The sequence below is a fragment of the Manis javanica genome, chromosome 11 (assembly GCF_040802235.1).
Source record: "Manis javanica isolate MJ-LG chromosome 11, MJ_LKY, whole genome shotgun sequence".
In the NCBI taxonomy this organism is placed as follows: Eukaryota; Metazoa; Chordata; class Mammalia; order Pholidota; family Manidae; genus Manis; species Manis javanica.
The window spans coordinates 1,189,468-1,261,556 of record NC_133166.1 but is presented as its reverse complement, the minus strand read 5'-3'; the positions used below and the strand labels follow the sequence as shown (position 1 = coordinate 1,261,556).

At 41.8% G+C, this 72,089-nt stretch overlaps 3 protein-coding genes across 6 annotated transcripts; 2 read left to right on the top strand and 1 right to left on the bottom strand.

Moving 5' to 3' along the window:
* Positions 1-15,484: 15,484 nt before the first annotated feature.
* On the bottom strand, positions 15,485-16,429 carry OR9I1 (olfactory receptor family 9 subfamily I member 1). The gene has a single exon (XM_017644235.3). It carries the CDS (start codon positions 16,427-16,429, stop codon positions 15,485-15,487), a length of 945 nt encoding a protein of 314 aa, XP_017499724.2.
* Positions 16,430-34,644: 18,215 nt separating this feature from the next.
* On the top strand, positions 34,645-35,586 carry LOC108386391 (olfactory receptor 9I1-like). Its single transcript, XM_017644232.3, has one exon. The coding sequence runs from the start codon at positions 34,645-34,647 to the stop codon at positions 35,584-35,586; it is 942 nt and encodes a 313-aa protein (XP_017499721.2).
* Positions 35,587-44,172: 8,586 nt separating this feature from the next.
* Positions 44,173-70,236, top strand: LOC108389655 (olfactory receptor 9Q1-like). Of its 4 annotated transcripts, none has more exons than XM_036996706.2 (6): positions 44,173-44,371; positions 44,812-44,904; positions 52,219-52,280; positions 52,416-52,617; positions 61,962-62,185; positions 68,844-70,236. In XM_036996706.2, exons 5-6 carry the CDS (start codon positions 62,143-62,145, stop codon positions 69,791-69,793), a joined length of 993 nt encoding a protein of 330 aa, XP_036852601.2. In that variant the 5' UTR covers positions 44,173-44,371; positions 44,812-44,904; positions 52,219-52,280; positions 52,416-52,617; positions 61,962-62,142; the 3' UTR covers positions 69,794-70,236. The 4 variants fall into 4 exon arrangements, with proteins under 4 accessions (XP_036852601.2, XP_036852599.2, XP_036852602.2 ...); XM_036996704.2 differs by having other exon boundaries at positions 52,104-52,280; XM_036996707.2 differs by lacking the exons at positions 52,219-52,280; positions 52,416-52,617.
* Positions 70,237-72,089: the final 1,853 nt, after the last annotated feature.

The window sequence follows — 72,089 nt, the reverse complement described above, 5'->3', positions numbered from 1 at the left end:
GGCAAGTGACAATTCCTCTTCAGTCCTCAAGTTCATCATCTGTAAAATGGGGATAGTAATAAAAGCTACCTCATGGAGTTGTTGTGAGGATTAAATGAGATAATAAAAATGACTATAATACTAAGAAAGACTGAACATAGTACTTAATTAAGTCAGACATTTTCCTGAGTGTTTTACATGTATCATCTCATTTGATCTTCATAAGAATTATGATATATGCAAAATATCTAAAGAACAGTTTCCACTAATGGTAGTTATCCAATAGATATAGTTATTACCAAGTTGCTCTTAGCCATTATTGCAGAAGAAAGTGTGAGATAAATTCATTTATACTAAGGTATGAATGGCTGACAACAGCTATGCATTACTCAAGCATAGTTATTGTGAGCAAGTGTTTGCATCTAATTGGATGATATCCATTTTTTAATTGTGACATACGAGGCCTCAGTGGAATCTAGAAGGGAAGATATTTAATATTTCTTGGGTTATCTTTTCAGATCACAAGTCAGCAGTCATGTACTTTACTTCCAGGCATGCTGGGGGAACATAATTTCCACCTGAATAATGATTTGATGAACATTGTTTCCCTGCCTAACAGATTTGATATACAAGATCAAACAGAACTCAAGTCTGGGCAGATGTTTCATAGAAACATCAAGATTTCCAGCCAAATAGTCTGTCACTTATTCAACTTTCTGAGAAAGGTGGGGAGGAGGAGGAGGGAGGTCATCCTGGCCTGGGCCATAAATCTTGAGTGCTGTCACCAGCCCTCAGATGTTAAAGGACGTGTGTTCCAGTCCGTTTAACTGATTGACAAAGACATTACTGGCATTTGGCCCAAGGATGCCAAAGTTTTATGCTGTCACAAAGTTGGTTGGAAAAGTAAACCTACAATAGCCAAGACATGGAAACAACCTAACTGGCCATCAGTGAACAAATAGATGAAGAAGTTGTGGTATATATAAACACATACAATCAAATATTATGTTGGTACAAAAAATGAGGAAATCCTGTGCCACTTGGGACAACATCGATGGGCCTTGAAGGCATTAATGTGAGAGAAGCCAGTCAGGGAAAGACAAATACTGTATAATCTCACTTATATGTGGAATCTAAAAAAAACAAAGCCCAAGAAAACTCATAAGAAAAGAGATCAGATTTGAGGTTACCAGAGGTGGGGAGTCAGGGGAGGGGAAATGGGAGAATGGTGGTCAAAAGGTATAAACTTCCAGTTACAAGATACTTAAGTACTTGGGATGTAATATACAGCATGATGGGTATAGACAATACTGCTCTAGGACATATAGGAAAGAGCTGGAGAGTAAATCCTGAGTTTTACTCACAGGGAAAAAAAAAATTCTTCCTTTTTGCTTTCTCTTCTTATTGTGTCTGTGAGAGAGGAAGGATTCTAAGTCAACTTATTGTGAATCATGTCACAGTATATGTGAATTGGACTGTGATGCTGTACATCTTAAACTTACACGTTGTGGTATGTCAACTACATCTCAGTAAAACTGGAAAAAAAAAGAAAAAGAAAGAAAAAGAAAATCACTGCTTAGGAGGGCTCACTCTGGCACATGTGTACACCATGTCATTTCTTTGTCATCTTGATGCAAACCAGAGAAAAGATCATCAGACATCAGTACCAGTTCAGGACCAGCATTAGGGAACCACCAAGAAAGCCTGATACCTGCTCCCCCAATTATAGAACGGGAGGGGAGGTCCAGGCCCGGAGAAGAGAAGTGACCTTTCCATGGTCATCTGCGATCTTTCCATCCAGGTGCAGGTCTTTCCTCCAGCACCTTGGCATGTGCACCTGCTAGAGCATTCAGTTGTTCCCTCTTACCTGAGGGACTCTGTACATGGAGAGCAGCTCAGCCATGGGCCTGGACTCTGGGGAGGTCATATCTCCAACCACCCCCAGGAGCAGTTGCCTGGGGCCACAGCTGAAGTTGGGTGTGGTCTGGGGCTGGTGGGACAGGAGGGCCAGTGTACTCTTCAGGGACTGGGTCCCTGAGATGCAGGAATCATAGACCTTCAGTCCCATGGTGATATTAGGCAGGAAGGCTGGGTCCATTTTTGCCTGGGATACAGCAAAGCGAAGGCCCAGGAAGTTCAGGACAAAACAGACATTGACTCTTAGAGGGGGTAGGACACGTGGTTAGGATTGTTCAGGGGCATTCTGCAGAGCCACACAAAACAGCCCCAGAGTGTCTCCTTGGGGGGAGCGTGGGCAAGGTGGGGTGTGAGGCCGAGTTTGGATGTACGTTTGCTGAAATGAGAAGCCTTGCGGGGGCTGGGGATTCTAGGGTGCAGATGTGCACAAGTAGATACGATTGGTTGGCTCCCCAGGGATGGAAAAAGAGACAACCAAACTGGCAGACAGAGAGAAGATGCACAGACTTGCAGACATGCAGAGAGGCTGACACAATATAGGTCCGTATATAGCATCAGGGCCACAAATCAGGCAGACAGCTGGTGAGTGGGTGTGACACATAACCAGGCAGACACAGGGGCTGGGGCGGGTGACTCAGGTGCAAAGACAGGTACATCCAGAGACAGGGTGACAGGCAACACAGACCCTAGTGAGTGGGACAGACATGCACACAGACTGTGGCCACATGCCCAGCAAACATGACCACGGTGCTGGCAAACACTGGCACAGACAAATAGCCACATACACAAGCAGTCAGCCATGACTGAGGAAAAGACATAAACTGGGTGCTGTGGAAAAGATCTATGGAGGCAGCAAAGAGACAGACAAAGGGTGAGGGACACTGAAGTCTGGCTACACACTTCCTGGGCCTCTTTCTGGACAGACCCTGCACATTGAAATCTGGTTAGCAGCCAGTGAAGCCTTGCACACAGGCCAGGTATCTGTGGAGCTGGGCCTGTGGGAGACAGTTGCTGACAAGGGTGGGCCTTGGGCTGCCTTCCCTTTGGCCCCACAAATGTGCCCATGGGTGCATCTCCCCACCAGCCACAGTGATCTGAAGCCTTTTGCAAGCCTAAGGCTGCAGAGCTCTTCTCTTTTAAGGAAAATGCCAGCATTGTGCAGAGGGGCACATTGAGGCCCAGAGAGAGAAGGGACCTTGACTTGGTGATTCTAGACTCAGGGGGAACCAGGACTGAAACAGAGTCTCTACTACCCAGTGCTCAGCACAGGGGACAGGTCCTGCTGAGGGTCTCACTGCCAGAGGGCCCTGAGGGTCAGAGACAGGTCTGGGCCCCAGCTGTCTACAGTGACCAGGAAGGCTTTTCCCCACTCCCCTCCCCAGGGATAAAGAGCATGACCCACCGTTGGCATAGTAGCTGCTCCGGAGGCTGCTGGAATGTGACCTGTGGCTGACCCAGCACTGTGTGTAAGGGGGCCACAGCCCTGATGAGCACGCCTCCTTCCATGGAGATGTCCGAGGGCCTGAACCTTGGCAGGTATCTGGGGGCCTGGACAGTGTCCTCACTGGCATTGATGAGAGCAGAGCCACAGGAACATTAGACAGAGCATGGGGCTGTCCTTTCCTGGGAGTGTGAGCTTGGGGTCTTCTGTTTCGGAACCTGTGGGCCTGGTTTCCTGTGGGAGGCCAAGGGTACATTTGCAGAGCCTTCCAGGAAACCCAGCAGAGAAGGAGAGGGAGTGCGCCCGAGCCCCCAGCCTTTGCCCTGCCTGCCTGTCTATCCCTCCGGAGCCCTCCAGGCTCTGTGACCCCCTCATGGCTGTTCTGGTCCCCTGCAGCCCCAAGCCTGCCTCTCACATCCTGACAACTAACTTCCCTTACTTCCTCGCTGAGGTATCGGCAGAGACAGGCATGCCATGCGGGAGCTTGCCCATCTAGACCTCCTTTCTTCTAGGGACCCTGCCACAGGGTTGGTGTTTTTGAAGAAGTCAGACCCCCCTGTTCCAGGGCCACCTGAGCCTGCTCACAGCCCATGATCTTCAAAGCCAGAATTAATCTAGTGACACTGGACAGGCTTAGGGTCTCCAGGGAGAGGCTGAAAAATAGGCCAATGAAGCAGGCCTGTCAAGTCTGTGGCCCCAGACCTGCGGTCTAAGTACACTCGATGTCATGTCACAGAGGACACAGACCCGGGGGCAGGGAGTGGGTTCAGCCGCAATCTGTTTCTGGCTCTGGTGGGAATGCTCTGAGGGATCTTAGGCTAGGTACTTCCTCTCTCTTGGGCCTCAGTTTCTCTTCTGTGGTAGGAAAATATTGGCTTTAGCAGGTGGTCCTCAGATTATTTCAACAGCACATCTCTTCATAGCAGCACACAGAAACTTAGTGCATAAAATAGATAGGGGTGGACATACCCCCCCATGGGGTGGGGTCAGTTGGCCTGCAGTTTTGCCTGCTGGGCCCTCCCTCGCCCTGTCAGTGGTTTTAGGCCTCTGTATAGAATCTTCCACCTGTAAGAACCTCAGGTGTGATGTCAAGGGAGCGCTGGAATAGTCGGAACACTTGACCTGGCAGTGGTGGGGCTGAACAGAGCTACGGACAGTCTAGACTCGGGTTAGTGGGGGAAGCCTCAGGATTGTGCACTGGGCACAAGGGAAGACTAAGAACACTGGGTGGCAGGAACCGCTAATAAACTGAGAAGCAGAGAACTTAGTTCCACCGTGGATCGTGCCAGCCCTGGTGGAGTGAGGCTGGTTTCTGGGACAAACACAGTCACGATTCCAGAGAGGTCCTGAGCCCACCCTCAGGTCACTGCCCTGTGGCAGCTTACTTCTTCAGGGTCAGCTGGAGAACATCTCTGCTGCTTTGGAATGTGCTTTTGGGCTTACTCCATTAGGTCAGGCCCACTCCAGGTAATCTCCCTTTTCATGAACTCAGAGGCAACTGATATAAAGGGACCTTATATCTTCAAAATCTGTTAACTTAATAACAGGAGTGTTAGCACATCATATTCATAGGTCCTGCCCTCATTCTAGGGGAGAGCATTATACAAGGCCATTGGAGGTCATGTTAGAATTCATAGCTATTAACGACCAACAGAAAAATCTTGAATAGAGAATACTTATAACACAGCTATCAGTGACTTGTAACAAATAAACAAGAAGGGATACTGTGCTAGATTAAAAGAACATGTGCTTGAACTTAGAGTGGCTCCTGATTAAAACTCATAAGAATAAGAAAACCCATTCATGAATAAAAAGGAAATTATGAATTCAGACTAGAAAGGAAATTATGTTTTGGGGTAATTTGGTCATTTTCTCAGGTATGGTAATGGTATTATAATATTATGGTCATGTAGAAGAATATCCTTAATATCCATAATATTAAAAAAAGTGTCTTTGAAGTGAAACAAAAATTCAGAATAATGAATATCATGCATGAATTTTTACAAACCTGAGTTACTAGCCCCAGATCGAGATTAAACACATCTCAAGTCTTGAAACACTACTGGGCACCACTGCCTTCACTGCCCTGTGATTCTGACCACATTGATGAGCTTGCTTGCTTTTGTCCTCTTTTCCATCTGGAATCTTACAGTATGTTGTTATTTGTGTCTGATTCCTTTCATTCAAATTATGTTAGTGAGATTCATCCAGATTATTGCCATAAACTGTAATATTGTTGGTGGGACATTACTTTTCCTTTAAGAAAATTTTGCTAAATGAAGATATTCTTTTTTTTATTGAAGTATCGATATATTATCTTATGATGGTTTCAAATGTACAGCACAGTGGTTCAACAGTTACCCACATTATCAAAGCCTTACCCCCTCTAGTGTGGTTATTATGTATCAACGTAGAAAAATGTTACAGAATCTAAGTGAAGATATTCTTAATTCTCATTTTCTTCACATTGAACTGTATAAATATTTCACCCTCTGTATTTTCACACGTGCATTTTTGCCTCCAGTTAAAATATCTTTCCTTGGCAAAATTTTATGAGAGAAAAGTAAAAAAATTATGACTATTTTGAATGTTTCACCAAATTTAAATGCTGGTTGCAATGTATACAAATATCAAATCATCACATGGTACCCCTGAAATGAATATAATGTTATGTATGTCAGTTATATCTCAATAAAAGACTGTAAATCCTGAAAATGATTGGGTTTATTAGTCATTTCACTCCTGTTCAGGATGTAATTTTGGCCAGTTTAAAATTAGGAACTTCAACAAATGAGTATTGCCACAGAACAATGAATTCCAAGTCACAATTATGTAGTTTCTGAATTACATCCTGTACATTGTTTTTATTTGTTTATTTTGTTTAGTGTTCCCCTTACTATCGAGGAATGAATTTCCATGCCTTTCAGTTTGCAAGATTTGTTTTCAATACTTAGAACTTGCTAACGCTTTCAAAAGCTGACAGTTTTTATGCTTCATTCATTACATACTTTGATTAAAGATGCAAAATTTCTAAATGATTTTAAATAATACAATACAGTTTTGAGAATGTTTTAATGAAAGAGTCCAATATTATTGCAGATCACTTAGGTTGATTAAAAAGACTTTTCAAAAGCTTACATACTTCTACGTATTATTTTTATCCTATGGATAAGAATTTCCATATTGGTAAAGTATTTTGTATGTCCATTATTCTAATTGTGTCTATATGAAAATATTTGTAAATTTTCACAACTATAGCTTCTATTTTGATGAACCATCATAACTTGTTTGGATGTGATCCTAAATTATGTGTACCACAACTGATTCCAAATACATGTTTTGTCCCCGGGTTTCATAATTCAATAAGAACATTACTTTTATTATGTCACTGTGCTTTCCTAACATTTGTATTTATAGTATCACCACAAAAACAAGAAGTGTTTCTTCAAGGTTAATATTTTATGCTGAATTTACAACAGTGTTCACAATAATGACAGATACTTCATCTCTGACAGAATGAAATTCCAACAGTTTTACTTTGATGAATTGGATGAAAAAATAAATTTATTGGAATAACAAATGGTTTTCTGTCTGAAGCATTTAATGACACTCATATAAAACTGTCATCATCTCACTGGGTGTAAAACTGTCCTTTTCCATTGGAACCCATACGTTATCAAGTATTGCTTTACTTTTTCTTTGTATGCAAAAGATTGGAAGTAATAAATGAGCTATCATTTCACATCTTTGATGTGAATTTCACCTTCGATGTGAATGAGAAGTAGTGCTTCACACAGCAAAATGTCAACACACCTGCTGTATTAAATCATTATCATCAGGCAGGCTTTGAAAGCTGATGTTGATGCATCTTCAGCAGATCTGTATCTTCTACTTTTCAGGTCCTCATGGACATCTCTATGACTCCCACAATGGATGATAAATGCTGACAAACATCTTGTGCAAAATGCATAGTCATCATCAACATTCTTGAATTTCATGTGCTTCTGGGTTGTGAATTTATTGCACATGAAAATGCTTATTGCAAAATACAAAAAGTGACATCAATAAAATATGTTGCTGTGGCTTTGTACCATGCAAAAGTGGACCTAACCAGTGTACCAAAAGCTTTCAGAACACTCTCTCTACAGCAGCACTTCTTAGTCCCCATTTTCTGCACATTTTTCATATATATCTAAGTGCTTGTGAATGGACAACCTGTTGGTTTCATGTGCTATGGCGTGGGCCACAGTACACCTAGCTGGTGCAATGCTGTGGGTTATGGTGTTGAATATTTCTTCCACCATCCTAGACCAGAGAAATGAGCCCTCCCAGGTCCTTGTGTCTGAGTTATTTATGATTATTTTTTTAAGCAGGGAGCACCTTATGTGCCATCCTTGGAAGAGATATTTCAGTCTGGAAACAATCAGGAGAAAAGAGATGAGATATAGCTGATTTGTCATTCAGATCTAAATACACGTCAAAGTGACAACCGTGTCACTGTTTATGTGTCCCCTACACTACTAGGTCTGACAATGGCAGAAGCTGGAGGCATAAAACAGAAGTCTACCAAACTATTAAGTAAACACCATCTAGTGTTTTTAGAAACAACTTCTTACCACATAATCTTGAATTACCCATGCTTTACTGATAACTGCCACACACTGAGTGTGTGACAGAGATCTCACAGTTCCCAAAGCTTCACCTTTACTAGTCCTCACATTTCAAGATCATAATCTACTGGTTGTTTCACTACTCTGAGCTATAGAGTCTTGGTCTGCATCTTATATCATAATACTGGATATATTCTCACCATTTCAGTCTGATTCAGGCAAGATAGCCAGCCAATCACATGATAATTAATTTTATGGGTCAACTTGACTGGTCATGGGGGACCCAAATATTTAGTTAGACATTATTCTGGGTGTGTCTGTGAGGGTGTTCCTGGATGAGAGAATATTTGAATTGGTAAATGGGTAAAGCAGATTGCCCTCCTCAATGTGGGTGGGCCTCATCTAATCTGTTGAAGGCCTGAAAAGAACAAAAGGCTCAGTAAGGGAAAATTTGCTCTCTCTGCCAGTCTTTGAATTGGGACATAGGTTTTTTCCTGTTTTTGAACTCTTACTCAGACTGGAACGTACACCATTGACTTTCTAGTGTCTCTAGCTTGCTGACTGCAGATCCTGGGACTTCTCAGCCTCCATACTTACATGACCCAATTCCTTATAATAAATCTCTCTCTCTCATTCTTGATTCCTCCAATTTCCCTGATAGTTTCTTTTCTGTAACAATCCTGCTACTGATTTCTGTATCAATTAAGCTTTTTTAGTTGTAAGCAACAGCTATAGATTCTGATTTAATTATAAAGGAATTTATTGAAATGATATTGGGTAGTTCATAGAATCAGCAGGAGGGCTGGAGAAGCAATATCATTTCAGACCAAGAAGAGGGTGCTTATGTATTAAAAGACTATAAAACTGTTGCCCCAACAATAGCACCAACACAGGATGTTGGATACATACTCTGGCACAGTGGTCACCGCCACCTGTGTAAACTGCAGGGAGTTTATTTCAAGTCAAAACTGTTAGAATTTGCTGATGGTTTGGGTGTGAATGAATGGGAGGAGTAAGGAAATGATGATGTTGATTATATATATTTCTGCCTGGGTAACTGGGTTCCTTAGGTGGTGCTGGAGAAGACTGGAGAGGAGTAGTTTTAGGGGGTAGGGAACCCAGACTCCTGTTTTGGGTATATAATGGTTGAAAAATCTACTAGCCAACTGGGATGAGGCTTCTCTCTCCCTCTCTCATTCTTCCTCCTCTTTACACATGATTTTCTTTCATTTTCTTTCTTATTTCTCTCCTCTTTCCTTTAGTTCATATGGCTGGAGTCATGGCCTTCGACGAAATAAGAGTTTCGTATCTTTTAGTTTTTTGTTTTTGGCTTTAGTTAGTAGAGTATTTTAGGCTACTTGTTATTTCACAAGTAACATTCCCGGAGGACTCTGATGAACTGAGTTTGGTTGAGAAGCCCATGTGTTATGATGAAATTTGGCCAGGTGGCCAGGCTCAGTGAGAGAGGGGACCATTTCCCCAAATATGGGGGCAGGGGAGGATTTGTAGCAAATAATCTGAATGATAAAAAGGTAATCTTATTATTAATGATTTTGTAGAATGCTGATAATTGCAGCCATAAATAATCCCTGTGGCAAAGCCAGTATATCCTAGCAACTGTTCCACTTTCTTCTTTACTCTTAATGGCCCAGTGAGGCAGGACTGTGTAACTAGTTCTAACCAATGGGCTGAAGAAGGGAAAGTCCATGTATAATTTTATGGTCACTGAGAAGTTTTCATGAGACAGTGTAGCTACCAAAGGGTGTTCAGTCTCTTTAAGTCCAGATCTCTGAATAATTACCTAGAGGAGTACCCTGTCAATTTGCATGGGAAAAGTATTGAGCTATAAATAAATCTGTTCAAATAAAAATTATTAATCTTTTTTTTTTTGACTGAGGAAACTGATGTTCTAAGAGGGTAAGATTACCTGAGGAGGTAATACATTCTCAGTGTTTTGCTAAAGTCTATCATTGCCGACTTTGCAGATCCTGGGAATGAATCTATTGAGAGCAGTAATTTTCACGAGTCAGGCACTGTGTTTAGGAGGAGGAGAAACAGAGGAATTGGAAATATAAAATATAAAGAATATGAACGATAGATATCAGAGTTCTGGACATATGAGGACCCATTGGGAAGACACAGTGGGAGAGCAGCCAAAGGAGGTACCCTCTCCCCACTACCTTAATTGGTACCAGTTGGAAATTCCACTGGCTCAGGGTTGTTTTCATTAATTTCCTCATAGTGAGTTGCCAGGTTATCTATACCACAAAGGGAAAAAAAATCCTTATGTTCCCATTAGTATGATTTACAGCTGTAACTGTCAACAAAGAGAAAGCCCCTGCAGGTGCCTGAAGTCATAGCCACATGATAGGGCAATGGGTGCTAATGGTGACAGAATGGTCATAGACCGTCACTGCCAGCAGGTAGCACTTTGCCTGCACAGACGGTGAAGAAAAAGAACTGAACAGCACACTGGCCATAGGAAATGACCATCTTGCCTGTTGCCAGTGTGATTAGGATCTGAGGGCTGATGGCTGAAGTGTAGCAGGCATCCAGCAGGGAGAGGTGGCTTAGGAGGAACTACGTTGTGGTGTGGGCCTGGACATCCACTTGGGTCAGAATGATCATCCCCCCATTCCTCAGAAGGGTGACCAGATAGAAGCTGAGAAACATCAGGAAGAGGGGAATTTCCAAGTTGGGGTAGTCCATAAAGCCCGTGAGGGTAAACTTGGTTACTGTGGTGAGATCTCTATTACTTAGAGTCCCTACAGGTAACAGCTCATATATTCAAACAGGGTAATTGGAGGAGAGTTTAGTAAAACCACTATTTAAAAAGGAATGGACAGGATTTGAGAAAACCAAGATGGGATGAGGCAGTACCTTGCAGCTAGTAACCGAGGGGAGCCATTACCAGCCTTCCAAGTAGTGATTCACTGTGTGACTCTGTGCCTTTCAACCCATGGCTTCCAAACTCCTGTGTTCAATTGCCTCAAGCTAGCAGAATGGAAGGAGCATGGCTTGGAAATGGTCAGTACCAACCAGGACAGGACCGTGGGAGCCAGCATTTTCAGTGTCTCGGGATTCACTGAGCCATCCTGAAGGCCACATGCACAGTGACCCCAAAACACTGGCATAATGCCACATTGGACTCAGGATGCGGCTGAGGACTTCCTTCCCTCTTCAGTTTCCATTAGACCCACATCAGAAAGAAAAAGAGGCCGACAACACTCAATCAAACATTCTCCTGGTAAAAAACTCAGCTACGTGTTTATACTTCACTGCAAAGGAGGCTAGGAAATGTCAGTTAGCTTATAACCAGTCTGAGCATAACATGAATCATTTGGGGTCAGAAGGTGGGCTGTAGTAGGAAGCCCCTAAGATGGTCCCTGATGATTCCCCCCTTCTGGAGTTCATGTTCTTGAGTACTGCTTCTCCTGAGTATGGCCTGGATTTAGGGAGTCACCTTTAGTAAATAAAATGTGATGGGATGTTACTTCTGAAGTTAGGTCTCAAAGACTGTGGTGTCTGTCTTGGGCATCCACTCTCATGAAATTCACCTGTCGTGTGTGAGTTGCCCTGTGGAGAGGACCATGTAGCAAGGAACTGACATATTTGGTCAACAGTGGAGAAGAGCTTGAGTCTTACCAACTGCCAAGCCTCAGTATGACTGCAACCCTGGCCAACATCTTAAAAATTAAAACTTCGTGAGGGACCCTGAGCCAGAGACATCCAACTAACTTACTAACTAACCAGGATTCCTGATTTACAGAAACTGCATGATAGTAAATGTTTGCTACTTTAAGCTGTCAAGTTAACAGCAATGGACAACTAATATATTCTCATGAGGAGATGTTCTTTGATGGCAAACATAGCTTTAATACTGTTTACTTCCTGGACTTCTTATTTTCTCTTGGATTTTTAGCCTTTGATTTCTTAGTGTCTTTTCAAATTTTTATTTTTACTTTCTATAGGTTTTTCAAGGGAGAGTTCAGTCAGAAAATCCTGGTCCACCATATTACCACAATTGGAAGTCCTATGCATTTATGTCTTCTTTCTGTTTTTCAATAAATACTTATTGAACACCTACAGTGAGTCAGGAGGTGCACAAAAAATACCAGGCCAGGAAATTTGCTCCCATGGAACTTACCACTTCATTAGGGTTGGGGATTAAGAACAAACAAACAAATAGATATTAGGTATTATTAAATGTCTTTAAGAATAAAATAGCAAGGTAGGGGGAAAGAGAGTGACTGGCAGTAGGGATGTTATTTTAGATATGGTGGTGAAGGAAAGATTCTTCCAGATGAGGCAAAATTTTAGTGTTTTCAACATTACCTGAATAAAGTAAATGATAGGTCCTGTAGATTGATAATGGGGTAAGAATGCTTTGTGTGGACAGTTATCTTTTGTAGATCTGTAGATATTGGGAAGCAGGCATGTATTTCTCCTGATCTCATTCATTTTATTCAGAGGAGTTGAATGTAGGGAACTTAGACCTACCACCTGGGTTGGTGGGGCTGAGAATCAGTGTTGCTCTCAGTCTCTCAAATGTCAAGAGCTCTGTCTTTTTAGGGACAAGCCTTATGGCTGATACTGACCTAAACGCCCTCGTTCTATTTTAGCAGTCACAGAAAATAGGATCTCTTCTGCCCAGCTCAGTGTAGGTTCAGAGTAAATATTTATTGAGTGACCATTACATGGAATCTCTTCCAGCTTCCATTTGACTGCTTAGTCAAGAACCTGCCGGTGCATAGGCATTTGTGAAAAGTAAGCTCTTCTCTTTGTTAAATAGGTCTTTTATTTTATTTCATCCTACATCTCCACTGACCTTCTAATGTCTGTTCACATGACTCCCAAATTTCTAAGCAGGCAAACCATCTTTTTCTGGTTCCTGGAGAAAGCTATGGGTAAGACTATGTTTTCTTAAGTGATTCTATACCAGAGAAGAGATGATTGAGTATTAAGTGGTATTTAAAGATTATGTAAGATAGATAAGAACAGACTTTCTGGAGCCAGATTCCCTAAACTCAAGTCATGGCCTTGCTTCTGTGATTTTGGGAAACTTATTCTAACTTCTTTATGTCTTAGCTTCCTCATCTCTAAGTGGGAATAATAACTGCACCTATGTCGTAGGGCTGCTAAGGTATTGTAAGGTTGCTAAATACACACTAAAGTTCTTAGAATGGTGTCTGGCATACAATAGCTGCTCTGTAAATATTGCTATTTTGTTATTAGAAGTGAGGTCAATGAGTTATTAGTTCCTTACAAATTGTTCCTCTCATAATGGGGGTATGATAGTAGCGAGGATACTGAGACCCAGTCCTCTGTTTAGTCAGAGGGCAGAGATGTGATCAGGTCAATGAGGGCAGGTCTGCTGCGATTAGTGGGAGAAGTCCTCTCGGTTAGAGTTCTGTAAGTACGGAACCCTCGGAGCCTGATGACCAAGCTTAAGCCAGCCCCCAAAGGGGAATGCACTGTTGGATCCCAATGTGTCTTAAAGAAGAAAGAAAATCACTCTGGCTGTGTGTCTCAGTATAATGGCAAGTAGGGTATGGAACTTGTTGGGGCTCTTTCTTGGTGTTTTGCTGCTGGTCCTCTTTGAATAACTGCTTCATTTTTGTCTCTCTCTTGACTTATCTCTCTTGGCCAACTTGGTCTCCTATTTTTCGAATCTCTTTTACATGTTCAACTTCACAATGCCCAGGGAAAACTTTTTAATAAACCTAACATGGGTCAGGTGCTCATTTCTGAGCCAATTCACTGTAGGCAGGGAGGTGGGCCCTTTTAATAAAATAGCTGTTTCCATATAGAGGGGCACGGGAGATCAACTTCTCATAATATTAAGATTGGGTAGAAGAGTTCATTGGCACACACAATATATTGAATAAAAGGACATCCTTTGATTATCCTTCACTATGTGGGGTGCAGGTATATGCACTCCCCACCCCGCACTCCCCAATTAAACACTCATGTTCATTTTATTTCTTAGGTGAGAAGGATTCACCTAAGTTCATCTTCCTCAGTTCACAGTCTTTCACTATCATTTGTTCATGATCCATTACTTTTGTTAATGGCCATGGAATTGTGGGAAGGCCCAGAATTGATATAGGAAAGTGAGGGAAAGGGAAGGAAAGAGGAGTTATATTGAGCCACTGATTTGTGCTAAGAGATTTCTTATTCATCATCTTATTAATTTTTACTTTATGGTTTTGAATTAAGAGTTGTTATGTTTGTTTTAGATGCGAGGAAATTTAGAATCTGAGAAATTTACTCTAGGTTTCACAGTGCATTAATTGTAGAATGGGGATTCAGAAACAAGCCTGACTCAAAAGTCATGCCTTGTCTATCACTGTACCCTCTGAACAAAGGGATTCTGAGCAAGGGTCCAAAGGGACTGTGCGACAGTGTTTCCTTAACTGCAAAATGGGAGCCTTATATTCAACCATGGCTTTCCTATTTGCCTTCCAGATCTCCACGAGGTCACATGAGACCATGCAGCTGCCATAAAATGTGCTTGAAAGTGATAATTGGGGGCTCGTTTGGTCCAGACTCTGCACTTGGGGATGAATTCAGCAGTAAAGAGAGCAGGCTCTGCCCTGAAGGGTTGTACAGTCTCAGGCAGGAGTTAGTTACTTTTCCCTCTCACGGTATCTTTTGCCAAAGAAGATTATACATGGTTCAGTGTTTTCCTTATACCTGTGTCTTTGCTCTTTTACTGTTGTTCCTGGAAATGGGGGGGTTGGGGAGGGAGCAGAGAACGGTTTACAAGGCAGGGAACGTGAGCGAAGCCGAGAAGCAATAACCATGTCCTTCAGAAACTAGGGAGTCGGTCCTTGAGGAAACATCCCCAAAGCTAAGGTGCCTTAGTTCATCTATCAGATATCAGAGCACCATTAGAGCAGCAACAAGACCAGTGAGTGATCAAATGGGAAGGCAGTTTGCAGGTTTGGAATTTGCAAATTCTGCAGCTGTGGCATGAGCGAGGAGGAAGACCCTCCCAGGGGGTCTCTAGAATGGGGAAGAGGAAGACCTGTTTCTCAAATACCCTCTTCCCTTGGCCACTTAGAGACCCAGTATTTGTCTTATGCAGCACACCTTGCTTACTGAGGAGATCAATCATTCCTGTATTAAAAGAAAAAAAGAAAAGACTAGTTAGAATTAATTACTGGGATCCCTGGATATAATCTTTGACACAGAGAAAAAGACAGTATTGATGAGAGTGAAAATGAGAGGGAAAGAATGGGAACCCAAGCATGGGTGCAGAGAGTGTTGGGGTGGGGTGAGATAAACTCAGGTCTCCTTGAGCTCCTGAAATTCCACAAGTTGTGATATCAAAGGGTATCTTGAGACTGGTGTGAGACAAGGAATGGACTGGAGGGGTTGCTGGAAACAAATTTTACCACAGTTGAAGCTATCTTGTGCACCTGGTGTCTACCTTCCCTCTGTTTGTGGGTGCAAGTTTCCTACAGCAGTGGTGCCTGTTAGAATATAGTGGTATGAGAAGAAGATGGACCAAGAAGAGTCCTCTCACTCAGATCTACATGCTCTGGGCCACCTGGAATCTACCAGTGACCTTCCTGAAGGCTGTTTTCACATCCTTGTTTCTCAGGCTATAAATCAGAGGGTTCAGCATGGGGATGACCACGGTGTAGAAGACAGACACAACCTTGTCTTCCTCCAGGGATTTGCCCGAGCCACTCCGCAGATACATGAAGATGAGCGTCCCAAAGAAAAGGGCCACAGCAGCGAGGTGGGAGGCACACGTGGAGAAAGTCTTGGCCCTGCCACCTGAAGACTTCACTCTCAAAATGGCCTTGATGATGAGCAGGTAGGAAATCAGGATGACCAAGGCATTGGCCAAAATCACAAAGTTGCCGAAGAAGACAACGACCATCTCAGGGTTTGTGGTATCACTACAGGCGAGCTTTAGCAAGGGCGGGAGGTCACAGAAGAAGAAGTTTATCTGGTTGTTGTCACAGAAGGAGAGGGTGAAGGTGCATGTGGTACGCAGGATGGCCCCGGACACCCCACAGACATAGGCCCCCACCACCAAACTCCAGCAGATTCTGGGGTTCATGGCTACAGTGTAAAGCAGTGGGTTGCTAATAGCAACATAGCGGTCATAGGCCATGGCTGCCAGTAGGAAACACTCTGTACCTGCACAGACGGTGAAGAAAAAGAACTGGACAGCACATTGGCTGTAGGAGATGACCATCTTGCTTGTGACCAGTGTGGCCAGGATCTGAGGGGTGATGACTGAGGTGTAGCAGGCATCCAGCAGGGAGAGGTGGCTCAGGAGGAAGTACATTGGGGTGTGGAGCTGGACATCCATTTGGATCAGAATCATCATTCCTACGTTTCCCAGAAGGGTGACCAGATAGAAACCAAGAAACGTCAGGAAGAGGGGAATTTCCAACATGGGGTAGTCGGTAAAGCCCACGAGAATAAACTTGGTTACTGTGGTGAGATTGCTCTTGGCCATGGATTCAATGTAGACAATGATTTGGGCATGAGAATGAAAAAAAAAAAGTGCCAGAATTGAAGGACAGGTTCTTTCTCCCTATGGTAGAAATTAGGTTTGTATTTCTGGGCTAATTTATAGAGCCTGTTTTTGAGAAATCTTGTACCTAAATGATTCTTCAAGGGCATTTATGTTCTTCTGCATTTTTCAGAGCTGAACCATGAGCTGGTGTTCTGATTCAAATTAATTTTGACTGATATTTGGAAATTCCTGTGAAGATAAGAGACATATAAACTCTCAGCTTTGGAAAGAATCTAGTCGATATCTGCTCTGATTGATCCTGGATGCTGGGGTCTCCTCTGCACAACCTCCATGTGGTCATCTGGTCCCTGTACAAGCCTCCATCTGTGGACAGCTCTGCCTGTTAATTCTCTTTTTGGACCTGTGTTCTCTCCCCTTTTACCTCCCACACACTGGCTTCAGTTTTATCACTTCCAGACACTCATAACAATGTAAATCCCTTCTTCTGGTGAAAGCATTTTAGAAGACAGAAGATGATAAACCTGCTCCTTGTGTTGATTATTCTCTCATATTTCTTATTGATATATGAATTCTTATTATACAATTATTCAACATGTGGTCAAAATTGCTTAGTCAGGTGACATGATAAGATGTTTAAGTGTATAGACTTGTAACTCGTGCACATAAGTTCTGGAGGCCTAAAGCACAGCATAGGCCAGTTATATCAGCAACACTGTATTCTAAACTTCAAAGTTGCTAAGGGACTAGTTCTTTATTGTTCCCCTCACAAAGAAGACATGATAATTACGGGACGTGAGAGAGGTGTTAGCAAATCTGATGGTGGCACTCGTATGGCAATACATAAATATGGCAAACCAACATACCGTATACCTTGAACTTACACAATGTTCTATGTCAGTTATATCTCAGTGATGATAAAAAAGATAACAAAAAGTTTTTCTCTCCACTTTAATATTTGTCACCTTCATCTTGGTTGGGAGCCTCCTTCAGCTTGAAGTAGGAGTCCCTAGAGGGAGATGGACGTATCCTATGAAGCACCGTCTCCTAGAGCCGTGGCCTCTAGCTGACTCTAGCAGCCCGGTCTGGGCGCCTGGGCTTCTTTGAAAAGCCCTCTTGGTGTGGTCAGGCTCCATGAGGGACAGGACAGACATTAACTGATTGAGTTGAGTGAGCTTTAAAAGTTCACTTCCCCTCTTTGGGTTTCACTTTCTATTCTGAAAAATGGGGGTTGTGGGGCTAAGTTATATGATCATTAAAGTTTTTTTTGTTTCACAATCCAGGTATATGGGCTAAATGAAGCTTTTGAAACATTTTCCTAATATCTGTACTGTGTAATGTGCATACTCTTTAGCAACTAATTACTAAGTATATAAAATATACAGGCACTATTTCAGGTTATTTTTAGTTACTTAAACATAATATTATGGGATTGTGGGTCCCAAACTGAGTGAATCATACTCCCTAGTTCCTGATAAAGCATCATTATTGACCAAGGAAAGTCCCCTCTCCATTTTATTTCATGATTTTTCCCTCCTTCTCTCTCCATTCCCAATTCTTCTGCTCTTCATGGGTACCTACTGCTGTGTATGTGAAAGATATATCCTCCATGCTTATTCCTTTTACATTTATTTAGAAATATGTGTATCTTTAAAAAATACAGTGATTTTGGTCTGTTTTAAAATTTATATTCATGATCTTGTGCTATAAATCCTATGTTGTTTCTTTCTTTTTCCACATACACTATATTTTTGTGATTTGTCCATGTTACGTAGGTAAATCTAGTTTGTTATTTCTGATTTTGTTATGATTTTCCTTGGTATATGTATAGTACATTTTTCTTATCCATTCCACTAAAGACTTTGAGGCTTTGCCTATATATTATCTTATTTAATCCTGAAAACAGCTCTTCAAGAGCTGTTATCTTTAATTTTTGCCAATGAGGAATTGAGCTTTTGGAAGATGAATTTATCTAAGGTCGCTCAGTTTAATAAGTGGAAGATCTGGGTTCCAAATGACAATAGTTTGATGGCAAGTTCTGTTTGCTGTGCTGTTTCCTCTATTTAACTGTATCTTTACAATTCATGGAATAAAAAAATATCCCTGCAGTTCTTTAGAAAATCGGTTTCTTCCTACTTTCAAGTCATGAGAAAATTTGGCTAATTTCAACATCTTTCTCAACCTCGAAATCTGAAATTGTCATAGTTCACTTTCTGTCCAACTAGTGGGGAGGTTCTGGGTTTCCTCTGATTTAGGGACAGGGTTGTGCAATGCGGGCGACCAGAGATTAGGTGGCAGATCACTGGAGGGCGATGCAGCCACACAGGGCATGTCAGGCACACCTCATACTTCAGCCCTAATTCTTCCAGCAGCCCTGAAAGTTGGGTATGGCCGTGACTATTACACGGATGAGCAAAATGAGGCTCAGAGAGGTCAGCGATGGTGCCCAACTTGCCACACACCTAGGAAAAAACAGAATCTCCATTTGAATCTGGGACTTTCTAACTCCAAATTCTGTGCTCTTCCCACCACATCCTGCTGCTCTTTTAGGGAAGAGAATTATGTTTCCTGCAGACCTAAGTCTCAACTTTTAAAATGGTAGCACTTCTAAGACTATTAAGCAAATACTCAGCTTCCATGGGAGAAGAGGATTAGGTTTGGTTTTGGAATTATTTGGTGGTTCATGTCTTTTCTTCTTCTTGCTTTATAGGTTATGACAGACTTAGCTGAGCTATATCCCTCATTTGGTATGTTCTTAGGAAAATTGTCTAACCGATTAAAATCTCAGTGTTCTCAGTAATAAAACAGGAACATAATAACCGCTTTTGAAAACTTAAAATGGATTTTGACCCAGTGTGGTAGAATTTGCCTATTTTGCAGAAAGGTAATTTCCAAAATATTTCCCAGAAGGAAAAATTTCAGGACCAGGCTGGTAATACCCAGTTTTGTATGATCTTGGTTAAGAAGGGACTTGAGGCACCAGCAGCTTGGATTGGGCCCAGAGTAGGGAGGGCCAGCTACAGACTCCCTGAATGCAGAACATCTTATAAGAGGGAAAGCAAAGGTTTATGGCCAGTAGACATTTTAAGAAGATTTAGGGACACTTATGGGTTGACATTATTACTGGTAATATGTTCTGATCACAATTTGTAATGTAGAAGAACATGAGTTCTCTGGAGGAGGTGGAGAAAGAGACAATCTTAACCATGAGGAACCCTTCAGGGAAACATGGCTCCAAAACCTTGGGCTCAATTCAGCATGGAACCTCTCCTAGACTTCATTCTTTCTTCCAAAGGTTGAGTCCACTGGAGAGAATGAAGGAGCTCCACAGAGTTACCTCCCTCACCTTACTGGGATTCGAGTCTCAAAATACTATGGTCAACATTCACTGGGCTCTTGCCCCAAGCCAGGGAGCACTCCAAGACTTTATTTCATTTCAACCTGGCAAGAACATGAGAGGGGAATATTTACTTTTATTTTACATTCAAGAAAACTAAGGCTTAGAAACATTAACTGTTTGGCTTCAGGTCTCACAGCTAGAAAGAGATGCTTGGATCTGAAGTCTCTTCTCCCTGACTCCAGAGTTGGGACGCTGAACCACTCTGTTTTGATACATTCCAACATACTGGTACATTTACTGAGTACTTGCTCTGTGCCAATCAGGCTGTTATACATCTACATACATTATCTCATATAATCCTCACAATGGCCCTGTGATGGAGGTATTATTTTGTTCTGGAGGAAACTAAGACTGTATAGTTAAATAACTTGTCTAAGGTCGCATGGCTGGTTAATGAAAAAGCCCAGATTCTAATTCAGGTCCGTCTCATTCCAAAGCCAAAGCTCTAGTACATATGATTAATCCCACATTCAGCATAATTACAGGAAATATAGAAGTTTATGTGAAGTCTCTAGTCTAAGCTGTGCAGTCTAACTTCCTGCCTGTGACCCAGGAAACTGTATTTTCTAAAATTTACCAAGTGATACATGAACCCAAAGAAATTGCAACTGTCAGTTTCCAAAAAAAAAAAAAAAAAATGACCCAGTCTTACTTGTGTATTTGATACAAGAGCTGAAATCTCAGTCTGGACACGGTTCCATTAGATGACACATTCCGATGACAATGGCCAGATCTTGCTGGGTTTCACCTTCCCTAGTTCGTATGACTTCAGAGCTGGTATCCTCTCCAGGTCACCAAGTCACAATTACATCTTAATTACCTGGTAGAATCATCCAGTTGGATTCATCTTAGGTTTGGAATCCATCTAAGCTCCTTTAAGCATTTGTGGACAGCAGCTAGGATTGCTCAAATAGATAAATGTAGCTGGCCAATTTTAGTTTTTTTCTTACTCAGCAATCCAATAGGATGTTTAAAATGCTTTTGGGGATGATTTTTTCGGAGGAAGGGTGTGAGCACAAGGGTTGTCCCAGAATCAGGAATTAGCCACTGAGAGCCCCCAGGGCTTCCAGGAAAACCCAGCCTTGTCAGGGAGAACACACTTCATCAGGGGCTCATTATTTCACAGTCTCTATCCTATCACACATCTGAGAGGAAAAAAACAAGTCTTGTGGGATTTCACGGCAACTCTTAAGTCTCATTAGTCTCAAAGCTCATTTGCAGTTTCTGGAGGGAATGAACTTGGTTCCTCTTTGCCACTGGCCCTCAGCGTCCTGCTGTCCCCGTTGGTCAGTGGTAGTGCCAGGACTGGAACTCAGATCCAAGGCCCTGTGGTGAAGTTCTCCTTACAATGCATCCATCCTGAGAAGTGTCAAGTCTCTCATCTCAGAGGCTGAAACCTAGCCACCCTGTCTGCTCAGAATTCCATTAGAATCTCATACCATAAGTAGCTTATTAGTTCCCTTTCCTGAAGATCCGTTTCCAGAGTTTTTATGGGAAGCCTTCCCTGGTTATTCCAGCTCTTACCTCTTCCCTGATCTCTGAAACCCACACTCCCTTTGTGAGAACCACATCATTTGACACTTAACTTCCCTTTTCTTACATTGTCCATGGCTGGTCCTTGGTGGTCAGTCTCAGTTCCCCAGCTAGATTATAGGTTTGTGGAGAATTCACCTTCCTTCTTCCTAAATATTTGTGTTCTGCTTCAGTAGGATCACTCTTATGCCCTGTATAATTTCATTTCCTCATTAATAGAGGATCTTTTAGAAGGAGGGGTCTCAGAGAAGCATGTGCCCCATTCACTCCAACGTAACATGGCTGGGATAAAACCCTTTGGTAATCAGCAAGCATGCATCCTAGCCAGGGTGTTTTTTTTTGCAATCATAGATGCCAGACGGTGCAAGAATATATTACAAAGAAGGAAGGAAACCACACACTCGGACTCTGGCAGCACAGAGAATTCTCAGTGCATTGTTTGACAATATTATTATCACTTCCTGTAATTGAATACTTACTGAAATAACTGTATGGTAAGTGTATAGCAAATATTTCCTGGAGAGATTTTGAGGGTAGAGTGGCAACTGGAACAACGTAGAGAAAAAGATGGGAGAATATGCCAGAAATGGTAATATTCCATTAATCCCTCCCTGGGGAACTTGTGGAAGTGGATGATTGTATAGTATTTATTACTTTCTTCTCTTTGTGACATATTGTGGGGTGGGGGGTAGCCTGGAGTGTTTTGATGTAGTAAATGTTTGTTATTATTGTTGCTATAAATATTAATTCTAGAACTTTGGTTTGGACTTTTGGGAAGAGATGTGTCTTAGGTAAGGTTCCTTAAAAAAGACCAGGGAAAGGGATTTTGAGGCAGTGTTTCACTAGGGAATGGTCACAGGAGGAACCTTTAAGGGAGTGAAAGAAGCAGAAAATAGCTAAGGAAAGGTATCTTCAGCTGGAGTCTAGCTTTGGCCTGATCCTCAGGGAACTCTGGAGTATGGATTGTACCATGGACTCAGTTCTGCCTCTAGACAGGGGATTTGACCTTTGCAGCTCATGTCCATCTTCCATTGACTGTGCGCTGCCCCAAAGAGGTGGGGGTGTGACCCCCTAGACATTTCTGGGAGAGCTGGATCCCATGGCTGAGGACAACCCTCCAGAGAAGGCCGTAGCTGTGAGCTGTTAGCCACTGCAGGTGCTTGCTGATCTGGTGACTAATACTTAGGGACGCTTTTCCTCCGGATAGGCTTTCGGATATTCATAGCTGGGGCTTCTGTGGCTACTATGCGGAGTAGAGATAGCCTGGAGGGGCATTAAGAAATGTTTCAAGAAAGACTGGCTTCCATGCAATCTCTATCAAAATTACAAAGGCATTTTTCATAAAACTAGAATAAACAATCCTGAGATTTTTATGGAACCCCTAAAGACAGACCCTGAATAGCCAAAGCAATCTTGTGAAAGAAGAACAAAGCTGAAGGCACTACACTTTCTGGTTTCAAACTGTACTGCAAAGCTACAGTAATCAAAACAGTACTATAGGGCATAAAAATAGTCACCTAGATCAATGAAACAGAATAAGAGTAAGGCCCTTTCAGGTTCTACAAGCATATCATACAGTATCTGTCCTCTGGCTGACTTATCTCACTTAGCACAATGCCCTCAAGGTCCATCCATGTTGTTGCAAACAGCAGAATTTCCTTCTTTCTTATGGTTGAATAATATTCCATCGTGTGTGTATCACGTTTTCTTGACTCCCTGTAATCCATTTTCCATAGAATCTGGAGAAATTATTTAAAATACCAATCAGATTCTATAACTTCCCTATTAAATACCCTCATTGGCTTCCCATTGCACTTAGCAAAAAAACCCAATTTGTTACTCTGGCCTGTGAAATCACATATGATCTGTCCCATACCTACCTTTCTTCTTCATTTCCTTCTGCTCTTCTATCTGTTCCTTGAGAGCCCAGCTTATCCCTACCTCAAGGCCTTTGCACTTGCTGTTCCTTCTGTCTGGAATGCTCTTCACAAGAAGATGCTCTTGTATTTTCTTTTCATGCAGGTTCTAGTTCAAAGACCACCTAAGAAAGCACCTTTTCTGACTTCCAGGAGTTCCCTTTCTCTGTCACTAACCCAGACAGTTCCAGTTAGTCACCTTTCTCCATTTCTTTATAACATTAGTTACTCTGTCTCTGCCTAATGGAATGTAAACTCCATGAGGATAGGAATTTCATCTGCTTTGTTCACTGCTGTATCTCCAGTGCCAACAGCAGTTCCTGGCATATACTAGGCACTCAACAAATACTTGCCAAACAAATGAAAAGAGAGATCCTTAATGTTTCTATCGTTTAATCAGAAAAATCAAACATATCCTTAGAAAAATGGGCAAAGAATATGAATGCTGAATTTATAAAAGAAATAAAAGTGGCTGAATAAACATATGAAAAATGCTTAACATCCCAAGAAATAAAAAATTCCAATTTATGTAGCCCTGAGCTATCTTTTTGCTTTCATAATCACCAAACATTTAAAAGAATATCATAATATCTATGTTGTTAGGTAAACAGGCTCCCTCCTACACTCTGGAGTGCCAGGGAACACCTGGAAGTCAGTTTTAGTAATTTGTAAGAAGACATAGTCTCTGGAAAATGAGAATGCTCTTCTGTCCATAGTTGTGCTTCTAGGAGGTTACCCCCAGGACATAACCACTAATATCTACCGAGATCTATGGTTATGATAGTGTTATTTCATAATAAGAGAGCTATGAATGTCAGTAATCAAAACTATTTATGAGTAATAGGATATTTTGGATGTGAGGAGCTGGGGTTCGAATGTAAGGGTCTCTCAGTGCAGACACTTGCTTTGAGGTCTTGAATGTTGCATGGGTGGAATTGAGAAGGGCCGCCGATCTACACAGGAAGCTGAGGAATTTCCCCTGAGATAAGGGATTCAAACTCAGACCTCCACAGAGGTGCAGGGATGTAAAATATCCTTGGGTGGCCTGGGTTGGGAAGGAGGGGTCATCCTGATGGGCAGGGCCACACCATTGGTGGTGGGTGTTGGTGTCACATGCACAAAGTAGCAGATGAAGAAGATCATTTCCATCCAGCTGTACTGGTGGCCGATGCTGGAAGGTGGGGGTGACTTGAGACTAGCACTTTGAGGGACAAGCTGATCTAGTATATGGTGCTGCCTCCTTTACTGTGGGGCAGGCTGGGAGGGCAGAATGCTGACTCAGCACTGGGGCACCTCTGTGGAATGGGCAGCAGTTCTAGGAAATATTCAGATGGGTGGAGTATGGGTGCAAATGTGACTTTGTATGACCACTAGGGTGGAAAACGCTCAGGTTACAGTGCTGAGCAGACAACAGTGTTTGGGATATAAATTTTCGCCAGCACATGCGAAGATATAAAATACCGCACATCAAAGAAGACATACAGATGGTGAGTCAGAATGGCTGATACCAAAAAAAACAAGAAATAACAAGTGTTGGCGAGGATATGGAGAGAAAGGATCTGTGCACTGTTGGCAGGAATGTAAATTGGTGCAGCCACTATGGAAAGCAGTGTGGAGGTTTCTCAAAGAGTTAAAAACAGAAATATCATATGACCCAGCAATCCCATTTCTGGAAATCTACCCGAGAAAAAAAAATCAGTAATTTGAAAAGATACACAGATGCCTATGTTTATTGCAGCATTATTTACAATATTCAAGATACGGAAGCAATCTGAGTGTCCATTAATAGATAAATGGATAAAGAAGATGTGGTAAATATATACAATGGAATATTATTGAGCTATAAAAAAGAATGAAATCTTGTCATTTGGGACAACATGGATGGACCTAGAGGGTATTATGCTAAGTGAAATAACTGAGGTAGAGAAAGACAAATACTACATGATATCACCTACATGTGGAACCTGAAAAACAAAACAAACAAAACAGAAATAGACTCATAACACAGAGAATGAACTGGTGGTTGCCATGGGGTGGGGCCAAGGGATGGGTGAAATGGGTAAAGGGGATAAAGAAGGGTGAACTTCAAATTCTTGAATAAATTAGTAATGGGGAAGGAAGTACAGCACAGGGAATATAATCAATAATATTATAGTATCTTTGAATTGATAGATGGTAACCATACTCACTGTGGTGAGTGCTTAGTAATGTATGTAATTGTTGAATCACTATGTTGTATAACTGAAGCCAATATAATTTTGAATATCAACTACATTTCAATTAAAAAAATAAAAAAACCCCATATATCTTTAAAAAAAATTTACACAAAAAATTTGAAAGTCCAAAGTTCATGTTGAAAGTCCAAAATAATGAACCGACAACTATTAGAGTTCATCAAGGTTTCCAAGCAAAAGGATTTATATAAATAATTATCAATAATCTTTCTCTACATGAGCTGTAATCAATAAAACAATGAAAGGAAAAACTAAAATCCTAGTGAAGCAACTGAATGAATCAATGGAAGACAGATCTCATGTCTCATGGCTTGGTGTAGGCATAGATTTATGTACATACCTGGGTATAGCAAAGAGAAATTCCACGTTTTTATTAATGTTCTCTAAATTACATAAATCTGTTTCAATTCCCTTTCTGTCAGGATTAGAAGAATATTAAACCTCAGATCTATATCTATATCTATATATTTTTTCTTCTTCATTTCTCATTGAATCTCTCCTCTATGCAAGGGCTTTGAGGATTTCCACATTCCAGAAAGTTTGGAGATCCTGTATTGCTTTCAGGTTATCATGACTCCGCTTGAAACTGTTCAAGTGCATGTCGTGTACCGAACTAGGGCATCTTGCTGACTTGGTGGAAAGCCTGGGAGTTATTTTTTTCTTTTCTCGGGGTTGCCTGGTACAGAGTCTTGCAGGGTACAGAGTCTCAGGGAATAGTGTTTGATGGTCCAAGAGCCTCACCTCTTTCCAGGGTATTGTGTGGGCTATAGTCCCTCTCATTTCAGTAAATTCATAACAGTTAAATTTTCCCTTGTTAACTCACCCCAACTGAACAGTAGAAAAATAGTGAACTTTGACCCTGATTGTTAAAAAAGATGTGTAGATGTCTAAAAATTTCTGGAAGGATATTAATAGTACCGGACCCTGTTCTGTGTTTTAGATATATTATCTTTAAACTCCATGTCCATCCCAGGAGGTGGGTTTAGAGAAGTGATATAACTTTTTTAAATTTCCAAGGTAGAGGAGGAAGATTTGATATGTACTAAAAGCTATGTTTTCGCGCTCTTCTCTCCGACCATTAAGAGCAGTGTGATTATACTATATGTGGTTTAAGTGTCTTCAGTTGTACTTTTTTGACATTGTCCGAATTTTCTATCCTAAGTAAGTAGTTGTATTTATAATAAGCTAAGTGACATCGGGAAGTACAGGATAGTGGTTAAGAACAAAGTGACGGGAGCCAGCTTCCCCTGATTCTGGTGTCAGCTTTTCCCCTTCTACCCTTGCGGCCATGATATTATTTCACCTCTCCGGGTCTCAGTTCCTCACTGGTAGAGAAGAACAATAATGGTATCTACCTCACTGGATTGGTGTGAGGAGTCAGTGGGTTAAACTAACATGGTGTGCTAAGCACAGTTCGAAGTACTCTATATTATTATTATTATTAATAGGTTATTAATATTCATTGAGTAAATGATAAGCAGGCTGCCAGGACTTCACAAAACCACTTATTTCACTTGTGCCCCATAAATAAGATGGATCAGAAAGGGTCCCCTTGGGTTGATGACAGCTCTTCAGATCACAGAATGTGTAGGCACCCCCTCCATCTCCCAAGTGAGATTAAATTATGATGAGGGCTGCCAGACAGGACAAAGGTTGAGCGGGAAGGAATTGGGAAAGCTAACTTGGCAGGGACCCTTTTGGGAAAGTTTCTGTTCTCTGGGAATCAGAGAAGCCTAATTAGAAGCTTAGGGCCTGATTAGAGAACCCCCATCAGTGGCAAGTCCCCCCTGCCTTCCTCTCCTAATTGTCTTCCTGGAGGGCCCAAGGTAGGGTAGAGATCCAGGCACTTATTAGTGGGTGCTCCCTTGGATGTTGGGGCTCATAAGCTGCAGGTACTGGAGATGTTTATTTCCCTGGCCCCCCAACATGCCACTGAGACACCACGTTCTGTTCTCACCCGGCTTAGTCTTCTGATCGGTAAAGGACGCCTTCATCCTGCTGGAGGTAAGTGTGGCCATAGTGGATCAGAGAGACAGCAAACCACAGTCCAGATTCAAAATTTACTTGACAGCCTGAGCCCTGGTTCCTCTCACTTAAACTAGGTTCATCTCATTCTGCTTGGGAGAGTCGAGTCACAGCTAGTGTGGTCTGCTGGGAAGCACCATGGGATAGGAGTTCCTAGTTTCACTTCCCTCTTGCAGTGATGTAAGATGTAAACAGCTTCGGGTCTCAGCTTCTCCATCTCTAATCCAGGACTTGTTACACCTCTCCCACCTGATTCAGGAGATTATTTTCAGAATCAGATGAGACCAGGTAGGTGAGACCAGGAAGGCTATTTACATATAAGTGGTTCTATCGAGAAAAGGGAAAGAGCAGCAGCAACTCCTGCTGGGTCTCTGAGAAACTTGTAAAACTCTGGCAAGTATTTGGAATGTGATGGTTCTGACAGAGCTGGAAGCTGTAGGCAGGCTCCAAAACAGGACGACCTCGTTTGTGGCAGAGTAACTTCCCCTTCACTGAAAATTCTCAGGCTCCCTGAATGTGCTTGGTAAGGAGGGGTCATCATTAGCTCACAGACCAGCCTTCAGCAATACTCTAAAGGGGATTTCTGCTGTGGGTGGGAGGTAAACCTGTATCTTTGCAGTTCAGAGTCCATGAAGCTTCTTTTGGTGGGAGCTTGGCAGAGCCACACCTAAGACATAGAGAATTGAGGTCACTTCCTTAGGAATGGTCAGCTTGTGCTGATTTTGGGAGGAGCTCTAAGGAAGTTCAGGGGTGAAGGAGCCCCCTGCAAGAGCTGACCGGATGCTTATAATCTGTACGGCTGGCTCTGTCTAGGTGTCCCCATCACCACAACTCCCCCCTCAATCCTCCTTTGAAGGAAGGCAGGTCATCTAAGCTACCATTCTCCATGGTGCAGACAGCCCAGTAGTTCTGGGCATCAAGAAAGCAGTGCTACGACCCTGAAAAGGCAAAGCAGCCCAGGCAGTAAAAAGTGTCTTTCCAGGCTGCAGGAGATCCGGGCTCTAGGCACTCCTGACCTTTTCCATTAACTGTTTGCTCCCAGGCAAGAGCCACCTCATCTCGGGGCCTCTGCTTCCTCATCTCTGCTTCATCTGTCTGAAGGTAGAAGGGCAGAACCATGATCTTTAGAGGCTCCTTTAAACTCTAAGATGCTACTGCACACTTGGTCCAGTAGCAGATGGGTCAGAGCGAGCAGGCACTGGTGAAGGAGAAATGTAAGAGATTTGAGGTCAGCTTTTGGACAGGCTTTAAATGCCATTCTAGAAGCTTACTGTAGGATTGCAGAATGAGGAAAAACCTCAAGATTTCAACTTTCCGGGTCTTTCCCCAACACCTCCCATCTTCAGGAGGGGCATCTGCGTCACTATGGCCACCGTGGTGAGGGCTTGGGTGGGGTGATGCAAAGGGCTCCCACTTCTGGCTGCTTTTCTTCCCAGGTCTGTGACTTTGGACAGGTTAGCTGATCTCTCTGAGTCCCACTTCCTCATCTGAAAATGGGTTGTATGAGGTTCAAATGAGAAAATGGTATATAATATTCTAAAGTGCAGGCTCATGACAGTCATGGGTAGTTTTAGGGACGGGGAACCCACCCATTCTAGTATGTGCAACAGAACCAATCTTTGTTGAACACACAGTAGGTGGTCTCATTTCATCCTATAAAATGCCTGTGACTTAAGTAGTTCTCATGTCCACCTTCAAGATGAAAGAGCTGAAGTCCAGAAAATTTAAGCAACTGGCTGGGATTTGACTCCAATGTGACAGAATTTCGAAGCATTGTGGTTCCGTGACAGTGTGTTGGTCCTGTCTTTCTGCTATTTTCAGTGAGGCTTGTTAGAGAATATTCTCTTATGTCCTTATGAGTTTAAATTCAACTAGAAAACGAGCAACCAAAAATTTTTCCAAACAAATTTCTGAGGAAAAGGGAGCTTTTAACTATAGACTATTTTCATCTCTAGGTCGAACCATTTCTTGACCTGAACACAGAATATGGGTAGAAGAATCTGCTGTTTTTTTCACCATTTAAACATTCTGGAGGCCCAAATCCATCCTGGCACTTTGAGTGGCAGCCAAAGCATCTTGTACTTCATTCTTTTATTCCTTTTTCCTCTTCAAGACACCACAAGCAGATGATGCCAGTTCTGTTCGAGTGGCAGAGGGAGAATTACTCTGATCGATGTCTGTTAAGTTCTATATATTCATCACCACATCCTGGGGCCCGGAATACTGCCCAGCACATTGTATAAAAGCAGATCTTTTATAAATCTTTGTTGCATACTTCCAGCTGAGAGCAATGGCTACATAACTTTAGGCACATCATACAACCTTTGTATCTTACCATTTTCAAATAACTTTAAACCTGATTTGGAGGATTTAAGTGGATTAGTTTTGCTGAGCTATATAAATACTCTTTAGATCTATGGCTATATATTTTCCACAGTATGTGCTATTATAAAGCTGGTGTCTGGGCACTTGTAATAATCCCTTTCATTGTGCAAACTTTTTTCTTTTAGAATCATTTTCCCATGCATTTTTCTTATTTGATGCATAGTAGACTCTTGGCTCCTAGTCCAGTGTTTTCTCTGTCCCAAGATGACAGGGGAGGCATATGAAACATCAAAGCCTGTTGTGCTTACTTCTGAAACCCCTGTTAGTTTTCTGTCATTAGGTGGAGGTTTTGGGGAGCATTAAAAATCTCAAAGAACAGACCACCTCTAGGTCTTCCTCCTTCAGCTTTGGAACGTGTGAGAATTACATGTTCTAGGAATGTTTACCATTGGTTGATAGAAAAACAAGGCTTTGAATCTTGAGTAGACATGACTAGTATGGAGGAAAGAGAACCTAGAGGTACCAAGGTCCACCAGGGGAGGCCTGTCTGGAAGTGAAATATTTCTGTGCTTGGTTGATAATTAGAGAACATATCTCTGGGAATGTGAAACGCTGTTGTTGCTCAATTCCATGGAGCATGGTGGGTTTGTGATGGCAGGGTCTTCTGTGTATCCCTAAAAGCCAGCAGTTTTAACTATTTTGTGGGCTTTTAAAACAGGAAACTGTTACTTCAGTGTTTTGCTCATATTTTCCCAGCAACTTAACTTATCTCAGTTGTCTGGGATCAAATATTTTGTCTGAGGCCACATTGATCCACGGTTCTTCTCCATGCCTGGACATTTTGTGGAGCTGCTCTTTGGGTGAATCCCAGACGAGGCAGAGCTGCTCTAAGAGGATCACACTTTCCAGCTCCTCTCAAGGGCAGCCAACACTTGGCAACCTTGGTTTTCTTTACAGTTTTCTTCTGCTCACTACAAAGTGGACATACCTGATGCTCCAAAGAATCCCACTGAGGGGCTTCATGAGCTAAGAGACCCTCCATGCTGCTCACCGTCCCCAAAGGGAGGCCCTGGTCACTATCTTGGGATTTGGATTTCTGAGACCCGGAGGCCTCCCTCCGCTTTCCATTTTCTCCCTTGAGCATCTGCATTTCTTCACTGTCCATAGATCAGCCTGATTTAGGTCGAACCACTGTTGGTGCGCTGTCTTTCCAGAACGCATTTGGCAAAGTCCTGTGGAGGCACTGTTGTGGGTCTGGGGCGGATAGGGTGGGTTATGCTGATTATGCTGGCATCTGGCAAACAGGCAATTTTATTTTGTATTTATGGATTCATCAATACCTCTTTCCAGAAGAGACTTAAAGTGGCTTATAAAAATGCATGACATGCAGCAAGATGGAATAAATTAAACATGGGGCATGAGGTTTGGGGGAAGGGAAAGTACCAGTAGGTGGATGATAATGAGCAGCCAAGAGCGAGGTTGGCTCCCATGACTTTGATCTGGACACTTAAACCCGTGTTTGAGGCGATGTCTCCTTGGTGGGTGCACATCCCTCGCTGGAGTTTGGTTCTGGTGGGCACCCTGTGCGTCTCTTCTACCCTGCCAACCCTGCAGACAAGACATGATGGGTAATGAGGCACTACCAAGAGAACAGATGCAACGTTTCTAACTCAGAATTGGAGTCATTTTCCAAAATTTTTATTTAACTCATGTTACTCTCCTCCTTGCTAATTTACGTAAAGGTGCTAAACAATTCTGGCATAAAAAAGGTGCTCATTTCACGGTAACTCACTGTGCACATACTCATGGGTAAATGAATAGTGGTTGGCAGCATGGTCCTGGAGACGCACAGACTGTGGTGGAAATCCCAGCTTTGGTGGTTTTCCAAAACCAAATTGTTTCTTCTCTGCCAGTCTTTGTTTCTCAGTCTATACATAGGGATAACAACCATTTGTCCCAGGTTGGATGTCATGAAAAGTAAATGAAGACAGAAAACGGTGCTGTCTTAGCATCATTCTGTGTTATTACTTTTAATACATGCTCTTTCTATCTCATTGTATGCTTAAGAGAAGAGAGACCATCATGTTGGAGAATAGATGTAGCATTTGAGGGCCTTTCTGTAGCCTTCTCCTGTGAGGACAGAGGTCCAGAGAGGGGAAGATAGCTAAAGTTTACACAGAACAACAGCAGACATGGGACTTGCATCCAGGCCTCTGATGCTGTTTCCAGCCTTCCTATTGTATACTCATAATCAACTGTCCCTCTGCTGTCACACTTCCCCTCAAAGGAAAATAGCTCTCCTCACCCAAAGGTGATCTAACAGTGTCTCTTAGGGAGGGGTGGAATGAAGTGGGTCTCAGACTTGTGCCTCCCTAGCTGGGGTGGCCTAAAACAGCTACAGCCTCCTACTTTCTGGGCCAAAGTGGTGAGCCATGACATAGGCCCGTGGGAAGCCCAATGAGTCTGGAGGCATGAGTCCGGGTGCCGTTTATTAACTCATGGCCTTGGGAAAATTGGTATAATGACTTTGAGCTTCATCTTACTGAGCAGTAAAAGGGGGGTAAATAAATTCTGACTGGCAGGACAACCTAGTGGTTGAAAACTTGCCTTTGTAACAGTTACATGTCCTGAGTGTTTACCAGGCACAGTGTGTGTGTTTCCATGGATTATCTGTTGCCCCTCGCAGTGCAGAAGCGCTGTCATTGTTAATGCACTGATGTCAGGGCTGAGATTCTGGAGGTCACCCAAATGGAAAGGACTGGGTCTGAGTCTGGAATAAGCTCTGTTTTCAGGGCCCGTTTTCTTAGCCACTCTGCTGTATTGCCTGGACTCCAGCCTTACCTTTGCACTGAGGGATCTTGGGCTGATCTTTGAGCCTCTGATATCTCTGGGGCTTCTCTCTGTATTAGGAGGCTGACACTTCTGCTCAGGGTTGCCTTGAAACTGTCTCACAAGGACCTGCAGAGCTCTGTATATTTTGTAAGTGGGGAGGTCTATTGGTGGTGATTTGTGTCTTCATTTTGTATTGTTTGTGGATAAATGAGGTGGGCAAACAAGCATGAATAGTTCCCTGATCCTCAGCATTTCTGCTAAAATGTTACCTTTTCCTGAACCTTCCCAGACAGTCCTATTTGACAGCTTCTGCTCACTTTGGCCCCTCCGATTCATCACATCCTGCTCTAGTGCTTTTTTCCGTAGCACTTACTATCTGCTAACAAGGTAGAAAATACACTTTCAAAAAATATATATTGTATATGCCTGGCTCTCTGCTAGAATGGCTACTTTAAAAGGGCAAAGATCTTTGTCCATTTTGTTCTGAGCAACTGGAAGAATCCTGGGGAATTGGTAACTTCTCAGTAGATTCTTATCGAATAAATAAATAAATACAGCCTCTTTTTTTTCCTTCTTTGGTCAGGATGATTTGTGTGAATTCCTTTTAAAACAAAACAAATCACTGTGTTGGTCGAAGGTCAGGATTAGTTAGGGCCCTTAGGAAAAAAAAAAACCTCCTAAATATTTACATTATCAGGAATTCAGGGGAAAAACATCAGATGCTAACCTTTATTTCCTCAGTAGATCAGCTTTTGTCAAACACTGATCAAAGTTTAATTTTCTTATTTATTGGGAATCCAGTGAGATCTTTCTCAAATTCAGTTTTTGTTTCAAGGATGGAAGAAAGACAAGAAGAATCACCTTTGAAGTCTACATGCAGTATTTACACTAACCCAAACAATCAGCATCCGAAGTTACAGAGACAAGATTGTCCCAATACCCAGCAAGAACCTGATCTGTATAAGAATTCTAAACTCAGTGGGACAGCTTTGTCCCTTAATGAACCGTGCAGGCTAATTCTGGAATGGCTTGATTCATGTATCTCATTGATTGATAATGATCTGACATCTAAAAAAAAAAAAATGGGACAGGTTCTTTGAAATAAGAGAAGAACTTGGAAACCAGGCCATGTTGCTTGGCAGGAGCAGAGAGGAAGCAGTAACTTGGCAGACAACAGGCTGTAGAGGTGCTCACAGTGTTTGCTCTTCAGCTCCATCCAAGATCAGAAACAACCACAAAGAAAGATACGGTTGATCATGGGACTCCAGGGGACGGTGGGCTTGAAGATAAGATTCCAAAATGTACATGAACCTAGGAGTATGTTACTCATGTTATTGCAGAAATTAGAAAAGATCATTCTAAGTCTGTGAGTCTGTGTGCTAGGTACAGTATGTAAGTTATGTTTGTCACCATATTGTGACTTTGGCATTGACGTCCCCATTCAATGAACAAGGAGAATGAGGTTCAGAAGATGAATCACTTGCCTAGGGTCTCAAGGGATTTGAACTAGGTCTGATTTCAAAGCTCATGTTCTTTATGCTACACCACTACGGCTTCTCTAACAAAGTGGGGCTTTCTGACCTTGCAGAATGACTGATGAAGGCTTCCCATCTGAAACTAGTCAGAGCTTTGGCAACATCTAAGGAACTGAGTTCTGGCTTGGGCTTTGCATCTTAACTAACTATGAAATCACAATCTAGTCACTTCCCCTCTCTGACCCTCATGTTTTTCTCTCGAAAAACAGCATTAGTAGTACATGTTTCCAAGGATTTCTGCAAGAGCTGGTGACACAAAGTTTGTAAAAAACGTGAAGTGCTTTACAAATCTAAAAGATTGTTATCGTTTCTGAAAATGATCAAATCACGTCATACTCCCCTTACTCTATCCTCAATGAGACTTTATTCTTTTATTTCAGTGGGCCACCTAGGATTCATGGCAGAGAATGGCACTGTAGTGACAGAATTCATTCTGATGGGGTTCCAGCTGCGGGCAGAGCTACAGATGGGTCTCTTCGTTGTGTTTCTGGTCATTTATTTCATCACCATGGGGGGAAACCTGGGCATGATAGTGCTGATTCAGAGTGACCCTCGTCTCCAGACTCCCATGTACTACTTCCTCAGCCACCTTTCCTTCCTGGACATTTGCTACACCTCTGTTATTGTCCCTCAGTTGCTTAAGACCTTGGGTACTGATAAGATGGTCATCACCTACGAGCACTGCGCTACCCAGTTTTTCTTTTTCACGCTCTGTGCTAGTACCGAATGTTTCCTTTTGGCCGTCATGGCCTATGACCGTTATGTGGCCGTGTGTGACCCCCTTCTCTATGCCGCTGCCATGACACCACAGACCCGCCTGGGGCTGGTGGCTGGGGCGTATGCTGGGGCCATGGTCAACTCTGCCATCCGCACTGGGTGTACCTTCTCGATCTCCTTCTGTAAGTCCAACCACGTGGACTTCTTCTTTTGTGATCTCCCACCCCTTCTGAAGCTTGCCTGTAGTGAGACCGGGCCACGGGAACGGGTGATCTACCTCTTAGCTTTCTTAGTCATTACAACCAGCATTTCAGTGATTCTTATTTCTTACCTATTCATCATTCGGGCTATTCTGAAGATTCGTACAGCAGGTGGCAAAGCCAAGACTTTCTCTACTTGTGCTTCTCACATGACTGCAGTGGCCCTTTTCTTTGGGACGCTCATATTCATCTACCTAAAAGGTAACATGGGCAAATCTCTTGGGGAGGACAAGATTGTGTCAATATTTTACACCATGGTCATCCCTATGCTGAATCCAATGATCTACAGCCTGAGAAACAAGGAAGTGAAGGAGGCTCTGAAGAAGGCTCTTAACAGGGTGAGGGTTTCCCAAGCAGAGTAAGACCTGGGATCCATCAACTCAGAGGTTCCTGCAAACCATCCTTTGAGCTTTGGGCTTGTCCCCTCAACACATGAACCAGATCTCATAATTACAAAGACACATTGAGGCAAAAAATGTAGTTTGAGTTCCAGTACTTCTTTATTAGCTCTATGACCTTGGGGCAGAAATTCTCTGCCCATTTTCACATCAGCAAAAATGTCTGCCTTGTTATGATTTAAACTAGTATCAAGCGAGAAGGAATGCCAAAGGGCTTTCTTAGTAGGAACATGCTATAAAGTGTAAAATTTAATTTTCTTACCTGTCCTGAGTATTGTTGTTTTTTCAGCCCCTTGAATTTCTTTTCTACTAAGCCAACTTTTGCACCTTGAATAATTATAAAACAAGTGCCCATTGTTTACATAGTAAGGGCAGTCACATTTTTCAGTTGTTGAGTAGTGGGGTGGAAATCAGCCTCGACTGAAGAAAACTTTTTTCAACATTCAATCATATCCAATTTAGGCATTTGTCATGGAAAATACAAGGAGCTAAACAGAGGAAGGAAAGAAGGGAGAGGAAAGAAGATGTGAACTGGAAAATGTTGAACTAGAATGTGTTTGTCTACTTCCTAAAATAGTGTAGAGGACCAAGACACTATAGAATTAAAGAAAGATGTAATGATTTGCATTAATTGTTGGAAACAATTTGATCTGATGTAAAGCTGAACTGAGTCCCATATATAATTTTTGAAATATTTCTTGATTACCAAAGGTCAGAAGCTCTATTTTTCATTTCTGAAGCATTGTTCATTGACCACCTGCCTCAGTTAACTCAAGCTATTTTCTATTCTCGAGTAATGAAAACCACTATCTATTTCCATTTCCTGTAGGACCTTTACTTTACTTTATTGTTAGAAGGTAGTAACTACGAATCTGTACATTTTAGTGACTTCCATATCTGCTAGAAATAATACTTGGGAAACATCTCCATGGAGATTCCACAATCTTATTAACCAATTCAGCAAATATTTACAGACTATCTGCTATGCATCAGACATACACCTAGGTTCAGGAATATAGTGTTAAATAATAGACACAGTTCTTCCTTCATGGAGATTAGAACCTGGAGCATAGACAGGTATGGTGGGATTCTGACCTCATTTGGTATCATCAGAAAAGGTTTCCTTGAGGAACTAACATTTAAAGGACTTAAAGAATGAGTAAATCATAGTCATGAACTGGGGAGACTATTCCAGACAGAAAGAGTTGCAAATACACGGACATGTGAAATAGGATGCCTTGAGGAACTGAGGGAAGCTAGCATGGCTGCAGGGGCTTAGAGTGAGAGATAGCTGGTGAATTTGGTAGAAACTAGAAAGCTTGTAAGTTGAACCTTTAAGTTGGAGGTTTTTCCTGCTTTAAAGCTGCAAGAAATCCATTAACACAGTCTGGCATAGAGTAGGAGTTAATGAAAATGTGTTCCCCTCTTAAGAGGGGGTAATTGATGGTTATTTTGATAAAGGGAGCCACGGTGTATATCTGATATACCTGAAGAAGGTGGCAATTCAGGGAAGGGAAGATATATCAGTGAAAAAGTGGGTGCCTCCAGAAGTGTATTTCCCCATTTACAAATGGGGAATAAAGAAATACAGAGAGCCTTGTAGGCACATGAAGGACTTGTGAACTTTACTCCAAGAACAAAGCATGAGATGATCGTATCTGAATTTACAAAGATCCCTCTGGCTGCAGTGTGATGCGCGGGAAGGGAGACCTGTGGTGGTGGAGTTGGAGGGAAACATACCCATTCATCTAAGAAATGGCAGGTGGTGTATCCCAGGGCATGGTGCTTGATTTCTGCACAATAATGTAGCTTCATTCTAGAATCATATTAGGCCAAAGAAAGTAGCAGGTATGTGACCATGACATTGATATAGGTGTGATTCTTAGCAACGTGGTGAAAATGGGGAAATATACTTCTGGAGGCATCCACTTTTTTATTGGTATACCTCCCCTTCCCTGAATTGCAACTCTCCTCAGGTATACCAGATATGTACCAAGGCTCCCTTCATCAAAATGGCCATCAACTACTCTCTTTTAAGAGGGCAGCACATTTTCATTAACCCGTACTCGATGCCAGACTGTGTTTTGGGCTTCTTGCATGCTTAAAGGCAGGAAAAACTTTCAACTTAAAAAATAAACAAATGGGACAAATGCTAGACAGTGAGGGTGCTGTTCTGTAGTGGTGGGAGATGCCTCACACTGCTTGGCCTTCTGCTTGGTGAGTGACAAGAAACTCTGCCTATAAATGAATGACCTTTGATACATGTGCAGTGTTTGATATAGATGCCATTGCTTCAGGGATGCACCAAACAGATAAAAATAAAATCAAACTTTAGTGTGCCTTAGGGGAACACCTTCTGATTAACATGAGAAGGCACTGGAGGGAATGGCATTTATGTTCAATTTCCCCTTCCATATATTAATAATTGAATAAAAAATCGTAAGTTACCTAATACATGTCAGACTCTGTGCAAAGAGTTTCCACTCATCTCATTGGCAGATCTCATTCCGCAAATAGACTCTACATATAAAGTAGGATCTTGTGATGGTTGATTTCCTACATCAGTTTGACTGGGTCGCAGGGTGTCTAGATATGTGGTTAAACGTTATTTCTGGGTGTGTCTGCGAGGATGTTCCCAGATGAGATCAGCATTTGAATCGGTGGACTCAGGAAAGCAGTTCGCCCTCCCCAGTACCACAGGCATCATCGGGTCAGCTGAGGTCTTGGCCAGAACAAAGGGCAGAGGAAGGGAGACCTTGCTCCTTCTTGCCTCCCTGCCTTGGCTGAGCCTCAGTCTTTTTTCGCACTTGGACAAGGGTTCACATCTTTGGCTTCCCTAGTTCTCAGAATGAGCGCCACCAGTATGTTCCTGCGTCTTCTGGATTGAGGGACTCCTCGACTTCCATATCAGGAATCTCGTGGGCCAATGTCTTATAGTAAATCTCTTTCTATGCCATAAACAGATCCGTCACATTCAAAAGTTTCCTACCACCGTCTTTATTTATTATTATTATTATTTTGCTATAAGGACACTTAACACTAAGATCTACCCTCTTAGCAAGTTTTTAAGTAGACAATATAGATCATGGTGATGGTTTCACAGGTATATACCCATCTTCTATATATATATATATATACACACATATATATATTATTGGTTTTGTTTCTCTGAGAACCCTGAGTAATAAAATAATCTGTTTGGTAATATTAGAGTCTTTTTCTTTTTATTCCTTTCAACTTCTAAGTATATCCCTTTTAGGAACTGGGTTTTGGAACTATAGGTTTTCAGCTCTAATAGTTTGGCCTCAATCTTCCAAAAATGATATAAGAAAGATGAAGAAAGCAGACCTCAGGCTTTGAACTGCCATTTAACTCAATACTGAAGAGGCCAAAGCACAATGCTCTTCTCATTGTTTAAAACAACTCCAAAAAGTAATGTCACCAAGATAGTGGCGTAGGAGACCTCAGCATCTGTCCCCCAACACAGAGCAATTCGCTGACTATCCATGAACAAACAGCTCTGGGAGAGCTCAGGAATCCACTTAAGAAACTCCAGCAACACAGTGGGACAAAAACTCTGAGAATAATGACAAGAAAGGGAAGGCAGAACAGCTTCATTCTGCCTGCATCCTCCTATCCCCCAGCCTGGCGCTGCTCCATGCCAGTGGGAACCCTCCCGCCAGAAAGAGTTCTCCTCCCCTAGAGGGGAGAGCAAGGTGAGTGACCGGCGTCCCCAGCCTTTCAGGGCACTGCAGGAAGCAGACGGCTTTGGTTTTGCCCCACCCAGCATAGCTGAGATGTGTGGAGATGGCTAAGGACAAGGAGGGAGGGCAGGAGCTAGCAGTATCCCCCACCAGCAGGAGCAAACATGATTCTGGGTGACCTGCTCTGCAGAAGACCCTAGAAGCTTTGGCGTAAAGAAAACAATGGGCATTATAACCATAAGCCATGGACCCCATACAGATCTCACTGGTTTTCACCCCACAGGTTTTTGTTTCACAAATGCCATCCACCAGGGTCCCTCCCACCTTTTTACCCATCTCTCGCCCCTCCCCCTTCAGCCAGAGCCTGGAATCAGCACCAGCCCCCAGCCAGGGTCTCCAGCCAGAGTCCCGGTGGCTATGTGAGTGTAAAATACCAGCGTAGATTCCCACAGCTGACCCCTACTGTTGTGCCTGCACTCCAGGTTAGCCCCTCCAGCTTGCACTTGCACGCCGCAGCCAGACTCCTGGCCAGGCCTCCACTGGTGTATGCGTGCCGGGGGTGAGAGCCTGCAGCCACAGGAGTACACACTGACAGCCAGTGACCCCACGCCTGCTTGTGAGCCTGGGTTGGGCCCCGACTCCTGTCACTGGCCTGCACCACTGGGCTCACCTACAGCTAGCCCCTCCATCTGTACACGTGTATACCTCTAGCCTGATTCCCATCCCTGGTTTGCATGGCTGCACACATGCCCATTGCAGGACCCTGCAGTCACAAGAGCACACGCCGACAACCAGGGCTTTTTCACGCCAAAAACAAAGGCAACAGAAGCAAAAATCAACATATGGGCCTAAGTTAAACAAAAAGCTTCTTCACAGCAAAAGAAATAATCCACAAAATGAGAAGTCAACCTACAGAATGGGGGAAAATATTTGCAAACCATGTACCATGTATCATATCACAACTTAATAGCAATAAACAGATGATCCAATTAAAAATTGGCAGAGGACCTGAATAGACATGTTCCCAAAGAAAACATACAAATGAGCAATGGGTGCATGAAAAGATGATCAACATGACTAATCATAAGGGAAATGGAAATGAGAACCACAATGAGCTATCACCTCACATATGTTAGAATGGCTACTATCAAAAAGACAAAAGGTAACGAATTCTGGAGAGGAGTTAGATACAGGGAATCCTTGCACTGTTGGTGGAAGTGTACAGATGCTATGGGGAACAGTATGAAGGTTCCTCAAAAAATGAAAATTACAACTATCTTATAGTCCACCAATCCCACTACTGGGTATAAAACCAAAGGAAGTAAAATCAGTATCTTGAAGAGGTATCTGTACTTCCATGTTTACTGCAGCTTTATTTATAACAGCTAAATCATGGAAATAACCTAAGATCCCATCAACAGATGAATGGATAAAGATAATGACATTTGAGTGCATGCATGCATGAGCATGTGAGGGCGTGAGCACGCACGTGTGCGCACACACACACACACAGGAATATTATTTAGCCACTAAAAGGAAGAACCTCCTGTCTTTTGCAACATGGATGGACCTTAATAACATCATGTTAAGTGAAATAAGTTAGGCAGAGAAAGACAAATAATCAATGGTCTCACTTTTGTGGGGAATCTGAAAACATAGAAACAGAGGGTAGATTGATGGTTAAAAGGGGCTGGGGAAATAGGGAGATGTTGGTCAAAGGGTACAAACTTTCCATTATAAGAGGAATAATTTCTGGATCTAATACACAGCATAGTGACTATAGCTAATAATATTGCATTGTATACTTGGAAGTTGCTATGGAAGTAAATTTTAAATGTTCTCACCACAACAGCCACAAATGGTAATTATGTGAGGTGAAGGATGTGTTAATTAACCTCACTGTGGTAAACAGTTTGCAATACATATGTATATGTATTGGATACCCACTGTATACCTTAAACCTAAAAGATGCTATATTTCAATTATATCTCAATAAAACTAGGACAAATAAAAGAACACCATCAATACTTTAATTGTGATTCCATTTTTCACATATATTAATTTGAATGAATGCATGTAGACGTAAAGTCAAATTAACTAGACAATCACATAAGGGCATGGGTATAAGGTAGAATGACGGAGTATAATCCATACAACACATAATCTTGGGCCTTTGGTTTGAGTGTATATTTGTATATTTACTTTTGTGTGCAGGTATAGATATCATCTAGGAGAGTTATACCATTTCAGATAAGAGCCACAAACACAAAAAAATCTTTTTTTATTGTGAAAATCAATGCAAGACAGAAATAATACTCAGATTTCTTCTTCTGCCCATTTGCTCACATCCTGTTTGTCTATCCTAAAGGGAAGGGATAATGCCATCATAGCTGTGGGCCAACGAGCCCGAGAACAGAGCTGCTCAAGCCCCAACACTGTCATCCCCAATGGATCTCCCGTATCTTTTTGGCAATAGGGGAAGAGGGCAAAAAGAGATTGAAGCATTTTGGGTCAAAGGTTCTGGTTGGTGATGGGGTTCAAAGGAGGCAAGATAGTTCTAGGTTCCAAATCTCATTTTTCCCAATGCTGAATTCAAACTTTAAACAATATTTTCTCCTGAATCTTACATAGACATAGATCCTAAAGAGGATTAAATCACCCAGAAATTGGGGAAAGCTAACAGAAGTTGAAAGGAAAGTAAGCTTCCTGCTTCCCTGTGGTGCATCTGCCAGGTTGTTCTGGGAGACCAAGATGCTTCGTGCACATTATACAATTCATCCTTTTAATCCTATTGGGAAAGAAGGTCTCAGCTGTTTCTACTTATCTCTTCTTCAAAAACCATGAACTGTTTTGAAAATTGTTGAAAAGAACATTGTGTCTTGTTCTCAATACATCTTTATCCTTATTTAAAGCATAATAGTGCAAACACACAGAAAGTGACAGCAGTAGCTGTAACAAAAGTGATTTTTTTCTTGTAATGGAATGAATAGCTCAACTTTTCCTGATTCTACCCTTAGTAAATGTGTTTCTCGAGTTTTGAAAATCTAAGAAAAAGTATTGTAAAAATAGCCTGTCTACACCTGCTGCTTCATATTTTTACTACAGATATAGTCTAAAATATTTTATTCATTAATTCAATAAATTAACTCTTTACCAAGGTGTGGCTACTATATGCTGTATGCATTGTTCTAGTGGTTTGGGAGCTGCTTCATTGAAGAAAATAGGCAAAAACATCCCTAACTTTGTGGAGCTCACATCCTGATGGAGGATATAAACAAACATTGGATATAATAAGTAAGTAAATAACAGTAAGCAAGCAATATAGTATGTTAAAATGTGCTAAGGAAAAACTGGAGACACGGATTTTATAACATAAGTGAGTAGTTCCCTATCTCAGAGGTATTGGATGAAGGGGTGGGAGGTAATTATTTTTTTTCCAGTGTGATTTTCAGCTTAATGTCAAATATACCCATTGAATAACAACATTTCCTCTACTGTTATTATTATTATTATTCATTTACTATTTTTTCGATGGCATCCTAATGATTGAGAAGTGTTATCTCATCATAGTTTGACTTGCATTACTCTAATGATTAGTGATGTTGCACATCTCTTCATATGCTTACTGACTGTATATCTTTGGAAAAATATCTATTCAAGTCCTTTGCTCATTTTACAAAGCATTTTGTTGTTGTTGAGTTGTGTAAATTCTTTATATATTCTGGACACTAACCTCTACTCAGATACATGATTTACAAATATTTTTGCCCATTCTAGAGGTTGCACTTTCACTCTATTGATAGTGACCTTTGTGGCACAAAAGTTTTTAATTGTGATGAAGACCAATTTGCCTATTTTTTTCTTTTTTTGCACGTGCTGTTGGAGTCATATCCATGAAGTCATTGCCAAATCCAATGTCATCAAGTTTCCCCCTATGTTTTCTTCAAACAGTTTTTTAGTTTTAGCTTTTATGTTTAAGTCTTTGATCATCTAGAATTAATTGTCATACATGGTATAAGGTAAGGGTCTAGTTTCATTCTTTTGCTTGTGAATATCCAGTTGTCCCAGCACCACTTACTGAAAAGAGGCACTCAACTAACATTTGCTGAGGTCCTTAATATGGTGGGAGAAGAATCACAGGATTGACAGGAAAGGACTCTCAACTTATTGTCAGGCCCACCCTTCTTCCTTCTCATATATAGTTGGCACCTTATTTTTTAAATTAATTAATTAATTTAAAAAATTTGGTATCGCTAATATAAAATCACATGGGCAATATTGTGGTTAATAGATTTCCCCCCATTATCAAGTCCCCACTACATACCCTATTATAGTCACTGTCCATCAGTGTAGCAAGATGCTATAGAGTCATTACTTGTCTTCTCTGTGCTATACTGCCTACCTGCGCCCCCCTCAACATTATGTGTGCTAATTGTAATGCCCCTTATTCCCCTTTTATTGGCACCTTTTTATCAACAGGGCAAATTAAACCTGGGATGGTCCCAGGCACTGTCGCTAAACAGCAACTGTGCCTTAAAGTTGCTATTGAGAAGGTGGTGTTTATCTGGGTATGAGGAAAATGGAACTTTCTAAGCCAGGATTCCTGCCTGGCCTTAATAGCACCTGTCTGTGCATTTATCAGATACTTACCAGTGACAGAGCCGCTGGTCAGTCACAGGAGCACCTGCCCAGAGGAGGGGTAGAGAGAAAACACCCATTCACTCCTCTCCCTGTGTTCCTGCTACATAATTGGTCAGGCACCTGCCAGTCACCAGAGACCTGCCCACAGAGTTTCTCCAAGAGCACGGGAGCAGGGAGATTGGTGCACTTCCGGGAGAGTGGGGAGGAAGCCTTGGAGTGATGGCGCTCCTGGAGAATTAAGCCCAAGCACGGGAGCAGGGAACTTGGAGGGTGGGGAGTGAGGAGAGACTGAAGCCTGCTGCTAAAGGATTAAGCTTGTGCTGGGGAGCAGACCCTGTAGCTGGCCTGGGAAGTGCATTCAAGCCTTGGGTACCAGGCTGTCTGTGAGCCCTGTGAGAATAAAGGTAGTAACCCCTTTCCCCACAACTTTTTGCCTTTGCCTTTATTTGGGCTCCTCAAATTCAGAAAGAACTTGCCCCAGGTGGGGAACCCCCTCTTCCCAGAGCTACATTAGGGGAGGAGATGCTCCTCAAGGAGGGAAAATCCATACCTGCAGGAGAGTGAAAGACAATTTGAAATGCTGTCAGCAGCATGAATGTAGCTCTCATAATACAAATGACATAGAGTAAACCTCTTCTATTTGTAGCTTGTGAGGCTGTCAGGGCATTAGAGTGAAGCACTGGATAAGGGGTGTGAGCCAAACATGCCAGGGAGACGTAGATCTAGTGGAGTTTATCTCATAGCCATGTGGACACAACTGGTCTTTGTTGAGAAGAGATATTTTTCTCAACAAATGTGGATGATGTGGTCAGTGAATAAGTGTCTTGTTTCTATTTCTTTACAGTGCATGGAGCTACCCCAGGCCTCGACACAACCGTCTTTGTTCTGATGTGGCTCAGCTTCATCAGAAGCTCCAAGTGTCTGCATTTCTTTTCAGGTTAGAATCATCATATCCTATAGATAAGGGAATCTGGATAGGAAGATATCTTGTTCAGGAGCCTTGCAGGGACATTATGGAGTAAACCAGACCACTGCTGCATTTCCAAGGATATCTAAAAAAGACCAAGACAAGCTTTGTGGAAATCCTCTAGGCCAGGAAAACAGTGGTCCTGAGTCCTGGAAATTACAGATTGAGTAGAATCAAGAGGGTTGGTATGAGGATCTGGGAAGATGTAGGTGCAAGCTAGTTTTGGAAGCTATGATGGGATGGGGAATTGTTTGGATGAAAAAATTAAGGATAGGAACAATTAAACTACAGAATCAGAGGATTTAAAATGAGCTAATAGCTGTATTCCCTGTGGAAGGGCAGTTTCAATGCACAATGAACAAGAACACCAGCTTCTCTACACACTAAATGCACTAGAGAGTATCATTTAAAAATATCATGGCCGATATGTACTTGGAAAATATCTCATTATTTTAATTTGCATTTCTTTCATTATTAATGAGTTTCAGAATTGTCTCACTGGTTTGCATCATTTATACTTCTTTTGTGAATTTTTTATGTGCTTTGTGAATTGATTTGTAAGAGTAATTTGTATAGTGGGGGAATCAGTCCTTTGTCTGACATTTGTGTTGCAAATATTTTCCCAAGTTTGTCTTTTTGAGTTTGTTTATGGTGCTTTCAGCCTCCAAAAATGTTAAAATCTGATGTAGTTAGATTTATCCATTTTTTCCCTATTGTAGCTTTGAGTTCTCTTATTGTGAGGAGCTAAGCTTCTTTAAGGTAAATTATTCACCCATGTTTTTCTTTAGATTTATTAAGATTTCATTTTCTTCTTATGTTGAAACTCTTGGATTAATCTGTAACTTATTTTGTCTACATCACTGTGTAAGTCCACCTTTCTTGGGGAGATGGCTGAGGAACGCTGTCTTCCTGCTAGCACGTGAGCTTCCAGAAGGCAGCCACTGAGCCTCCCACACCTGCCGGTGTGATGCCAATGCCCAGCACAGCACTGGGCACCTGTAAGTGTTTAGCAAACACTCCTTTCATTAGTACATGAATTAAATTCTGGATGATCAAGGGACGAGTTGATTCCATGAGGAGGGAAACCTTCCTCTCTGGATTTTATATTTACAAAGGGATCAACACAGAGTGGATCTTGTCCAGAAAATAAAAACCAAGATGGTGAAGGAACTAGAAACCACCTTAGACAAGGAATGGGGGATGCTGACTTTGGAGAAAACTCTGGTGTATTTCTTCCTTCGTGTACTGCGAGGGAGATACCCTAGGGGTAATGGTAGATGCTTAGGCTTTTAGAGTTTAAGGAAGAGCTCTGAAATGAACTGCTCCAAGAGAGAATGGGTTCTCTTTGGAGGTGGGGGCGCCTTTTCCCTACAGGTGCTCAAGCATAAACTTGTGGGATTCTTGGGGATTGTCGCAGAAGATTCAAGCATCAGGAGCTAAGCAACTGAACAATATGGGCAACAGTAATTCAACAGGGAGGTGTGGGGAATGATGGGAGAAGCCCTGTTCTGTCTAGAGGAGTAACTGCCTCTCCGCTTAACCAAGTGTGACCAAATGCTACAACAAGATGCACTTTTCTTTTTTTCAAGGTTTGAAATTGAATTTTTTTAAAATGGGAATTTTCTTGACTTCTAAAATTCCATGTGTACCAAACAAAACATTTCTGTTGGCTGGATTTCTCTTGTGACTCAGCCCTTTGCAACTCCTCAGCTAAGAGGGGAATTATCTAGGGAGAGTAACACTGTTTCTGGACTAGATGACCCTTTAAAACTTTTCTAACCTTGGCACTTTGATTTCCTGAGCTGTAAAAAGGTGAAGGATTATTAATAGTATCACTATATCACTAGAATATGACTCAGCATATGACAAGAGCAGATGGGATGGAAGAAGAATTAGGATTTGACAGAAGGAAGAGGGTCTCCAGTATTAGTCTGCTATGTGCAACCTATCATTCATTTTACGGCAATAAATATTCATTGCTGGTAATAACAGAGGGTGAGGAAGTCACATAAGCAAGTCTGAAGAGGACAGAGAGAGAGAAAATATTTGAAGTGGAGAGAGAGAGGCACACTGATAGAGAAAAAGAGAGAGAGTGGGAGAGAGAGAGGGAAGGGAGAATGGAAAGCAGTTTTGGACTGAAACTCTGTGTGCAAAAAGGAAAATTAAGAGTATGAAGCCTATTCTCAGCCCAGTGGTCTGGCTACACAAGGCCTTCTGCAGGCTGCATCATTCACTAATAAGGTGGAGTGTTTCGGCTTAGCAACAAAAATCAATGCGATGGATTTTTTGTTCTATGATGAAGCTGAGAGATTCTAAAAGGGATGGGAATTGTTACTGCTTTTCCAATCCAGCATGACTTCATTGCATCTTTTTATCCATTATTGGGATATTGGCTGAATGCTCAGTCAAGGAGAGATGGCACCTGTGGCCTGAAGGATTACCTCACTGGGGCTCCTGACCGTCCTTTCTGCAGAATGTTAAGAAGGGATTCTTTCGGAGAAGTCAGCCCCCTGCCTAGCCTCCATCTCCCGTGAAGTCTGGGCTCTGCAGCTGTGTAGAGCCACATGGCAGATGCCGCCAGAGCCCCTCTCCTATCTTACCTCCTTGGCTCTAATGGCTCCAGCACACATCACCTATGAGATTCTGACTGTAGATACTGGCCACTCTTTTTCTGAAGATTTGCCCTCTAGCTTGGCAGGCTGGGAAGTTAAGGTCCTGGGGGCAGTCCTCAAGCAAAAAGCAAGGAGAGACAAGACTACTTGGGGGAAATCACCGAGATAGGCCACCTCCGAGGTGTGCTCCAGGCTGTCCCCTAGGGGCCCAGCGGGTCTGAGCCTGAGTTCACAGTATCAGGAAGCTGCTCATTAACACGCCCTGTTCTCGCTTCCTTCCCTCCTCGATCTTATTCCCCACTTCCCTACCTTCACTTCCTGAAATCACCTCCCAAGAAAACCACTTGTTCTCAAACCTATCTTAGGGTCTGATTCAGGGCAGATCCAGTCTACCTCAGGCAACTGTTTCAGAATGATATTGCCCCTATCGTTAAGGAAAAAATACTATGGGCATTTACAGGGCAGCAAATTAATGGCCTAATCAAGAAGATAATGCTTAAGAGAGGCTTTTCATTATTTTGTAGGGTTTTGGCCAGTTTTCTTTACAAGGAATTGATGTTGATCGTTGGAAGGGACACCAGTTTATTTCTCAATAACAAAACATTTATTGCTGTCCTATGCCGATTTACCACTGGGGTAAATCGCTTTTGGGAAATTCAAGGAAAAGTCAAGGTCATGTCCGCAGGGCCTTACAGAGGGCAGAACACCGATGCGCATGCAAAACTGTCTGGGATCTCATGGCATCAGTTGCCACATTGTGTGGGGCCGTCTTTACATTCACTTGCTGAAAAGTTCTTCAGAACTACTTTGTTAGCAATTAGTTCACATTACAAGCTGTAATTCAGTCTTTCCCTAATCCAGACCAGTGTTCTTGCTCAGTGAGATCTTTTGATATTAATAAAAAAAATACATCCATTCCTCTGCGACATTAAAGGTATTTTACTCATGACCATATGGCTTAAACAGGTATTTTATAATGCATTTAACAAGTGAAACAATATTGTAATAGCAGATATTTTGGAGACAAGGAAAATAATCTATACTTCCTTCCTCTGTCTCTCTCTCTGTAATTCTCTCATCTTTTTCTGTCTGTCCATTTCTCTCTGTCTCTATCATCCATAGCTGTCATCTATCTATATAGATACAAAGAAATGTCGATGTAATGTATATGTAACAACTATCTATCAAGTATATATTGCATATATATTTGTATATTTGAAGTGTATGTATATCTAATATGTATTTGATCATTTTTGGTCAATTTCCTGGATGGCAGAGCACTCTATGTAGAGTCAGCACCTTACAGTTTCAGTTGCAAAGGGCCTGTGAAACTATCAGCCCATGAGAAATAGGAGGATTCTAGGTGCTGGAGAAGAGGGAAAAGTTGAACTTCCCTGCAGGATAACTATGCATTTTCCTCCAGTAACCTGTGAGCCCACCTGATGATTTGGAGCATATGGTTCAGTTGCTCTTAGGGCGAAGACGGAACCCTGAACATAGCTTGTAAGACGGTACCTAAGGTGGCCCCAACCACCAACTACTCCATGTTCACTTTGCACCATGCTTCCCTTAGCAAAGCCCTGGTCACACTGGTTCCTTCCAGTCTCTCAGATACATGATCTCGGCCAATCCCAGTCCAGTGCTGCCCAGGTCATCCATTCTGCCGCTTCTACACACCTTCTTACCAGGACTGCTCTCACTGACATTTGGATCTCAGCTCACTTCTTCAGGAAGCCTCCCAGGACTTCCCTGATGGAGTCACATGAACCTCTTACTCTCTCTTAGCTATGTAAATCTCTCCTCTGACACAAGTGAAATTTCACATTCTTCGATGATTATTTAATATTTAATTACTGTCTACGACCGCAACTGGAATATGAACTCCACCAGGACAGGGGTGGGATCCCTCTTGTCCATTCTTGGATCCTTATTCTCTGGTAACAAAAATAATAGTTGAAAGGAAGGAAGATAGAAAGGAGATTATGTAATGGTTGGAGAAATATCTGCTTAAGGCTACATGGCGGGCTTGAAAGTTCTGCTATGTGATGACTTGTTTTCTTGCCCTGGAAAAACTGGGTACTGCTGTTTCAATGTCCAGTAGCTTCTCACCACCAGGTCTTGATAAGGCTTGGGAGACAGGTTGGAGGTATTTTAAAGGACTGTGAGAGCTTCATGTTCTGAAAACAGAAGAAGACGCGAGTAGGTAGGTGTAGGGGCTGATGCTCTTCGGAGTTCTTCAGCTAGAGGGCTAATTAGATATCTTCCCATCTTGAGTCCTCACTCCCCACCTGACACCCTCTCGGGCTCTCTTAGTCACGGATTATTAGTTGTGGCAGATGGAACTCTACTCAAGGTAGTTCCAGGAAACTGGGAGGTTTTATGGTAAAGAAAAAACAGGCAATTTCATGGACATGGGCCAAACTGCAGTTAGACCTCATGGGCCCTGGACTCCAGAAGCTACCCGGAACCAAAGCTTCATCCCCATGTCTCAGGGTTGCTGTGGTCTGACTCATCTCTGCCTCACTCTGGATTTCCGGGTTTCCTTTCAATCAACTTCCTTTCTAAGGACTCAGTGTGACCACCAGCCCTCAAATATACATGATGAAGTTCTCAGCATGAAACTAACCATCAGATCTGTATTTATTTGTAAAATTTCCTGGAGAAATAGTGTGGGTCACCTGGCCAGACACACGGTTGCTAAGGGAAGCATTGTGCACAGAATATTCAGATGGGGCTTGGGTCATGGGATATGAGCATGGCTGCCGAGGTCTGCTGTGGCTTAGATGTTTTTCATAGGGATGGTTTTAAGAGAAGTAGCTCATGTCATGGGGCCAAAATCATGTCTATTACACAGTTGCGTAAAGAGTCCTTGCTGCATCACATGCCTTTGGGCAGATTGCCAGGGCTCATAATGAAGCTCTCAAATGCTTTATCCTCTAACTCCCAGCAATGGGTACACTGTGACCAAAAGGAAAGAAATGAGTGCTTAATAACCAAGGAGGTCCCACCTCCATGGACAAGTCCACTAGAACAGGGGAGGCCCTCTGACTCAAGGTGAGTTGTTTTGGGACCCCGCTGCAAGAATTTGATATTGCAACTCTAAAAGACTGACTGTTTGAAGGCACTAGACCTATAGTATGTATGACTGGGAGCAGTGGCTGGCCATATTCTGCATGTGGACTGAGTTGCAAAGGAAGCGACTTTTCAGAGGTAGGGTAACATGGAGCTGATGGTCAGAGAGAAGCAGAGAGGAGCAGTGAGGTCTGGGTTCCTGAAAGCTCTCCAGGACATGTGCTCCCTGAGTCTGGCTGCGTCCTTGCTGATGGGTTATGTGGGAATCCCCTCAGTCCTTGCAATAAATCCTTCCTTAAGTATCTTTTATTCATGTGAGCTGGTTTCTGATACTTGTTTCCAAATATCTTAACTAGTACAAAAATCAGGAGTGTCCGGAGTAAACTGCAAAATCTTGAGAAAGAATGTGGCGTCATCCGAGACAACGAAGGGGACAGTGGGCACTTCCCCATGCTGGGACGAGCCACGGACATTCCTGAGTATGAGCTGGCAAAAGAATTGTGGACTGTCACCTGTTATCACCAGGGACTCAGACCATGTGCCTACAGAAAGGAGACATTAGGGGTCTTGTTGGCTAAATATCAGGATCTTAGAGTATTAGTTCCTCCTGGCATCCTTTGGTAGACAGCCACAAAATAGAAGCAAATTTTTGTCTAGCCATCCCATGTGAGGAAAAACAGAGTCCATATAGCCAAAACTACAGATGTCTAGATAAATAAATTAATAATTATAATGGTGATAACTTGGAGGAATTGAAACATCTTTAACAAATCCTATTCTCCCTGCCTAAACCTGTAACAGATCCCCTTGTGTAGGCAGCCAGCCAGGAGTCTTTTCATGGAGAGCCTCTGAGCCTACGTGGAACCATTAATTTATATCCTGGAGAAACAAGAAAATGAAGGAGTCTTGAGGAAAACTCCTAGAAGTTATTCTAACTCTCTTCGTAACTGTGAGATGTGCTAACATGCCATTATTGTCATCAGTCACCAGTAATAAGTAGATATAATAAGCAAAAATGTCCTGACTTCTTTGAGAAAATTCACCTTCATCTAGAAATACTCTATTTTGTTTGAATGTGTTTTATGTGATGATACATAGAAAGTATCATTCAAATAATGGGTTGTAAAGATGGTTAGGCTCAGATGGGGTCAGTGAATCCATGCTATTCAAATTGTTTCAGGAGCCAGGAAGAGGCCGAAGCCTTGCATTAGTGAAGCTGCCTGCGCCACCGTCTGGTAGTTGGAGAAGAGACTTCCCTGGGTCTCTGAAAGCCAGGACACCAAAGGGAAGGGTAGTTTTGTTTTCTGGCACTGGAAGGAGGCAGGAAAGGCAATGGAGTCAGAAAAATATTGACAGTGCCAGCTGGTAGTACTAAGAAGATAATTTAATACCTTTTTTCTGAAAAATATAAGAAAGTTGAAATAGTAATTTCTGTAGTTTGTGTTTCCTATATGCCAGGAGAGATTCCAATGACATGTCTTTCAGGGTGCCGGTGTTGGGTGAATGACCTTGAGCAGGCTTCTAATCACCCCCACTCCCTTGCGCCTGAGTTACTGCTTCTGCAGAGTGGGGAGACTCACATCATCTCTGTTCTTCGCAGAGCTCTTCTGAGGGTAAAACAGATGGGACAGCGCTCTGAAAGGTCAAAGGTACCCTGCAAATGTGAGAACTTAACAATTTTTCTCTTGTAGAAGGGATGCAGTGGGGAGTAGTAAAGGAGCAGCCTTGATTAGGGTTTATTAGGGGTGAGGAGGACAGACAATAAATATAATAAGTAAATGTCATGCTATTTTAAAGGTGCTAATTCCTATGGAGTAAAATACGGCAGGGCAAGGAGAACAGCGAGTTTGCCCTTTCAAGTGTCAGCGTTCAGCTTAAATGTCACATCCTTGGAAATCATCTCCCCTGGATTTCTAACCTGGTGTGGAAATGATCGATTGCATATATGACCTACGTCTCACGGTGACCTGTTTGTGCATCTGTATGTGTGTCTCTGTGGGTAAGTTTCAGCCCTGGTCTCCAGAGCATCTTCCACAGTGAAAAATAACAAAGTAACTGAATGTGCAGGTGGCTCCCACCTGTCCCCTCCCTGGTCTCACCTTTATCAAAGGAATTTCTTCCTGACCTTGTTTCTTTCCTTTTTCTTTCCTGGACATTTTGAGACTCATAAGAAATGCTTGGGCATCAGATGCTAAGAATAATTGCCACCATTTCTCAGCTGCAGATAGCCGGCTAAGGTCATGCCAACCTGCAGGCTGTGCCAATTGCTTCTCCAGGCTGCACACTCGTCCTCCTTATTTTCCCCTAGGGTTTCTCTTGTGTTTATGATTAAATGGAGAAACTTGATAAAGCCCTGACCCCAGAAGGGCAAACTGGTGGCTACAATGGCCTTGTCTCTCTGTAGGTGAATAGGTTCCCCTTATATGGTCTCTGGGTAAATCACAGGGGGGAGCCCTGTATTTACTGAACGTCTTTCTCCCTGGTCACAGCTGATGGTGGCAGAGCTTACAATGCACAACAGAGGAAACTGGACCCTGGAAGATGGGTGACTCCTCCTGGGACAACAATAGTTGTTAGTGATGGCCCAGCAGGGCACATGCTCTTAGAAATGGGGACAGAAGAGAAACTTTTTCTATTCCCACATTAAAGGTGCAATGTGAATGTAAGGAACCCCAATATCAGTGGGGACCCAGGTCAGCCATTGATTGGATGTAATGGTGTCAGGTAGAACATGCTAGTGGAGTCTTGCACTGGAGCCAGGAACCCACAGGAGGTGGATATTTCCCCACCCTGCATGTGCTGGGAAGGATGGACATGTATAAGTTTATGGAAATGGACAGGGAAAGAAAAGATAATCATGAAATGAGGATCCTTCCAGCTTCTTGTCTGCCAGTGGCTTAGTCATGATACAATTATGTATCTTAGTCATGATACATGATACAGTTCTCATATGGCTTTTGTTGGAGTGGGTATAAAAAAACAGATGACCAAGTGGAAGCTGAGCGAGGTTAAGAGATTTATGCAGGATCACACAGCCAGGCAAGGATGCTGGTGGGGATGCGCAGGGGATGCGGATGAGGACCCAGGGGTGGCTGCCCCATCTATGGCTGTTTTTCTTCACTGTCAGTCTGAGATTACAATCAGTGGAAGAGCAGAAGTTTGTGAGCCAAGAAACAACAATGAACAAGGAAGAGAAGAGCCCATTTAGGGAAAGGTGAAGTCGGTTTCAGGTGAGGAACCTGATCAAGTTCATCCTGTCCACACCCAGCCCAATGCTGCCAAATCAATTTTGTTCATTTGTCATGTGCACAATGGTTCAGTTTAATATTGACCTTGCCGCCCAAGTGCTTCTGGCAATATCAAACATTCTCTCTGAAGTCAGAATTCTGCTATGGTTCCCTTTATTAATTAGCAAAAATACCTAGCATCATCATTTGTCACATTAAATTATAAAATAGTTTCTTTTTGTATGCTGTTTCTTTGGTCAGACTCTGAATTCCTTGCAGACTCTTGAACACACCAGGGATGATCTCACCTCAGGACCTTTGCACTTGCTGTTGCCTCTACTAGAATGCCTCCTTGAGATGCCTGTATAGCTTGTTCCCTCGATTCCTTCAAATCTTTGCTCAGATGTCACCTTCTGATGAGGCCTCCCCTGATGGCCCTATTTAAAATTGCAAACAACTTCCCTAACTTGCTTTTTTTTGCACAGCCCTTGTTACCATTTGACATCATATGCTGTCCTTTTGTGATTTATTTTCTATCACCTCACAATTACACGAGGTCATGAAGGCAACATCCTGCTGTGTCCTCAGTGCCCAAGACAATCCCTGGCATACAGTAAGTTCCTGACAAATATTTGTGGAATAAATGCTGGGTGAATGAATGCACTGTTCTGGGTTAGACACATTTATCACAGGTCCTGGCACCTAACACAGGCTCTGTCTATGGAATGAGAGAAGAAAGTCTTTGTTTCATCTTTGTATCTTCCAAGGATTCCATTTACAACTATCCTGATCATTTACTGTTACCTCCTGACTCTTTAATTGCTTTTGTGAAGGACTGTGTTGGCAGTAGTCTCTCCCACGTCCAGGACCCTCAAGTAGATATTGCACACTTATTGACCTTTTATCTGATTCTCCATAGAGACTTCTCTGCACTTCCTCACTCTCTTTTGAAATACACAAACTACTTATTAAGGTCTCTTTCTTCCCAGGGGACTTTGGACAGGGTCCATGTGAACCTTGCTTCCAGTACACTGACTGACACTTAGTAGACAGTGAGTGAGTGTTTGTTGACTGAAGAGGCCAGGTATTGTTAGCAGTGCCAAGGAGAGATTAAAATATGTTTGTTTTTTTGCAGGCACCCAAGTGAGCAATGCTTCAGGGAAAACTCCCCTCAGGTCCCTCTGTCACACATCTTCAGACAAACCCCTTCTCCTAACTATTCAACATTTAAAGAGTTATATACCTCCTGGGATTTTAAGATTGACATGGGGATTCTACTGCCTATTCAGAACAAGAAAATTATAAAACACTGTCCAGATTTCTCTATATCTAAAAATTGCTTCTTTTATGTCTTTCCACTTGAATGCAAGAGGCAGAGATGGTGGGTCAACAAAAAGCCCTTTTGGGCTAAACTGTTAATGGTAGTAATCCTACTACTACTAATAGTTACTGACTTCTCTCCTGTAGAGATAGTTCTCTCCTAATAGATGAAATCTGATTAAATGATGGAGTATAGAGCCTAGGATTCTCATTATTTTTGTTAGCATTTTATCAATTCCTGTGATTTATGTTTTTAAATATTTAGTCTTATTCCTTTAAAGACTTTATTGGGTTTCTTACTGCAAAACGAATACATTTTTATTGTGATAAAATTAAAGGATTATATGTGTGTGTGTGTGTGTGTGTGTGTGTAAAAAGGGGAGAGAGTCTCCCTCCTTGTCCCTCTGCCTCCCACACCCAGAGAGATGACCAATGTTGCTTTTGCATAATTATTTTCATACTCATCAAACATCTATTTATATTTAAACGAAAGTTGTATTGTATTTTATATCATTTTCTGCAACTTGCTCTTATATTTTACATTATGGTATCCTTGTAACTCACTAATTACAGGTATGTTTTCTTCTCATTAAACAGCTGCAAAGAGGTCCATTGTCCGGAGATATTCTTATTTTTCTATCTATTCCCCTAATTCCTTCCAAAGGCAAATAATGTTGGAACAAACATCTTTGAGCATAAGCAGCTTTGTGCTCATGGTGAGATAAATGGGAATAAGTAGAATCGCTGGTGGATTTGTCCCAGGTCAGTTAGATCAGCTGGATCCCTGTTTCCCACAATTTCTTGCATAGTCCTGGTTCAGTGTGGGCCACAAGAGACATTTTGCATCAGTTTGGAAGAAGGAAGTGTATGAAGTAGATGTTACATTCCTTTTAGGTTCTGGAACTGGTGCAGAGCCCCAGGGGTTTGGAGAGAGACAGACTATTCTCATACCTTGTCACTTATCCTGCTGGGTCACTGGGTTGCCACGGGTCCACGCCCAGACTCCTGCCCCTTCAGGTCCTGTCAGGTCTCCCCCAAAGCTTCTCCAGCACCTGGGCCAGGTACAAGCTTCACTGCTGTCTTTCTCTGCTCAGTTTATAAAAAGATTCTCTCATAATTTTGTAATTAAGAAAAATAGGTAATTTTGATCCATGTAAAATTTACTTTTTGATGTGGCATGTGAATTGTCCAGCTACTATTTATTGGTTTCTTTACCCATTAATTTAGCACTTCATTTGTATATCATATTCCACATTTACTTGAGTTTGTTTTCAATATATTCTCTGTTCTTCTTTCACAGATACGTTTTAACCCTGCCATCGTATTTAACTTAATTTCTTTAATTTCTGAAGCTTTGGGATTTTATTTTGATATCTGTTAGGGCAAAATACCTCAGTCTTTTTCAGAAACGTCTTTGCATTTCTTATGTATCCAAAATTCTAGATTAAACCTTAAGACCAACTTGTAATGTTTTATCAGTTCTACTGTCGCAATAACTCATTGGCTTAAAGCAATAAGCTTTTTTTACTGCTCTTGCTTCTATGGGCCAGTTAAATAGTGTTTCTGATTTTAGCTGGGGAAGCTCTTGTGTCTATGGTCAAGTCTGGATCAGGTTATAGCTTGGTTAGGTGTTCACGTACTTGGGGTTGGCTGGCTGTAAGCAGCTGTAGGCTGGGACAAGTGGATTCTCCACTGCATGATGTCTCAAGTTTGTCCATGTGGCAGTGGCAGGATCCAAGAATCAGAGCAGAAGTGTGCAAGGTCTGTGGAGGCTGAGCCTTCTGTAGAATGTCACCCCTTCAGCTGCATGCTATCATACAAAAATCATAAAACAGGCAAATATTCCAAGAGTGGGGAAAATCTCTTTAAGGGTGGCACTGCAATCACATTGCAAATGGATGCTAAAGGGAAGCCCTGATTAGAGTCGTCAGTACAATCATGACACAACCAAGCACCATGAGCAAAAAGCTCATTGGATTGGACTTGCATTAAAAAAATAGATTCATGAGAACTGACATTTTTACATTATTGAGTTTTCCTGTCTAACAATATAGTAATTTTTTCCCATTTATACAATTTCTTCTATTGGTTTTTATAATTTTCTTTATATAGGATGTTGTATTTCCTATTAAGTTGGCTCCTAAGTGGTAGCTGTAGTTTTGTAACCGGTATGAATTAAATTTCTCTTTCATTGCATTGTCTAATCCATTGTTATTCAATAGAAACATAAAATAAGCCATAACATGAGCCACAGACATAATTAAAAATTTTCTTACGGTCACATTGAAAAATAAATAGAGGAAATTCATTTTTCACAACTTATTTTATTTAACACTATCTAAAATACCATCATTTCAACATATAAATGTATAACAATTATTAAGATATTTTATATTCTTTTTCCATATTAAGTCCTTAAAATCCAATATTTACATTAGAATACCTCTTAATTCTGGCTAGCCACATATTAAGTGCTTAATAGCTTCATGTGAAGCTGCTGCCGTAATGGACAGCACGACTTTAGTGTTATAGCTATTAATTTTTAAAAATGTTTTTCTTGCATACAGGCATTGCACTAAAATATTTTATTAGGTTGTGATGATTTTTCAGTTGGTTTTCTGGTTTTCTACATTGGCAAAACAATCTATAATTTATAACACTTTCACTTCCATTAAATTTTTTAACAATTTATTTAGTGTTTACAATCTGTTGTATTGCTTACAACCTCCAGAAAGACGTTAATTATTGCGAGGGGCAGCTATTTTGCTCCATTTGTGATGTTAATGGAAACGCCTTTAGTATTTCATCATCCATTATGGTGTTCTGATGATTTCCAAATACAGCATAAGGAAATCTATTCATAATTTTTAAACTTGTTATTTTTGCTGTTTATATTTTTAGGCAAAGAATAAGTGTTAAATTTTATCAAATGCTTTTTTGGCATCTATGACTATGACCATATGATTTTCTCTTTTAACATATAATAAAAATAAGTCACATCAATTGACATTCTAATGTAGACCTATCCTTGGATGAAATCTCAAGCTTATTTCTTTATGCCAATGAAGTCAATTTGCTAATTTTTTACTCCAAAATTTTGAATAGATAAGTGAGATTTTGTATGTTTTATTTTGGTGTGTGCATATGCTATCTGATTCTGGTTTTCATAGTAGTGTTTTTATAACTATTGTGTATTCAGAATATTTAAATATCAGAGGAATTATCTGTTACTTGCAAGTTAAAAGGAACATTAGCATAAAACCCTATTCCAATGCTTTTGATAAGGGTAGGGCATTGACAGCATTTTAACCCTATTGGTGTATTTGGTTTTCTATTTCTTCTATATTCATTTAATAATTTATCTTTTCCTGAGAAATAAAGTTGACATGTAGATTTGCAAGTGTAATAATATAAAATTATACAGGCTGTTTACTTGTAATTTTTATTATGCAATATTTTAATCACCCAGAAAAACATAGAGAATATTCTGATTAACACATGTACCCACTTTCCAGGTTTGCCAAATCTTAACATTTTGTGATATTTGTTTAATATTTTAAAAGGTAAAACAGTACTGATGCTCTAGAAACCTTTGCATGCCTATCTCTGATCTCATTTCTTTCTTCCCCAGAGATACTCTTGAATTTGATATTGATATTCCCACACATGCTTTTATGTTTTTACTACATACTTATGCCTCCTTAATCACCCACAGTTTATTTGTGTTTATTTTAAAACTTCACATCTATGGTGCCATAGTGTTCATAATGTTCAAATCTCTAGTAATTTGTTCAACATAATGATTTTGAGGTCTATCCATATTAATATATGTAGCTCCAGGTCATATTTAATTTTTTGTTAATTAGTTATATATGAACTACTCTTCTTTATAATTTAAAATTGCCTAACAAGCTGTGTTTTTCTCATTTCTCAGTCCTAATGGCACTTGTTCATTTATTTTGTTTCTTTTTTACTCAATCAGCTGGCAATATGTTTTCCATTGTATTGAGCATTTCAAAGATACTGGTTTTATTTACAAAATTTGTCTTTTATATCATTGTTTTATCTTCCCCTCCCCCTTCTTTCTAGCTTCGAGTGTGTGTGTGTGTGTGTGTGTACACTGTAATATTTGCTTACAACATGTTTCATTTATTTAGCTGTCTCCATATCATCTAACAAATACATTTGCAAGTCTAGTTCTTCTCCTTTGCCATTATTGCTACAATTACAGGTTTTAATATATACTTGTCAGTGTCAGTATTTCTAAATAGCTCGAAATTTCAGGATAGGTTCCATTTTATCTCAAGTGTAACAGAGTAGGCTATTTCAATGTCTCAAAATGGTTGATCTTCTTTTTGGCCTTTGTTAATTTCAGAGTGTCTTACATTGTAGCCAGAGTATGTGTCTTCTGTGATTAATTAACATTTAAATGATAGTTTGGCTGGGAATTGAATTCTATATTCAAAATCATATTCTCTCAAGTTTATAGACATTTTCTTTCCTTTGACTTCTGTTGTTCAGTGCAGTGGATAAAAATTTGATGGTAATCTATTTCTTGTTCTCTTATAGATCATTTGTTCTTGTTGTTTTATTTTTCTCTTTCAGGAATGTGTATTATAGTCATTCTATTCTTGAGTCTATAAGTATGTCTTATTTCCAATATTGGTATCAGGATCTTCATGAGCTCTTTGGAGCTAAAGGTTTAAGATTTTTTTTTAAGGTCAAGGAAATTTCCTTCTATTATTTCTTCAATTGTATCATCCTTCCTGTATATTCTTCTTGAACTTTTATTAAACAGACATTTATCTTTTGTGCCTCAAGGTTTTTTTTCTTGACTTTTGTCTCCCCTGCTGGCATTTTTGCTTTATATTCTGTTAGCTGTAATAGTTTTCTAATTTATAGTCTCAAAACAGGTGTGCAACAAAAATAACTTCTTAAAAATTCATTTTAACTGAACTCAGTATTTTTTCCAGTGAAGGCCAAAAAAAAGAAAAAAGAATCCTTTCCAATCTAAGGCAGCTGAATCACTTTCAGTTTTAAACATGGCCCATTCAGAATTGAAAAATCCATTCAAAATTCTCTCTCCTCTTTATTCCCTGGGAGTGATCTACGTTCCTAGGGAATGTGTGTATCATCCTGGCATTGGGAGTAGGACATTCAATCCAGCTAATTTCCTCTGTTCTCATTATCCTCTGTGCTGAGGTAGCTAGTCCTCTCTGGTTCTTATTGCCATATGCTTGTATCCATTGCTATCCATGTTCAAGCCATGGCTTCTTTCTTGAAAGACAGACTCCATGTTCTCTTCGTATGGCCCTAAGTCTCCTTTGGTTTCCCAACCCTCTCATCAGTTTTTTATACTGAGGTGTCAGGATTCTGTGAGGCTGTTCTTGGTTCTTCTGTCTAGATACCTCCATCAGCCATTGCTGGTGTGTTGCTCTGCTTCCATACTGGATACAGAGAATCTCTAGAAGTCTTGTCACCATCCTAGGAAGTGGGGCACAGATGTCCCCCCTTCTGAATAGTTATACAAAATCAGATAAGAGCTTATATCACATACTTAACCCCTCTATGACTCCTCTCAGGTTTGGGGTGAATTGGGCCATTGACTCCTTCCTAGCAACATCTATAATCTGGTCAGGATACCCTCTGATTGCCTGCTGATAACATCTTTTTTCCTTTTAAGTAAGAAAATGACTCCATCATAGCATGAATTTTAGGTTCATAGTATACTTTCTGCTTCCTGTTTGCCAGGATTGCTTTTTGTATGAAAAGATCCATTTGGGGGAATTTCAAGGAAAATCTTTTATTTTTCAACATAGTCTCTTTTGCAATTAAAACCTTCAGTGGTCAAGACTATTACTTTTAAAAAAATGCATTACAAATATCTATTTAGAAATTCAATTGGTTCCCTTAGCCCAGGATGTTTCAGATCTAAAGGAAAAGTGAATGATGGGTAATCATTCTTAAATCATGGAGGTAAAACAAGGGCTATAAGGACCACAGGGTATTGGGTTGTGGGAATAGTTGGCAGTGATGGATAGTCAGTGCTTAAAAATCTCAAAATATTACTTGACTGAAGTTAGGGTCTCATTTTGAGAAATATATTAGTTAGATTTTCAGAAGTGTTTATGGTAATTTTGTGGCCATTGCTAACCTCTGCTTTATGTGACCGTCGTGACTCCCAAGATGTCTGGCAGAAGCTGAGACTTTATATTTTAGAGGGTTTGACAAATGTAATCTTATCTACACATTTCACCTTCTCTCTCTCCTTCTGTGGCCCTCATGCATCGAATTCCTCTTCTGTGAATTCCCAGTGCTGCTGGCACTGACCTTGAAGGATAACTTCCTCTAGCAGTTGCTCCTCTGTGTGATTTCTCTCTATGTGCTTTCTGCTACTATATATGCTTTGCTCTCCATGTAATTCTGACTGGATTAGCTGTGATCCTGTTCCCTTACCTGTTAATCAAAAAGGCTCTCTAAGCATCTGCAAATCAGGTTGCCAGGCAAAAAACTGCCCTACCTTTGCCTCATATTTAACTACAGTTGTGTTGACCTTTGTGACTCAGCTTTTATCTATGTATGCAACACTTTAGGCAAAGGATGGTGAAAAGGCTGTGACCATGTTCTATATAGAAATGATCCCCAGGTTGAACTTTCTTATTTTATAGCCTGAGGAACCAGGAAGTGAAGGAAGCCCCAAGACAAGCTCTTAATAAAGAGCTTCCCAGCTCTGCAAAATGCTCATCAAAAGACTCCTCCGTTCACTAATCATCTGGCCTCTCTTTATCATTTGCAGGTCTTTGCAGCACACAAGGGATGGAACCAGGCCCCCAGAGGTAAAGAATCTTCCAGTACGGAGTTGCCCAAGAAGCCTGCCTCTAGGGAAAGCAGTGAAAGACAAAGACAGGATATCAACAAAGAAATTCTGTCTTTTAATGGGGACAAATACTGATAAAGATTTGGAATGAAATTATGTAATGGCATCTTTCTATATTGACAGAGAGTACTGCACTTTTTGGGGTGAGCATTTAATGATGTAGATAACTGTTGAATTGCTATGTTGTACACCTGGAACCAATTATATATCAACTATATTTCAATTAGAAAATACATAAAAAATTTATGCAACAGCAACAACAGGGAAGGTTGACATCAGCAGTAACATTAATATCAAGCTAGAGAAGAGCAAAATGGGATAAGGAGATGAAGAGAGGACAATTGCATAATGGATTTTTAAGAACTACCATCCAAAGAAAGAATACTTTACCATCTATGAGGATATTTCCTTATATGATCAGAAATACTACATTTTGCTTGAGTGCTTTATAATTTTAAGGGAGAAGTTACATGGAAAGTGCTTGGCATGGTACCTGCCACATAGTGGGCACTCAGGTATGTTGGTTATTTTTGAAGTCATAGCCATTATTATTAGTGGTTTGTACATTCATTAAAACCCAGCTAGAAAGTTTTACTGCTATCTTGAAGTAACCAGTTGGTGTGAACTCTACAATGTCATTGAATGTGTAAATATTCAGATAGGAAGTAGGAAGAGTGGTTGAATATGGAAAGTGGTTTGGGAAACACCCTTCTGATGGTGAAGATCAGGCTACCTTACTGAAGACTAAATGTACTTTCTCTCACTTATTTCTCTTTCATTTAATTTCTTCCATTACTTTAAGAGGTTGGTAATGTTCCCAATTTACAGATGAGGAAATTGAAGAACAGTGAGATTATGCATATTTCCTGAGATCATACTGCTAGAAAGTTATGGAGCAAGAATTCAGACACAGCCAATCTGATATCAGAATTCATATTCTTGACCAATGCTTATAATGTCTTTCTTCTGGTTAACTCTAAGGGATTAGAGAATCCTAACTGGAAGAGAAAAGGCTAAATAGAAGTCATCTACATTTAGGATTAAGGTACTTGAGAGTATGAAAAGATCTAATAGTCACAGTATTTTCTAAGGGCCACAAGGCACACTCCCCACCACGGAGAAGACTCATGGCCTGATGAGGCACATTTCCTCCCTCAGAGAAGGAGGACATGGCAATATTTGCCCAGGAGGATTTCAGGATTGCTTTGGATCAGTAACTTTCATGTGGCTGCCGTTCTCCCCCCTCTCTGATGGCTGTGTTCACTGTGGTTATTCAATGTAGTCTGGATATTTGTGGGGCAGACAGATAACTTGTCTTTTTAGTTCTTAGTTCTCTAGACCAAGGAGAGCTGCATGTGGACCTGATAGAGATCATAAATTCCTAGACTTTGATCCCAGTGATGTAGCTTTTTGAAGTTGTTGGGAGGTGGTGGTGAGTGTATCTTACACGTGATTGTGGGGAATAGGATATGAGTATTTATGGACAACAAGGAAGAATAGATTATTGTTTGGAAAACATTCTCACTAGTCCTCTCCCACTGTAAAATATACTCCCCTGCTCCAAGGACCTTCTTTGACCATGTGACTTTCTTTGGCTGATGGACATTGGTAGACTTGATGTAAGCACTTGAAATGTTCTTTTATAATGGGGCTTTCCCACTTGTACTTGTGCTGTTGTTAGAGGAACGTCCTGGGTAGCTTTGACTGTGCACTAATGAGAGACACATGAAACAAATCAGGAGCCAAGCCTGAGCTTGTTCAAGCTAGTGAAGCCCTGCCTGGATAAACCAAATCCTGGCTGAGCCATAGACCTATGAGTGTGAGAATAAATGCTTACCATGTGCCACTAAATTTGTGGGTGTTTATCACACCACAGTAGCTAAGTCATGTTTTATGGCTGAGTACTTTTGAGAATTGCTGCATAATATATACTTCATTTTGGAGATTTGTAAAGTATATCATCTTACTAAAGTCTCCAAGAAATCCTTTAGTAAAGACAATTGTTTAACTTCACATAACTCTGTTTCCTACATGTCTTTGAGCACTGAATCTTTTCTTGTTATGTTAAATCTAAAAACAAGAAAATTAAATGTTAGCTGAGGTTTGACCCAATTTTCTTCTATTAAAGAGAGAAATTCCTCCTTGCTGAGAAAAATGCCTTAAAGGACATTTTGATTATGAGATTAAGAACCTCTAATGTATCATCTAAATGGAAGGCATTTGGATATTAAAGATTTAGATTGTGATGTATAACAATATTTAAAGAATTTTGAGTCTTCTCCCAGTGGAGTGAGTTGAATAGGAATTTGAAAGACTGGGGAACTGGGGAAGAGAGATATAAATAAGATTATCTCGACAAAGAAAGAGATGGGTTCATATGGGAACAGGCAGGCTTAAGGTGACAGTGAGGAGCAGCCAGTGACAAATTCTTTGTGATGGGAGTAGCTGGGAAATTTATAGCCCAATGACATCAGTTATTCAATTCTAATTTGTGCAATACTATGAACTCTTCAGTTTTCTTCAATTTCTTTATTATAAATCTGTTACCCAAACAAACATTATTAATTTTACTTTAGAGAAGGAAGGAAAAAGAGAAAAAGTCATGCTGCTTGCTTGGTGTGATGTGGTACTGGAAGGGCGAGTGGTCATGGGAAGATGGGAAGTCAGCCCCAGAATAAAGGATGCTTTAGCAGAAGCAGGAAAATGGAGCCATGTCAATGCAGTTGTGAGTCCTTGAGTGTCCTTGGACATTTTGCCAAGGTGTATGTGGGAGGTGATACTAAAGTTTATACTGCATGAAGAATGGTGGTGTGGCAGAGATTTTAGCCCAAACATTTGCAAAAATATCCTTGTGATTGTGCACATTTTCTAGCACCCCATGAAGTTATGTTGAACCCACATGAGTGGATTCAGGTCCCTGGGATGTGGGTGGAGTGAGGCAGACCACTTCCAGGCCTGGTCCTTAGTGATGTTCTACATGATCTTTCCTTGCTCTTTCTCAGCACCAGCAATCTTGAAGGCCACTTGTTCCAAATGTGAGGTCTACGAGATGGAAGAGAACTACCTAGCTCATGCTGGATTTGTCTTGGGCAAAAGCAAACTTACTGTGTAAAGCCGCTGTGATTTTACAATAATTTGTTAAGACAACATAGCCCAGAGGACTCACCTCTTCATCCAATGAGCTCCGGTGTGCATGTGTGTGCATGTGGTCACAAAAAAATGTCCTCTTGGGCAGGAGGGAATGGGGGCGGGACAGAGTCCATTAGCAGCCAGTGTGCACAGGACAGACAAGATTTCCAGCTCACCCACCAAGTAATTATATGACCTTGGGCCCCTTTTGCCCTCTCCTCATCAGTACAAACGAGGAGTCCTCTTACCTCTCAGGCCGCGGAGCTCTAGTAAAGACAGATGAAGAGAGTGCTTTGGAGTGGTTAAGGATACTTGGCAAGTGTTAGATCTTAAGTTGACTTCCCTACATTTTCTTTTCCCAAGGAGGGGGTCAACAGGAAAGACATGGATATCGCCAGATGACTGAAAGGCACACTCGTTAAGCCTGCCCCCTGGAGGTGCCTCGGGGCTGCCTTCCTGTTTCCCCCGTATTTCCTAGTCCCGGTGCTCTGTGAAGCCCTAGGACAGACGGAAGAAAAGAAAATCAGTGATGCCGGCGCTGTCTGTGTTTGAAGTTTCGTATTTTGTTCATCATAGATTTTTAACATTTATAATATTACATTATTATTTACGTCCTTGACTAACATTTTTAGCAAAACCTTAATTTTTGTACCCAAGGCAAGTGCCTTACTTACCTCACCTTAGTCCTGGTCTTGCCTACCAGAGTCTCACTCACTGCCCAGGAGTAGTCATACTGATCTCTTCTGAAGAGTTTGCTCATCACGTCCTCTCCCTGATGTCCACCCTGTCTTTCACCTCCTCTGGGAAGCCCTCCGTGATGTACCCCACCTGGAAGTAGTCTTGCCTTATACTACATCCCTAGAGCACCTTTGGGACACTTGTCTGAAGAATTTAGTACTTGTTATTTTGTAGGGTGGGTAATGATCTTACCTATTAAGTTGCACATTCCTTCTAGATAGGCATTGTGTTTCTCCTTTTGGAAGGGTTTCTTTCATTCTGTATCCCTTGCTCTTTGTTTCGAACTCTTAGCACAGTAATAAATCAACTAACTATATGGTTTCATTTTTTCTTGGTTCTCATAATTGTTGAAGAGAATGGTTTTTCTGGTGTTCTCCATTTTCCTTACTTCCTTTTCTGAATAGAGACATGTTGAAATTCAATGACTTAACAAAATGCCTGTGAATTTGGGGTTATAAAAACCACCACAATGTCAAAGATGCCGACAGGTGTAAAGGCTATGCCAGCGAGACCTTGCCAATTTCTCCTCTGGGCAACATCCTGGGCTTTTGTTTTCTATAAAAGGAAAAAAGGAAAAGGATGAAACATTTGGATGAAATGTTAATGAAACATTTGAAGCAGGGAGAGCAAACTTAAAAAGACACAGTGCATCTCGTTGAGGTCTCTGTGTAAAGTCTCCAGTGTTTCCTCCCGGATAATGTGGACCAAAGCTTGTGTTTGCAAAGCACCCTTCCTCCAGGACATGTTCCACTGTGATGTGGCAATGGGTGCCACTTTTGACATTGTTGTGACTAGAGAAGATAAGCCAGAGACATGTCACTCCTCTAGAGACCAGATAGAACTGGAGCGCAGAGTGCCTAGACCCCACTCAGGGGCTTTAGGAGCTGTGGTTGGGCTCAGGTGCCTTGCTAAGAAGCCAGATGAGCAATAATTGCCTTTCCTTAGAGACCACTTCAGCCATTGGCTGGGGACTTCAGAGCTTTTGTAGCAACAATTAGTCTTCTCCAGAAGGGATTTGTGCTGGAGCCAGGAAGCCTTAGGAAGAGGCTGTTCTGCAATTACTACCCCAGCCTGCAACTGAGCAAAAACCAGGGTGAGGAATATATCTTAACTAGATTTACCAGATTGTGGAAACAGAGAGATTTAGGCAAGAGAGAGAAGAAAGAGCTTGACAAGCTGATGGCAAGGGACTTGAGGATGACACGGCACAGGGACTGTTTTCAGGCAGCTATGACGTTAGTGTCCCCACATTGAGTCACCACTTCTGTGTGTGAGGGGATGTTGGGGAGGAGGAAGGACAACAAAATCCCACGAGATTAAGTAACTTTCTCATGGTCATACCTGAGCAGGTACGGGAGGACAAGAGCCACCTAGACCTCCCTCCACCCAGTGCAGTGGTCTCTCTCCGCCACACTTAGGATGCTTCTCCAGGCAGTGGAAAAGAAATGACCTTTTAGAGACAAAGGAAAACTAGGGGACAAAGAGAGAAGAGGACTGGCCAGGGAAAGGTGGATTAGAATTCAGGTAAGAAAACAGATTCTCTTGGTTTATGCATAGTTCAGATCATGAGATCCAATTTCTTTTATTTATCATTTCCCCCAATATGTCAGTCCAACACTGGACTAGCTGCCAAAATCAACACTTTAAAGATGATCTGATATCTTATTTATCCTGCTGTACTGCAGCTCTGCCAGAGGACTTTCTATCCATTAGCACAAAGTCTCCATCAGCCTCAGAGGTGAATAGACTGCAGTGCTGGGATTCAAGCTTGTCTCCTTAGAGGCAGATGTTTCCTGGGTCCTCTCAGTCTGTAGGAGTGAGGCATGTGGAAGCCCGTTATCAGATAAATAGTGCTTCTGTGTGCAGTTTTGTTCCTAATAATAGTCCCACTTTTGCTAGCCATGCAATCTTGGGCATGTTACTTATCTCTGACTCAGTTTCCTCTTCTGTAAAATAAGGATAATAAAAGTTTCTACCTTCTAAAGTGGATGTGCGGATTAAATGAGTTAATGTATTAATCACTTAGAATAGTTTCTATCTAGACATTTCTACTATTAGGACAATATCAGTTCTTACAAAATCTATATTTGGTAAACTAAGGGGCTCTGATTAAGACAGCAGTTTTTGGTTAAGTAAGCACATTGTTAGGTTGAAAATGGGAGGGTACACTTAAGGCTGGCTTATTACCTTTGTGAGCATTGATCGATCTTAATGAGTTCTTAAACTTTTGTTTTAAAGCACTTTATGAGACCTAAAAAGAATCACTCAAGCACTTGTGAGTAAGTAGGGGAGATCTCATGGAGGGTATTTGCCCGCATGCTGAGGGGTCTTCGTGATATCCTGTCCTTGATGGGGTTCCACGGCAGGACTTTAAACAGGAAGATCAGACATGGTCAAATTGATGTCTTAGAAATATCACTCTGGCCACAGTTAGGAGGATGAATTGTCAAGAAGCACGTATGAAGGCCAGGAGGGATTTTGGTACACGGCTGCTGTCTTGAGCCAGGCAAAGGCTGAAATAAGGGAGAAATGAGGGAGGCGTTGCGGTCATCATACAGAAAAACAGGCAGAATCCTGAGGCATGTCTTCCTGTGGCAGGCAAGACCCCATGGATCCACCCCCATTGGGGCGATAGGGAACTTGGGGTTAAGGTGGTTATCTGACTTGCAAGGGCTCACTTAGCCAGTTAGCAATAAAGGTGGGAGACTGTGCTCTTCTGATCTGAAAATGTTTATGTGTATCAGTGTTCCTGACGCACTGAGATGACTCTGTGTCAAGGACTCCCTTGAATGTAGGAGTTGAGACCAGTTATTTCAGAAACTGTACACAGCACCTGGCATATTTTGTCCATAGCACATTTTCAGCAAGTGTAGCTAGAAAGACAGTTCAGCTGTCATTTAGAGCATCCTAACTTGCTTCTCCTCACCCTCTCAGATACCTCTGGCTGCATGGCAGAGAAGAACCTGACCTTAGTGACGGAGTTCCTCCTCACCGCCTTCACAGGCTGTCCTGCGCAGGCACTCCCTCTCTTCCTCCTGTTTCTGTTTATCTATCTCATCACCTTGTTAGGGAACGTCAGCATGACTGTCCTGATCTCTGTCGATGGCCGACTCCACACCCCGATGTACTTCCTTCTGCGTCACCTGTCTTTCACGGACGTCTGCTACTCGTCTGTCACCGTCCCTCAGATGCTGGCCGTGCTGTGGGGGCACGGGGCAGCTTTACCCTACGCACGCTGTGCAGCCCAGTTCTTCCTCTTCACCTTCTTTGCCTCCCTTGACTGCTACCTCCTGGCCCTCATGGCCTATGACCGCTACGTGGCCGTGTGCCGACCCCTGCTTTACGTCACCGTCATGACGCAGAAGGCCTGCTGGGGCTTGGCGGCCGGGGCTTATGTTGCTGGTTTCTGCAGTGCGTTGGTGCGGACGGTCACCGCCTTCAGTCTGTCCTTCTGTGGCAACAATGAGATCAACTTCATTTTCTGTGACCTCCCTCCTCTGTTAAAGCTGACCTGTGGGGACAGCTACCCCCAGGAGGTGGTGATCATTGTGTTTGCCATTTTTGTCATACCAGCCTGTGTGGTGGTGATCCTGGTGTCCTACCTGTTTATCATCGTGGCCATCATGAGGATCCCCTCAGCCGGCGGCCGGGCCAAGACCTTCTCCACCTGTGCCTCCCACCTCGTGGCTGTTGCTTTGTTCTTTGGCTCCCTCATCTTCATGTACCTGCGAGATAACACGGGCCAGTCTTCACAAGAAGATCGTGTGGTGTCTGTGCTCTACACAGCAGTGATCCCCATGCTGAACCCCCTCATCTATAGCCTGAGAAACAGGGAGGTGAAGGAGGCCCTGAGGAAACTTTTCAACAAGGCCAAGTTGTCCTAACCATTTCCAACCTTGGAAATCCTGAGAATCTGGATTGCTGGCATTCCAGACACTCATTATTTATAACATGCTCAATGTTAAAATGAATGTGAACCAGAAGTTTTAGTTGTGGAGAGAGAAAGGAAGAAAAGGAAGAGGCCATCTGAGAAGAGAGTGGGGTGAGAGCTCAAACTGCCAGGACAAAGGACCAAAGGACCTGAAGTTAAATCCTGTGTAATTCCGATGCGGCACACTTCACAGGTGTATGGCAATTAAACAAGATTATGTTGTTTTTGCAAACTGTTCTCTGAAAGATTTCCATCCTATAGAAATGTTGAAAATAATGCATAGTGAAGTCCTGATACTCAATACTTAGATTCCAGTATTGCTCATCATTTGTTATATTTGCTTTATCACGTATGTCTAATCTAAGCTCTTCATTTACCATCCATCAATCCACCCACCGGTCCACACTATATTTTGGTGCATTTCAGAGTAAGTTGCAGACATCAGTATTAGTATTTTGCACCACTATACACTTCAGAATTATGTCATCAACTAGGATTCAATATTTAGATTACATTTATTTTTAATGAATAAATTAAGTTCGTAGTTTGATAGTCTGGTGAAGAAAGCTGCCCTGCTCAAATATTCTTCAGACTCTTGTAGTCATTCACAGGGATGTCTCTCACAAATTGCTAAAAATCACCCACAGTAACATGTCTGTTGAATGCTGTCACTGCTGGATATATGCCCCATCCTTTCTTTGTTCCCACCAGTTCCAGCTCCCACTTGTCACATTTCTGGCCTGAAAATGCACTTGCTGAATCTCTACAGTTCCCACTGCCCATACTTCCATCTGCAGAGTCAGCTTCACGGATGGGGGCGCACTAGGGCAGGAGGGAACCCTGGCCCACACCGGGTCCCTGTGCTCCGCACTAGCTCCACCACACCCGGAGCCTCCCAGAGCCTGCTGGTCCTCCACCTTCACCTCCCTATCTGCTGGGTGCCTCAGCAGAACCCAAGGGACGGGGCCGCATGGGGAAACTGAGACAAAGAGTTTAAGTAACACGCCCGGGACTGTTTTTCTGTTTTATTCTTATTCCTGGAACGCGGTCTCTCTTTCTCCTCTGTTACTTGGATTACCAATAGAAGAAATAAGATCCCAGGTATATGAGTGATATAAACTTTCCTGGGAGGGGAAAAGGGAAGGGACAGTATCTTACAGAGAGAGGATAATTCCAAACTCAGCCAGCCAAAAATGCTATGTCACCTGGAATTCCAGGAGAGGTTTCCCCAACTATCCCCAAGTAGAGCACGTCTATGAAAGCTTTCCTGAGCCAAAATGATGTAAAGCAAAGAGGCAATTACCATTCATTTACATAGAAATAATTTTGAGCATTACCATACCCTATAAAAACCCTCTTTAAGGCTTTTCTGATACCACAGGACACATCTTGAAAACGGATGCACACAATAAATGGAGACTAAGCACAGGTGCTCAGAGACCCAGTTCACAGCTCTGGCGGCTTGTGCTGAGCTGCTGAATATGGTTCCTGGGAAGGAGTGGGCAGGGCCCTCTCGCTGCTCAGGGTGCGCTGCCTCTATAACAGCTGATTGCAAAAAACACGCTGGACACTAGTTTTGCTTGCCACCTTCTTTTATAAAAGTGAAAATCCTCTTTGGATTTCTTTGGATTAGCAGAAACAGGTATCCATGTAGGTCTTTTGTGAAACTGAAGTGGCTTAACATGATCTTTTGAAAAGTGGGGAATACTTTTAACAGGACTTTAAGTCAGAAGCAGCAGGTACTTGAAAGATTCAGAGTGAAGTTGTGTGAAGGATATACAATTTAAGATCACTTACAATAAAATGAAAATACATTTAAATCTTCAAAGACATAATGTTTATATGAGAAGACAGGGTGCTTCGAAATTTATGGTATAGTCTTCATAAGAAATATTTGATCCATTTCATAGTGGTTTGTCTGGTTATTAAACCCCAGGTTCAAAATTTATAGTTATGGGAAAGGGGACAGGCAATAAATAGTTACTTTGTCAACTGTGGTACAGGTGGTGGGAGAAATTAAGGAAGTAGGAAGAAAGCCTGGCCTCCTGATATGAAGTTCCCTCCTGATTGAAAAGACAATGCTGGGTCTGTGTGAGCAACATTAGTAACCTGGAGAGTTATTTGCTCTCTCGGAATCTTCCAGAAGGCAGGGAGTACACAGTGAATTGAAAGGGACTACTAAGAGAATGAGTTGCCAGGTCTGAGGAGACAATTTAATGCTTAGATTAAATATTAAACAGGCAGTTAAA

Bases quoted from the DNA above. Each gene is read 5' to 3' on its own strand.
- OR9I1 (XM_017644235.3), bottom strand. From the start codon at position 16,429: ATGGCCAAGAGCAATCTCACCACAGTAACCAAGTTTATTCTCGTGGGC.
- LOC108386391 (XM_017644232.3), top strand. From the start codon at position 34,645: ATGGCAGAGAATGGCACTGTAGTGACAGAATTCATTCTGATGGGGTTC.
- LOC108389655 (XM_036996707.2), top strand. From the start codon at position 62,143: ATGGCATCTTTCTATATTGACAGAGAGTACTGCACTTTTTGGG. The intron at 62,186-68,843 runs GTGAGCATTTAA...TCACCCTCTCAG, and splicing joins AGAGTACTGCACTTTTTGGG to ATACCTCTGGCTGCATGGCA.